Here is a 72,089-nt window from a genome sequence, read left to right as displayed (position 1 = left end):
TAGAAACTCAGATGGCTCCACAGTTACCTATATGTGCCTGTATATTTTTGTACACACACACACACACACAGACACACATACACACAATTTTTCAAGTCAAACCAAAAAAATAGGCTTTGTAGTAGGCTCTTTCCTCCAACAATCCAAATTCTACCTAATCCTGAATCCTTGTTCAAGTCCTAGCTTCTCTCTGGTCTTCCTGAATCAATCCAGCCCCTGTCTTCTCTTCTATCTCAAAGTAGAAGTTTCTACTTCACCATCACCATCACACTTTCACTGTGTAACTACTAAAGGGTAGAACTAGGGGCACCTGGGGCGGGGGGGCTCAGCGGTTGAGTGTCTGCCTTTGGCTCAGGTCATGATCCCAGGGTCCCAGGATCGAGTCCTGCATCAGGCTCCCTGCATGGAGCCTGCTTCTCCCTCAGCCTGTGTCTCTGCCTCCCTCTGTGTGTCTCTCATGAATAAATAAATAAAATCTTAAAAATAAATAAATGAAGAGTAGAACCATATTCCTCAAGACAACAGGCTGTTCCCAACGAAACTGTATAAAGTTAGCTGTGAAAATGCATGCCAAGCGTTGAAACAACTAACCACAGCAGGCAAACCCCAGAACACAGATGTGGATAGGTTCAGGGAGGCCGGGCCAGGCAGAGATGGCAAGGTTCCTGGAGGAGGTGGAGTTCCAGCTTGTCCTTGAAGGAAGGACACCCACAATGGGAGAGAAAGCCTGGCAGCGGGAACCCAATGTAAAGGATGAAATGGACCCAGAGAGGGCAGTCAGGAAGGTGTGATTTGGGCTGCAACCAGGAGTCTCCTTGCAAGGAGGCTCAAATGTTCTGCTCGTCTGTGGGTTTATCCACCCCTAAATGTGGTATCACCCGTACTTGGAATAAATCTCACCAAAAAGTGAAAGAAATGCACTAGCACATACTTCTAGAATAGTTTTATTGAGGTAACACTCAAAAGACACAATAAGGGTGCCAAACTAGTACCCACACTAACAGTGTTCCACTTATACTTGTTGGGGCCATCAATTCAATAATTGTGGATGGGTTCAGTTAACTCTCACATTTGAGGTAGGAGCCTTCCCCTATGAGCCATAATATAGACAATAGCAGAGAGAATACACTTTCCTTAACAGTTATGATTAAACTTGAATGCACAGTGTGCTGGTTGAACTAAACGAAAGTGACATAAAACAAAATGATGCTTCTCTCCAAACGCAAGCCACTGCCCTTTAATCTCTGTGGAAAACATACATAGTTTCAGAAAAATTGACACCCTGCTAGGAGCTGCTGTACAAAAACTCAAGGTTCTTCTTAGAGCCCAGTGAGTCTCAATCTTGGTTGCATATGAAAACTCACTGAAGATGACAGGGCCCCAGGGAATCCACTAAGTCAGAATATTCAGGGGTGGCACCCAACCAGGTGGTTTTCATATGCAACCTGGTTGACAACCACTGACCATCTCTCCTCTTACAACCATCAGTGGCTTTACCAGGTTAGGGAGGGCTCAACCATCAGCCTGTTTACCATCATTTGGTGAAAATGGGATTCAATGCACAGCACATATGAACTTCTTTTTTTTTTTTTAAGATTTTATTTATTCATGAGAGACACAGAGAGAGAGAAGCAGACACAGGCAGAGGGAGAAGCAGGCTCCATGCAGGGATCCTCACATGGGACTCCATCCTGGGTCTTCAGGATCATGACCTGGGCTGAAGGCGGCCCTAAACCGCTGAGCCACCCAGTCTGCCCCATATATGAACCTTTAAATATGTATATAAGCCTATGTCTTAGCTAACAATATTTAGCATAATTCACTGAGCAATTAGCAAAAGAATAAAAATCAAGCAAAGTAGGCACAGCTTTTAAGGAAAGTGGTAAAGGAAGCAAAAGAGAAATGAACAAATAAGAATAACAAAAGAATTTTAGAAATAAAATGTCCCAAAATGTGTGTGATTAATATTACCCCACCCAGCTAATATTTAGGGTGCTATATTATTAACCACCATGACAACAGAAATATCTACAGTTTTAATTCTTACTAGAGACCACTCAGAATGCCTTGGGTGGCTGGGTAGCTCTGTCAGTTAAGTGTCTGCCTTTGGCTCAGGTCATGACTCTAGGTCCTGGGATGGAGCCCTGCCTGCATCAGTCTCCTTGCTTCTTGAAGAGCCTGCTTCTTCCTCTCCTCCCTGCTCATGTTCTTTCTTACTATCTCTATCACTAGCTCTGTTTTTCTCAAATACATAAATAAAATCCTTAAAAATAAAATTTAAAAAAATAAACCTTAATCTTGCAATAATGCTACGAGAATACCCAATAATGATTACTTGATTTTGCCTGGTGTAACCTAGCTAGTGACTGAACTATGTTCCAACCAGGTGTTACTAATTCCTAAAGTTTCTCAAAAGCAATGTGATCCTGTTATCATGGGGTACTCAGCCATCATATACAAGTGCCTACAGCACTGAGCAGTAGGCTGGGGGCAAGATGAGGATGTGGCCATAAATTGCTATGCATGACTTTAGAGGCTATTTATTCCTAATTTAAGGCCAAAAACCCCACATAATTTTTAATTCATTGAGCCAAGATTAACTTCTGACTTAGTAGATGGGCAATTTAAATGTTATTTCTGCTCATTCCAAAGGGCCCTTTCCATAGACAGTTTTCACTCCTGGACCCAGTCTGCTCCAAATTCCCAAAATTTTTATAGCAAGGCCAATATTTGATTTTTTGGGGTCAATTCTTTGCATGATACTAGTCTTTAAAACACTGTTCTCTTTCAAAATAGATGGGTACTGGTAGTGGGCCAGACTGTCCAAAAGTCAACACAGATCCCAAGGTAAAGGATTACACTTCAAAGTTTCATGTAATTATTTCAATAAGTGCTTGAAAATGTTTATACCCTTAACAGAGCCCTATAAATGAGAGATTGCATTCTGTTTATAGAATGGAGAACTAAGGGACACCCTCCAGCCTAACTCATCCAAAAAGTGCCAAAGCAGAGAATAAAAACAACTCGCTATGCAGAGCACTAGACCCCCATCCTGCAAGTACTTTGCTATTTAATTTAAAGCCTGGCTCACTCTCCTTTCCCATCCAAATACCAAGAGAAAACAAGCTGAACAATTCCAGCTTAAAGATTAGAATGGGCCTCCCATAGAGACATAGGGAAAACCCATTCCTCTGCTGAGATAGACCCATAAAACCCTAATTTAGTTTTCTTATTTGTTACTTGGCATGTCATCCTGCTTTTCATAATTTATTCCAGCTGTTTCTCCTGAAAGTATGGCATTTACAATTTGCTGTGGGCCTCCAAAAGCACACACACATACACATACACAAATGGTAAATCAACAAATGCTGATCACCAAGTCAAAGGGACAGACACTGCTTTTACTATAGGAAGACATAGAAATGCTTATTGTGTATTTGCAGTTTTAAATAATTGATGAAGTCAATTATGCATAAAAAGCTGGCAATGTCATGATTATATACTCAAAATGCATTCCATGTCCAAGTATTAAGATATGAAGGATGATACGTTGTTTACTGAATATGCTAATCATAATTGCCATGAAATTTGCATTTTATATAATTTTTTTTAGTCTGAGTGTGAGCACATTTGATATGAATCCAGTATCACTCACGATTTTTCTTTATTTTGCTATCCTTGCCCTTGGCTTGAAAAAAGATATGGAAATCTCTAATGCTAATTCTAAAATTAAATCATCAATTAAAATTCTATCAGCCCGTTAATCTTCTAGGCTAAAGAAGAGATTACTATGTTTTAGCAATTTTGGCTTTAAATGCAATTATGGTTGAAATTTTATCTACTTTTTTCATTGAAATGTCCAACCTTCTTTATATGCTCAGAGGTTAACTCATTTCTATCTTTTTTTTTTTAAGATTTAAAAAAAATTTATTTGAGAGGGAGCAGAAGTGGAGAGAGAGGCAAAAGGAAAGGGAGAAGCAGGCTTTCTGCTGAGTAAGGAGCCTGACACCAGGCTCCATCCCAGGACCTTGGGATCATGACCTGAGCCAAGGGCAGATGACTAACTGAGTCACCCAGGCACTCCTCTACTTTTTTTAAAGCAAAGAAGAAGAAGGAGAAGAAGGAGGAGAAGTAGAAGAAAGAAAGAAAGAAAGAAAGAAAGAAAGAAAGAAAGAAAGAAAGAAAGAAAGAAAAGGAAAGAATGTGGGGCACCTAGGTGATGCAGTTCATGGAGTTTCTGGACTTGGTTTTGGCTCAGGTTGTGATCTCAGGGTTGTGAGATTGAGCCCAGCCCCAGGCTCCATGCTCAGTGGGGAGTCTGCTTGAGATTCTCTCTACTTCCCACTCTGATTCTTCTGGTTATTCATTCATTTTCTCTCTCTCTCTCTCAAATAAATAAATCTTGTTTTATTTTTAAAATATTTTATTTGGGATCCCTGGGTGGTGCATCCCACGTCGGGCTCCTGGTGCATGGAGCCTGCTTCTCCCTCTGCCTGTGTCTGTGCCTCTCTCTCTCTCTCTGTGACTATCATAAATAAATAAAAATTAAAAAAAAAAATAAAATAAAATATTTTATTTTTTTATTCACAAGACACACACACACACACACACACACACACACAGAGGCAGAGATGCAGGCAGAGGGAGAAGCAGGCTCCATGCAGGCAGCCCGATGTGGGACTCGATCCCGGGACTCCAGGATCACACCCTGGGCCGAAGGTAGTCCCTGAACCGCTGAGCCACCCAGGGATCCCCTAAATCTTTTTTTTTTAAAGAAAAAGAATGAGCAAGAAAAAAAAATCAAAGCTTCCAGCAATACTGATGTAATTTCTGAAAATAACAGAAATAGCAACAAACAAAACAGTTTCATGCACATATATTAGGCTAATATCTTTTCCAAGAAAAACATTTTTTTAAATGAACCAACCATGGATTGCCTATATGATGTATCTTCTCCATTAAAAAGGCCTTTAAAAAAGTCATCTGATGATTCACGATAAAATAACAAGTTGTGCACAGTGACATTATAGTCTGCCAAAATTTTTTTTAAAAACCCGTTCTTCATTGTTCTGTGTCCCCATTTGCCTCAGTTCTTGAAGTCACAGACAGAGCAGGATTGCAGAGGGAACGTACTGCCTGCAACTCTGATTGGATCCATGTCAACAAACCAATTAACTCAGGATAGTGTTGCTGGATCCATCAGACCAAAAATATGAAACTAGTTCAAACTTATAAATTATTTTACTTAATTGCTTTGGAGATTGACTGACCTCTCCAGCTTGTTTATATACATCAGCCCTGTATGTTTACTGAGTGAGAAACCAGGAACTAAAAAGTTGATAGCAGATCACGGCAACGGCAGCCGCCCAGTTCAACTCGTCAGAGCAAACTCTATCATCTCCTAGCCTCAGAATGAACCTCGAATCAATGAAGCCCTAGCAGGTGTTAGAGAGGGCATCACAAGAAACAGTTAACACTGATTCATTAACCTGACAATGAACTAGATATGCAACAGTCCAAGAAATATTCAAAATATCTCACTTAGATATATATATTTACATAAAACCAAAGTGCCCTCCTTTTAATGTTCTCTGGTTTAATTTCATCCTTGTTGTCCAGCTCTACCTCCCTTAGGGCAGACAAACTAGCCCCTGATTTCCATAAGCACTTGTGCTTTACACACCCAACTTTTGCATTTTAATACTCTTCCGAATGGAAGTAGTTTGGGGCTTGGCCTACTACATTTGATGACTGACTTGGCCTTTCCCACTGGTAACCTAGACTCACTTTTATTCCAATAATATGAAAACAAATTTTGCTTCAAGTATAATTATGCAAAGAAATAACATACCTTATAGATAAGTTAAAGTTTAAACTTTCTGACATGCACTATGCTTATGTTTTTGAGTCTATTTCATAGGACAAGCCTACCTTTTATCCGATTGTTAAGCCTACCTTTTATCAGATTGTTAAAAGTTCACTTATTTCTATAACTTCTTTAAATTGAACATACTACCATATTTTATTGTCACTTAAATTCGTAATTTTTTTCATCAGCTCCAGGTAGACTGGTTTCATTTTGATAACTTTTAAAATAGTGAGGGTAATTAAATATCTTCTTATTTTCATGGCACCATTTCTTTAATATTTCACACAAGTGGGTGTCACTTTAGTTTCTGCTATCCAGGAGATAATCTTGAAATTGTAACATAAGATATTGGAAGATATCATGGTCTCCTAAAAATAATCGAATTCCATTCAAAACATATTTATTAAGTACCTATTAAGTGCCAGGAATGCTTTTAGCCTCTGCAGATGGGGCAGAAAATAAACAAACCCAGAACTGATAATTGTCCTATGCTGATGGAGCTCTATATTCCAACAGGATTCACAATAAAATGAGTAAATATATGTCAAGTGATGTAAGAGTTTTTTTTAACTTCTTTTTAAAATTTTTATTTATTTAAGAAAGTCACACACAGAGAGAGAGGCAGAGACATAGGCAGAGGGAGAAGCAGGCTCCATGCACCAGGAGCCTGATGTGGGATTCGATCCCGGGTCTCCAGCATCCGCCCTGGGCCAAAGGCAGGCGCCAAACCGCTGCACCACCCAGGGAACCCCTGTTGTAAGAGTTTTAAGAATAAAAGAATAGGCAAAGTTCTGAAGATGGTAGAAGAGCAGGGGTCTCATCGGGTCACCAGCTTCCCTAGATAACTTGAAAAACACCTGAATTCAACCTGACATTTAAAGAGAAAATAGCCCGGACGCTGCAGAAAGGTTTTCTCTTCTAATAAGGTAGGAAGGCAGAAAAAATAAATAAAAAAGAAGAGAGTGCTGGAGGGGCACCGCAAGGAGCAGGGCTAAAGCAGAGGGCGAGAGCCTCCCTGCAGGAAACACCCGTGGGAGCTCCCGGGGCCGACAAGCGCTGGGCGGGGAGGCCGGGAGGGGCGCAGGAGGGCGGGGAAGCCTCCAGGCTCCCGGGGTCCCCAGGAGGGGGGGCGCCCGGGGAGAGCTCCCCGCACCCGCGCACCGACCTCGGGGAGGGGCTGGAGCGGCGCAGCCCCAGGGCATCTGGGGGAGGGGGGGGGTGGGAAGGCGGGGAGAGCCCAGGGCAGTGCGGCCTCTCCTGCCACCCGGCGCCCCGAGCTGCACCGAGCAGGGCCCCCGCCACCCCGGGAGCACCTCGGCCAGGGCGAGGCCGGGGGGGGAGCCTGCGGTGCTGCCCACGGAGCTGACTCCAGGGCTGGAGACCGGCCGCCGCCATCCTGCTGGTTCCTCCTCGTTCCCCTGAGCCCGGGAGGGGGGGCCCGGGGGACAGAGGCCTCGCGGGGGAGCAGCGCAGGCGGAGCCCAGCACCTGGCGGAGGGCGGGGCGTCTCCCGCAGGTGCAGGCACCTGAGAGTGCGTTGGTTCCCTGGAACCAGCTGGAAGGACAGGGAGAAGCAAGTTCTGGACCACGCCTCGCTGGAAAGCTCCAGGACCAAGAGAAATAGTATACAGAACTAGAGGGTACCCCCTTTTTAAATTTTTTAAATTTTTTCCTTTTTCTGTTACAACTCATTTTTATATCGGACTAAAACTTTTCAATATTTTTCCACTTTCCCACCTTAACTACAATATATGACCAGCTCTTCATTTTTAAGATTTTTCCTTTTTGACTTTCATATTTCTACAATTGCATGTCATATATATACTTTTCACTTCTGGATTCCCTCCAACATATTCAATTTAATTTTCAGAGATATATGAGATACAGGTTTTAATTTTGTGTATTTCGTTTTCTCTGCCTTGTTTTGTTCTACAAAGGTGGAATTTAATACTGTCTAAAACACGACCAGCAAGCACCCAGAACCAAGCACACGGTGCTGGTTCATTCTGAGTTTATATACTCTCTCCATTCCCATTGTGTCCCCCTCTTTTATCTTGTAAATGTTTTGTAGTCAATGTTGGGGGATTCTACAAGTATTGCTCGTTTATATAAATTTGAGAATGAGCATCTTCTCACATACAGAACAAAATACACTCAAAACCAAGAGGATTACCCTCTAGGATGCCTCAGGTAGACTATGTTCTCTCTTCACTACCACTTCTTAACCACCACCATCCCACAGTACCCCCATATTTTAATCTATTTTCTCTTTTCCTCCTTACTTTTTTATTTTCTTTTTTATTCCTTGGGGTTTGGGGCCTTTTATTTTTTACTACTTTGTTTTAAAATTTGTTTTTCATTTTAGCGGTCCTTTTGTTTTATTTTCTTCTGATCTTCTTTTTCATTTCTAGGTCTCTGACCTCATCAGAATCATCTAAGGTGTAATTTACTTAGGTCGTGGTTGATATTCTTGACTCAGCCTGCTAATACAGCCACTCTGCACTGAACAAAATGACTAGAAGGAAGAATTCACCACAAAAGAAAGAATCAGAAACAGTACTCTCTGCCACAGAGTTACAGAATATGGATTACAATTCGATGTCAGAAAGCCAATTCAGAAGCACAATTATGAAGCTCCTAGTGGCTCTGGGAAAAAGGATAAAGAAATCAAGAGACTTCATGACTGCAGAATTTATATCTAATCAGTCCAAAATTAAAAATCAATTAAATGAGATGCAATCCAAACCGGAGGTCCTAACAATGAGGGTTAATGAGGTAGAAGAAAGGGTGAGTGACATAGAAGATAAGTTGATGGCAAGGAAGGAAGTTGAGGAAAAAAGAGAAAAACAATTAAAAGACCATGAGGAAAGGTTAAGGGAAATAAATGATAGCCTCAGAAGGAAAAATATACATATAATTGGGGTTCCAGAGACCGTCAAGAGGGACAGAGGACCAGAAAGCATATTTGAACAAATTATAGCTGAGAACTTCCTCAAATTGGGGAGGGAAATAAGCATTCAGGTCCAGGAGACAGAGAGGTCGCTCCCCAAAATCAATAAAAACTGTTCATCACCTTGACATTTAATAGTGAAACTTCCAAATTCCAAAGATAAAGAGAAAATCCTTAAAGCAGTGAGAGACAAGATATCCCTAAATTACATGGGGAGAAATATGAGATTAATAGCAGACCTCTCCACAGAAACCTGGCAGGCCAGATAGGGCTGGCAGGATATATTAAGGGTCCTAAATGAGAAGAACATGCAGCCAAAAATACTCTATCCAACAAGGCTCTCATTCAGAATAGAAGGAGAGATAAAGAGCTTCCAAGATAGGCAGAAACCAAAAGAATATGTGACCACCAAACCAGCTCTGCAAGAAATATTAAGGGGGACCCTGTAAAAGAAAGAGGAAACCCAAAGAATTAATCCACAAAACAGGAACTGAGAAGGTATTACAATGACACTAAATTCACATCTTTCAATAGTTACTCTGAATGTCAGTGGTCTAAATGATCCCATCAAAAGACTCAGGGTTTCAGACTGGATAGAAAAGCAAGACCCATCTATTTGCTGTCTACAAGAGACTCATTTTAGACCTAAGGACACCTCCAGCCTGAAAATGAAAGGGTGGCAAACCATTTACCATTCAAATGGTCCTCAAAAGAAATCTGGTGTAGGAATCCTCACATCAGATAAATTAAAGTTTATCCCAAAGACTGTAGTAAGAGATGAAAAGAGACACTATATCATACTTAAAGGGTCTATCCAACAAGAAGACCTAACAATCATGAATAATTATGCCCCAAATGTAGGAGCTGCCAAGTATACCAATCAATTAATAACCAAAGTAAAGACATACTAGATAATAATACACTAATGGTAGGAGACTTCAACACAGCACCTTCTGCAAATGACAGATGGCTTAGCACAACATCACCAAAGGAACAAGGGCCTTAAATGATACACTGGACCAGACGGATTTCACAGATTTATACAGAACTTTCCATCTGAATGCAAATGAATACACATTCTTCTCAAGTGCACGTGGACCTTTCTCCAGAATAGACCACATACTGGGTCACAAATCAGGTCTTAACTGATACCAAAAGATTGGAATTGTCCTCTGCATATTTTCAGACCACAGTGTTTTGAAACTGGAACTCAATCACAAGAAGAAATTTGGAAGAAACTCAAACACATGGAGGTTAAATGCATCCTACTAAAAGTTGAATGGGTCAAACAAGAAATTAGAGAAGAATTAAAAATATTAATGGAAAATAATGAAAATGAAAATACAACTGTTCAAAATCTTTGAGATACAGCAAAAGCAGTCCTAAGAGGGCAATACATCGCAATACAAGCCTCCCTCAAAAAATTGGAAAAAACTCAAATACACAAGCTAACCTCTCACCTAAAGGAACTGGAGAAAGAACAACAATTAAAATGTACACCAAGCAGAAGAGAGATAATAAAGATTCGAGTTGAACTCAATGAAATAGAGACCAGAAGAACTGCAGAACAGATCAACAAAACCAGAGGTTGGTTTTTTGAAAGAATTAATAAGATAGATAAGCCCCTACTCAATCTTATTAAAAAGAAAAAAGACTCAAATTAACAAAATCATGAATGAAAGAGGAAAGATCACAGTCAATACCAAGGAAATACAAAAGATTTTAAAAATGTATTATGAGCAGCTATATGCCAAGAAATTGGGCAGTCTAGAAGAAATGGATACACTTCTGGAAAACCACAAATTACCAAAACTAGAACAAGAAAAAATAGAAAACCTGAAGAGGCCAATAACCAGCAAGGAAATTGAAGCAGTCATCAAAAACCGCCCAGGACACAGTAGTCCAGTGCCAGATGGCTTCCCAGGAGAATTCTATCAAATATTTAAAAAAGAAACAATACCTATTCTACCTAGGTGTTCAGAAGGATAGAAAGGGACAGAATACTTCCAAACTCATTTTATGAGGCCAGCATTACTTTGATTCCAAAATCAAAGACCCCACCAAAAAGGAGAATTATAGACCATAAATATCCCTGATGAACATGGATCTGAAACTTCTCAACAAGATACTAGCCAATAGGAGCCCAACAATACATTAAGAGGATTATTCACCATGACCAAGTGGAATTTATCCCCAGGATGCAAGGCTGGTTCAACACTCGTAAAACAATCAACGTGATAGATCATATCAACAAGAGAAAAAACAAGAACCATATGATCCTCTCAATAGATGCAGAGAAAGCATTTGATAAAATACAGCATCTATTCCTGATCAAAACTCTTCAGAGTGTAGGGATAAAGAGAACATTCCTCAGCATCTTAAAAGCCATCTACAAAAAGCTCATAGCAAGTATCATTCTCAAAGGGGAAATATTGGGACCCTTTCCCCTAAGATCAGGAACAAGACAGGGATGTCCACTCTCACCCCCACTATTCAGCACAGGACTAGAAGTCCTAGCCTCAGCAATCAGACAACAAAATGAAATAAAAGGCATTCAAATTGGCAAAGAAGAAGTCAAACTCTCCCTTTTTGCAGGTGACATTATACTGTACATAGAAAACCCAAAAGACTCCACCCCAAGATTGCTAGAACTGACACAACAATTTGGCAGTGTGGCAGATGCGAAACCAGTGGCATTTCTATACACTAACAATGAAACTTAAGAGAAATTAAGGAGTCAACCCCATTTACATTTGTACCCAAAAGCATAAGATACCTAGGAATAAACCTAACCAAAGAGGTAAAAGATATCTACCCTAAAAACTACAGAACACTTCTGAAAGAAATTGAGGAAGACACAAAGAGATGGAAAAATATTCCATGCTCATGAATTGGAAGAATTAGTATTGTGAAAATGTCAATGCTACCCAGGACAATTTACACGTTCAGTGCAATCCCTATCAAAATACCATGGACTTTCTTCAGAGAGTTGGAACAAGTCATTTTAAGATTTGTATGGAATCAGAAGACCCTGAATAGCCAGGGAAATATTGAAAAAGAAAACCAGAGCTGGGGGCATCAAAATGCCAGATTTCAAAGCTGTGATCATCAAGACGGTGTGGTACTGGCACAAAAACAGAGACATAGATCAATGGAATAGAATAGAGGATCTTGAAACGGGCCCTCAACTCTATGGTTAACTAATATTCAACAAAGCAGGAAAGACTATCCACTGGAAAAAGGATGGTCTCTTCAATAAATGGTGCTGGGAAAATTGGACAGCCATGTGCAGAAGAATGAAACTAGACCCTTCTCTTACACCATACACAAAGACACACTCAAAATGGATGAAATATCTAAATGTGAGACAAGAATCCATCAAAATCCTAGAGGAGAACACAGGCAACACCCTTTTTGAACTTGGCCACAGAAATTTCTTGCAAGATACATCTATGAAGGCAAGGGAAACAAAAGCGAAAATGAACTATTGGGACTTAATCAAGATAAAAAGCTTCTGCACAGCAAAAGAAACAGTCAACAAAACTAAAAGACAATCTACCAAAAGGGAGAAGATATTTGCAAATAACAGATCAGATAAAGGGCTAGTTTCCAAGATCTATAAAGAACTTATGAAACTCAACACCCAAGAAACAAACAATCCAATCATAAAATGGGCAAAAGACATGAACAGAGATTTCACAGAGGAAGACATAGACATGGCCAACAAGCACATGAGAAAATGCTTCGCATCACTTGCCATCAGGGAAATACAAATCAAAACCACAAGGAGATACCACCTCATACCAGTGAGAATTGTGAAAATTAACAAGACAGGAAACAACAAATGTTGGAGAGGATGTGGAGAAAGGGGAACCCTCTTGCACTATTGGTGGGAATGTGAACTGGTACAGCCACCTTGAAAAACTGTGTGGAGGTTCCTCAAAGAGTTAAAAATAGAACTACCATATGACCCAGCAATTGTACTGCTGGGGATTTACCCCAAAGATACAGATGCAGTGAAACAGCAGGATTCCTGCACTCCCATGTTTCTAGCAGCAATGTCCACAATAGCCAAACTGTGGAAGGAGCCTCGGTGTCCATTGAAAGATGAATGGATAAAGAAGATGTGGTTTATATATACAATGGAATATTACTCAGCCATCAGAAATGATGAATACCCACCATTTGCTTCAAGGTGGATAGAACTGGAGGATGTTATGCTGAGTACAGTAAGCCAATCGGAGAAGGATAAACATTACATGGTCTCATTCATTCAGGGAATATAAAAAATGGTGAAAGGGATTAAAGTGGAAAGGAGAGAAAATGAGTGGGAAATATCAATGTGGGTGACAGAACATGAAAGACTCCTAACTCTGGGAAATAAACAAGGGGTAGTGGAAGGGGAGGTGGGTGGGGGAATGGGGTGACTGGGTGACGGGCACTGAGGAGGGCACTTGACAGGATGAGCACTGGGTGTCGTACTGTATGTTGGCAAATTGAACTCCAATAAAAAAATATACCAAAAAAAAAAGCCCATCCAGGGCCACATCCTGACCTGAGAACATGGGTAGTGGTCTCACCCAACTTAAAGTCCCTTTTATTTTTTATGTAGAGTTGACCCTTGAAAAATAGGGGTTTGAACTTTACAGAATGAAGTCTACATTGTCCACACTGGCAGATGAAATGAGTTTGGTAAGCAATCTGTGTCCATTTCTGAATACTTCCTGCCTAAATGAAAACACAGGTGAAGTGTCACATTGTTAGTTAATCTTCTGGATCAGAAATCCAGAACCTCAAAAGCTAGAGGTTTATGAGTGGTGGCGGAGAAATAAGGCATGGAGGTCAAAGTGCTCAGATATAGTTGCAGTAGACAGCCTTTTCTCTGTCCAGAAGAGTTTCTCTGCATGTTTTGTCAGCCAGCAGTTAGGAGCGTGTAGTCAGTTGTATGCCAAGGGATTATGTGGCTCAGATGCCCCTCAATTTATACCCAGGCCAAGAAATTCTTCCACAGCTTTTGATAAGCTCTAGTTGTATTTTTCATTTCAACTGCTTCACATCTCCTTATAGGGCATGTTAGGGAGATTATGTTAGGGTCTTGTGTATTCGTCCCCTGGTCTTACTTGTCTTCTTTTACCAGGATGTTAGAGGAGACATTATATAGCCCTTTGTCCATAGACCCATCCGTGTTATATCTAGTAGAAAGTATAGTCAAAAGTCTAGACATTTTTGACATGTACATCATATCCTTCCTTCGTTTTCATTATTTATGCTTTATTTTCCTATTCTTTTCTCCCTTTGTGAAGGGAGGGGGTTAGGAGATGTGATATTCTTTGTTGTAGTCACATTAGAGACCATAAACATTCAGTACTTTGCACATTCCATTTGCCTAAACTGGAAAATCTAAATCAACAGCAGCAAAAACAACAACAGCAAAAACCATGTCACTTTTGAGCTATATCAAAATATTTTCAGCCATTAGTTTCCTAAATGTCTAAAATAATGTAGATTTACAAGTAGTTTGAAGTAAGCGAATTAATATTTAGTTGTATTTACTGTGTATACATGACTGTCATTGATTCAGTTAAGGATTTTTATTTTTGAATTTATTTCTATGAAAAATCTTTCAAAGTTGTCAACATTACATAATATTTAGTTACAAGTTTAACAAATTTACTTTATTAAAAATAATATGATAGTGTGAAGTTGAGAATGTTCAGTCATGGTGCATCTAAAGATAAATCCGTTTCCCTTCCTGGTCTGATGGGATTTCTAACTTAAAGTGTTTTCCTTGTTATAGCCAAGTGGTCATGGAGAATTTACACATGGGGTCCTGGATTTGTTAGCTTAGAAATACAAAATTCCTCATTGTTTTAAACCAAAAAGGTAGCTATTCTTTAAATAAGCTACTTTGAATGTGTGGAATGCCTGCCAGAGTTGCTGGGTTTCTGTGTGTGGGGTGTCATTAAAGTAATTGCCCAAATCCCTGTCATAAAGATAGAGTTTTGTCTGAGAATCAGGGAGGGAGGGCTTATAATTCTCCTTTTTAACCAACAGTTCCTCTTTGGGCTCAGGCCAGCTTGCAAGGGCTTCCAGGATGTTTGTTACCCCTTGAACAGACAATGTGTCTTTTCTACTTATACTTTGTTTATATAGTTTATAAAATGTTATAAGATTTACCTATAAAAAATAGATTATAGATAAACCAGAAAATGGAGATTGCCTAAAAGGAAGTGGCCCAAAATTTATCCACCTAGAAATATTTCCTGATGCATATGTATGTACTTACACGTATTTCTTTTGACCAAAGTGAGATCATACTAAAAAAAACTCTTCGTGACTTGTTTTAACTCACCGAAGCATGATGTTTCAACTAAGTTTTGTTTACTTTGTAACAACATTCATTTATTCATCAAAAAAATATTTAATCAGCATGTACTATGTAGCAAATGTCATGCTAGGTGCTAGAAGACCTTGCTAAAGAAGACATAGCTTTGGCCTGAAACATTTAACACTCAAGGTGGAAGAAATACAATTAGATTGATAAATCCAGCTTAATTTATTACCAGCCGGACTAGGGGTAGAAGATAGGTAGGATGTTTCTTCAAACAAGGGTCCGTGTGTTCTAGAGAGCTTTGTGAAGATTTCCCAGGAGGGCTTGGGCAGTCCATTTTAAGGCAATTCACTTTCATCTTCTCAACTCATCTTTGTGCTTTCTCATTCAGTTGGTCTGCCCTAAAGTGTGGTCAAGGTGCAAGGGTGGCGAGTGGTCTCTGATATTCTGCACCTTTCACAGTGGGATCTACTTTCACTTTTCACCCACGGAGTCCTACAGTGTTGCATTGTGCTAGGTGCAGAAACTTCTACGTTTCCCAGCAAAAGTGCAACTGGAAATCTTGGCATTGGCATGGAGAAAGTGAATAATGGTAATGTCTGCTTAAAAGAGCAAGAGTTTCATCTGGGAAAAGTCATCCTAAGCAGCAAACTGACCCTTTAGGAAAAAATTCTTTTACCTTCTAGCATTCCACAGAGGTAACAACATTAAGAGAACCTTATATTTTTATCACAGAGTCAGATAAAGTGATCCATGAAAGAATCTTAAGCATAAAAATGATTACATTAGGATAAACTTCTGCTGATGATGTTGAATGGAATACAGGTCAAAGGTAAAGAGGAATGATTCAGAACTTCCAACTGTTAAAAGAAGTGTTTGTTTATTCTTCAAATGGATGATGATGATGATCAAATTGTAATCATATTTAGATTGTATTGGATATATTTTAAAGAATAAGGCAATCGTATATGTGAAGTGTCAATATTTATAATACCGGACATTACATTTATAATGACTTAATTTTATAATGAAAAACAGATGTCGTCTTAAAAATGTGTGAGGGCATATGTAGTTTTCCTACATTCTCTTAGGATGTATGTTTAAAAAAGTGTAGCGCAGATGCTACATGAATAGCTTCTGAAAGCAGAAGAAAGGGGTTGAGCTCTGGCTCTGCCAGTACCTAGTTCTGTGACTCAGGCAAGTTCCTTTATCTTTCTGAGCCTCAATTTCCTCATCAGTAAGTGAGTAGATGGTACCTACTCATGAGGTTTCCATGAAATTTGATGTTTAACTGGAATGACTTTGCTTTACCACAGGAAAGTCAAAGAGAATCATGTTATTTTATTTCTTAAACATATGTGAAAATTTAAATCTGGCTGGCTGCCCAATATCAATTCCTTTTTCTTTTAAAAATATGAATATTTTTCTTTTTTTTTTTGTGGTAGAATGATAGTCTGAAGGGGAGGATTCTTTTTCCTGGGAGTTGTATAAGAATACCAGAAGAAGAATACATACAATTCTGACAGCCTGGGCATGTGTGTTAAACATATACAGGCCATCACTGGGGTCTTCAAATTGCAAGCCCACAATGGCATGAGGTATTTCTACTGTATTCTTGCCAAAAATATGCTCAAGTTTCCTTTGATTTGGTTTTCAGTTATAACCCTTAAGGTTTGGGTCCCAAGGTATCCATGTGTGTCATCTGCCCCCAGGAGAAATTCTCCTGTATCTAAACCTGCTGTGCTAGAGATGAGCATTGGACGTTGCCACTTGCTGAAGATTGTCTCATTTTTTTTTTCTTAGAGAAGGCTTTTGTTCTTCTTTAATTCAACACTACTGTCATCTCTTCCTCCTCAAAGTGTCTAGTTTGATACTCTTCCACAAATCCCCATTCCTCCCAGAAGTTTGAAATTTTCTTCAGGGCTCCAGATTTGGATACAAAAGCTTGGCTATCCCATCTCTAAATGTATGTGCAGAAAAGAGTTACCACCTCAGATCTGAGACTACTATCCTTAGGCCTGTTTGCAAGGTTCATTATTTGACTGGCATTTGATTACTTAGATTTCCAGAGTGTTCCTATCATTCCATAGTTCATAATAGATGGCTCCGTGTGCTTCATCTGTTTGTGCAAGCAATATGGTTTATGTGGAACACCTGCTTTGCTTCTGAGAGTCTAGAATTTTGGCAGAGCCCTATAGGATGTCCCTGTGACAAGTGTCCAATAAATATATTGGGCACTGAGTCTTTCATGAGCTCCCCTGGTAGGCAACATGGCACATGCATTGTCAACAATTTGATGCTGGAGGAATTAAGTCCTGTGTAATTCTGCTGGGAGAGAACTCTTGGAAGCTTGTACCTGGTTTTCTTTGGACTTGTCCACATGTGTCTTTTCCCTTTGCTGATTTTGTTATGTATCATTTTGCTTTAATACATATTAGGCATGAAAACAACTGTCTGGTGAGTCCTGTGAGACTTCTAGTGAATCGGTAAAGCTGTGTGTGGTCTTAAAGACTCCTTATACATAGAGAAATAGGAAAAATCACCTTTTAATATGTTTTAGAATTTTTATACCAGTAACAAGAATAAGACCAAGGCAAAATTCACATCTTAATTACAGAAAGTCAAGTGAAATGCCAAGGGTCATTAATCTAAAGGAAGGTTCCCCAAAGGAGATGACTCTTGGTAATCCCTCATTCCTAAAGGTTAGTTCTTACAGTGTGGTTAGAACTGTAAATGCAGTTTTTCTGGTTCCCAGAAAAGGGAAACTTTGAGTCCAGGCTTATGTTTTTATAGGGATGACCTCTCTTTTTATGCAGTAATAGAATCCTAAGGCCATATCCATGGAATTCTAATTGATCCTGAAATCATACTTTTTGCCATAGAGGCTGTCCAGATGGAAACATAGTGTAAGAATGCTTTTTTAAAATCCTGTCGGCTTTTCTTTTTGATATTGTTGGAGTTCTGTACTGCTTTAAATATTTTGCTGAAAGCCTTGTGTGTGTGTGTGTGTGTGTGTGTGTGTGTGTGTGTGTGCTGGTGTGTCTCAAAGCTTCGGCAATTGGCACAGTTACAGGAATTGAATAAATAAAGAATGAAAAATTATAAAGACAGTTGGGGCATTGTTGAATCTGTGTTGTGTTTTGTTAACAAGTATATTAGACTTATTTTCTTTAAAGATTTTATTTATTTGAGAGAGAGAATGAGCAGAGGCAGAAGCAGGGGCAGTGGCAGGAGAAGCAGATTCCTTGCTGAGCATAGAGCCTGACATGGGGCTTGATCCCAGGATCCTGAGATCATGACCAGGGCCAAAGGCAGATGCTTAACTGAGCCACCCAGGCATCCCAAGACTTTTCAAAAATAATGCCAAACAGAACTGAAAGCCTGTGGTTGAATATGGGAAAGTTATCAAATTGCATTTTATTTTATTTAATTAAATTTTTTTTTTTTAATGTAGGCTCCACTCTGGGCCTACCAAAAAAGAAAAAAAAAAAAAAGTCCCCAATGCAGGGCTTGAACTCACAATGTTGAGAACAGGACCTGAGCTGAGATTAAGAGTTGGACACTTAACCAACTGAGCCAGTCCCAGATTGCATTTTATCTCTTAGTCTCAATGGGTGAGCTATTGGCTGCATTTTGATTTTTTACCTGTGCATATTGATATAAAATATACTCAGCTTCAGGCTGGCAAAATGTGGACAAAATAAATAAGTGACAGAGCAACCCATTTTTGTATTTGTGTGTCATTTTGGGAAGCATTGGTTCTCAGGTAATTTTTGAAAAACCTATTATTTGTCTTTCAAAACAATGACTAAAAAGTAAATCAAACAAATAAGCTTAAACATATATGCTCTGGCACAAAATATTATTATCCGAATATCAGTCATAGGGCTCTTCCAAGGTGATAAAAGGCTCTTGACAGTCATAGCCAGTGGCTCAGAAATGACTCCATGTGCAGGACAATTAGCCTGAAATTAACAACAACAACAACACACCAAAGTGAGATAAGAGTATGATATATTTTAGTTTTTAGAATATACAATATAGTCATACTTAAAACCAATAAATCTCATCATATGTGTTCTACAAAAATCACCAGTTTAATCATTGTCATGCCTTTGTATATTATACTAATTTTTGCACTTGAGTCCTTAGCTCTAATAGACTGTCAGGTTTTGATTTTCTTTAAGGCCAGGTCTGAGGTACCTCTCATGCCTTTTGTCATTCTTGCAGATTTAATTTCCTTTCCTTCTTTTATCTCTCTTTCATTCTCTTTCCCTGCCTCTCTCATTCTTTCTTTCTTTCTGGACATAAGCTAGTTTTAATGTTGGCAATGCCTCATTATTATGATTTTGGCTTTAGATGAGATGACTGGAGCCATTGTTTTGAGGACTGCTAGTTGCTTTATTTTATTTTATTTTTATTTGAGTGTAGCTGACACACTGTATTACACGTGGTATATATGTTTCAGGTATACAACATAGGGATTGGATGAGTTTATACATTACGTTGTGCTCCCCACAAGTGTAGCCACCATCTGTCACCATACAAAGCTATTACAATACTATTGACTATATTCCTCACACTGTGTCTTTTATTCCTGAGACATGTTCATTCTGTAACTGGAAGCCTGTATCTCTCACTCCCCTTTGCCCATTTTGCCCATGCCCCCTCCCCTCTGGCAACCATCAGATTTAGTTTTCTTTTCTTTTTTTTTTTAAGATTTTATTTATTTATTCATGAGAGACACACAGAGAGAGGCAGGCAGAGACACAGGGAGAGGGAGAAGCAAGCTCCATGCAGGGAGCCTGATGTGGGACTCAATCCCAGGACCCTGGGATCATGTCCTGAGCCAAACACTCAACCACTGAGCCACCCAGGTGTCCCAGATTTAGTTTTCTTATACAAGCACACACTCTTATGCTTCCACTATGCATCTAAACTGTAGAAATCTTTTTAGCTGAGGGTCTTTCTTCTACGAAAAAAAAAAAAAGGTGAAGCTACCCATGATAACACTTTTCAAAGTATATATCAAAATATTAACTGGGGATCCCTGGGTGGCTCAGCAGTTTAGCGCCTGCCTTTGGCCCAGGGCACGATCTTGGAGTCCTGGGATGGAGTCCCACGTCCAGCTCCCGGCATGGAACCTGTTTCTCCTTCCTCCTGTGTCTCTGCCTCTCTCTCTATCTCTATGTCTATCATGAATAAATAAATAAATAAATAAATCTTTTAAAAAATATATTAACTGATGTTATAGAATTGCTTTTTATACTTTTTTTCTTATTTGTTTATTTTTTTGGATGGGTGTAGCTCTAGTTGACTTTTCTCTGTTTTAGCCTTTGTTGCTTTGTAAATAACGAAAGGGTCTTGTTTTTGGTTGCTAAATTTAGATTTAAGACAGCACCCTACTAGCCAGTCTTATGGACTTCAGTCACTCCTAGCTGGTGTTTTATTTTTTATGGTCATTTTATTTGTTTGTTCTTAAATATCCAGAGGGTAGCCAAAGACCATCCAGAGGGTATACGGCTGTGGTCTACCATGCAGATTGTTGTCTCTGTTCAGTAGGTATTATGGACTCCCCACAGCACTTCCAGTGTCTCCTCCATCCATCACAGAGAGGATATGAACTGAAGTGACCATGACTCATACGTCACAGCTCTGAGTGTTCTCTTTAGGTGTCTTAACATCTGTGAGAACATTCTTTGTGAAGAGCCATCTCCTCTCCTCAGACATTTTTCCAAAGAAGACATACAGATGGCCAACAGACACATGGAAAGGTGCTCAACATCACTCATCATCCAGGAAGTACAAATCAAAAGTACAATGAGATATCACCTCACACCAGTCAAAATGGCTAAACGTAGCAACTTAAGAAACCGCAGGTGTTAGTGAGGATACGGAGAAAGGGAAACTCTCTTATATTGTTGATGGGAATGCAAACTGGCACAGCCACCCTGGAAAACAGTATGGAGATTTCTCAAAAAGTTAAAAATAGAATTACCCTATAATCTAGCAATTGCCCCACTAGATATTTACCTAAAGGTTATAAAAATACTAATTTGAAGGGATACATGTATCCTGATATATATAGCAGCATTATCTCCAATAGCCAAATTATGGAAACAGCCCAAATGGCCATCAACAGATGAGTGGATAAAGAAGATGTGGTACACACACACACACACACATACACACATGCACACACAGTGGAATATTACTCAGCCATATAAAATGAAATCTTGCTATTTGCAACAACATGGATAGAGCTAGAGAGAGTTACACTTAAGCTGAATAAGTTGGAGAAAGACAAATACTTTGTGATTTCACTCATATGTGGAATTTAAGAGATGAAGCAAATAATCATAGGGTGAAAAAAAAGAGAGGAGAAGCAAGAAACAGAACAAACTAATTGTTACCAGAGGGAAGCTGGGTTGGGGGATGGGGGAAACAGGTGTTAGGGATGTGGAATGCACTTGTGATGAACACTGGGTGTCATATGGATGTGTTGAATCATTATATTGTACATCTGAAACTAATATTACACTGTAGGTTAACTTCCTGGAACTTAAATAAAAACTGGGGGAAAAAAAGATGCCTTAGCATCTGTGAGGACTCTCCTAGTGAAGAGTGATCTCTTCTCCTCAATGTTAACCTTCTGCCTCCATCTTTGTATTGAATATGCAAAGGAAGCTACCTTAGATACTTCTTCTTGAAGTAGGATTAGCTTTTACTGACCTACTTTTACTCCATTCCTTCTAAAATACCCTTCTCTTTTCTAAGCCACCTTCTCATGACCTTGTTGCTCTTCTCACCCTTGCCATTATCTTTATTTTCTGCTAAATTTCTTGAATGAATGCTTTCTACTAATTACCTCCCTTTCCTTACCAACTCATTTTTTCTTTTTTCATTTTTCTTATCTGTAAATGTCCTAAGTTTTCTTGTTTAAAGAAAACCTCAGTGATTTTCCCATCACCAAATTCAAAGGCCCTGGCCTTCCAATGATCTGAACTATATTTTGTATTTTATTGAAACTCCTGATAACTCATTTTTGTCTTTGGTTTAGATTTTTCCTACTGCTTTGGAACTTTAATCATTCTCTTAAGCCTTAGACTCTGCTATGTCCTGTATATACTCACCCCTTGGAGAACTCACTGATAGGCTTGACTTTGAATGCTATCTCTGTGCTATGTTTAACTCCTAGTAACTGTCTTCAGCTCTGTAACCTGAGAAGCAGGCCTGGAATTTTGCGCAGATAAACACAGGAAAAACATATACTATACTAAGTGACTATAAAGGTAAACATGGACTTTTATATAAATGCTTGTAAGCATGGCAATTTTTAGTGTCTAAGTTTAGAAGACTTGAACAGAAGAATTATATCTTAAATTAGAATTCAATTTTTCTGCCAACTTCCTCAGAGAAAGACAAAAGAGACTTTCTTTGTCCTAACAGGCGTGACTTGCCCTTTCAGATTGTGTTTACCTGAGTGACAACTGAAATTGAGCACCCTGCTTTAATTTGAATCAGCCATTTCTAAATAATAATGAAAAATCTTCAAGGTCAACTTGAATTAGTCCCAGAAGTGGGTAAGGATAACTCAGAGAGGAGTAGTTCAATTATTTTTTTAAGGCATTTTTTAAACTTCCATTTAAGAAATCAGATTTCAAAATAAAATTTTAAGTGATATTTGTCTCTGAAGATGTAATGTTTATATCATGTGGCAAGTGAAAAAATGCAAATGGCAAAAATGTCCACTCCACCTTGAAAAGCCAGAGTTTTAAACTTTATTCATTTCATCTTAGGCCTTGTGCAGTTTTTTAGATGTATCCTGCTCATTTTTCTTTAGTCTGAGAATTCATATATCCTAAACAATTGTTTCCTCATGAGTTTTCTGACTTTAAAATGTGAGGTTATTTTCATGTAACGTATTGTTTGTTTGTTTGTTTGTTTGTTTGTTTGTTTTTCTGTGAAAATTCTTTGTGGTCTGGATTTTGGGATTTTTTTCTTCAGAATGGTACTACATTTACTTCTGCCATACACATCAGGGACAGTGCCAGGTTTCTATTACATTTTCAGTGTTAAGTTTTCTGCACCTCTAAGGGACTGTATGTTTGGGTTCTAAACCTTTGTGAGGTGCAGGGCTGGGCTTTTAGTTTCCCACCAGAGCCTTACTTTTCTTAACCCAGAGAAAAGCTCTTCTCTTCCTTGGTTTGCTTGGGTGCCATTCTTTTGGTCTCCCCAATCCCCTCTCCCTGCCACCCCCCCCCCCCTTCTTGGTGGTAATGGTTCCTGGCTTGTCCTGGCTTCCAGCCATGATAGTGTTGCAGCCTTCCTCTTCATGTCCTCATCTCTTCACCTATTCTGCGTGGATGTTTTAACATGAGCCCTCAGACCACTGAGTTTTATCTCTGTCTCTCATCCTGGCAATGGAGAATCTCCTTGAGTATTTTGGTAAAGGGACTGTCAGGGAGAAGTCCTGTATTGCATGCTAGATTTATTTTACTCTTTGAAACATTATGAATAAAATACCAGATGTCTTAACCACACGGAAGAGATGACCATTCTTTTGTTCCCAACCAGAGTGGGATCTCAATGGCTGCAAAAATTTTATATCTGGGCAGTAAGATAATAAAGCATGGGATACTTTTTCACATATTTTTCTGACTTTGTATTTCCTTTGTTATTTCTGGGAGTGCAGTTAATATTCTAAGGGTTTAGAGGATTCCTGTGTAGCTCAGTGGTTTAGCACCTCCCTTTGGCCCAGGGCGTGATCCTGGAGTCCCACATCAGTCCCACATTGGGCTCCCTTCATGGGGTGTGCTTCTCCTTCTGCCTGTGTGTCTCTCTCTCTCTCTCTCTCTCTCTCTCTTTCTCTCTCTCTCTCCCTCCGTGTCTCTCATGAATAAATAAATAAAATCTTGAAAAAAAATTTAAAAAATATTCTAAGGGTTCAAAATATGAGTTATGTTATTAGTAGTTAAAAGCCAGAAACATACCAAGGAGAACTCCGTAGGAACAGAATTACACTTTGAAAAACCAGGATCACTTAGGGAAAGTATGGGGTGACAAACTTAGGGTTTTTGTTCATGAGCAGCATTATGGTATTTTTGTTGAAGTCCTTGGCTCAGATGACAGCATTGAATTCTGGCCCCATATTTTATAAATCTTGTGACTGTGGGTAATTTAACTTTATGCTTCAGTAACTCATCTGTAAAATGGGGATTGCAATATGACCCACCCAAGAGTGGTTGTGAGATTTAAGGAAATTAATGCAGATATAAAGCAGGCAATGCAGTATTAGCTATACCATGGTGACAATAAGGTAGATAATGATTTTCTAAAGCAGGAGTCATAAATCTAAAGGCATTTAAGTTTAAATACTTTTAAAACATAGTGGAGGTAAGCCAGGCACTTCTGTGAACTTGTATTAGTCAATGTTTATGACCTAACTAGTTTATGACCTCCGTTAGGATAAACACACAAAATTAAAAAAAAATTTTTTTAATTTTTATTCATTTATGATAGTCACAGAGAGAGAGAGAGAAGCAGAGACACAGGCAGAGGGAGAAGCAGGCTCCGTGCACCGGGAGCCCGATGTGGGATTCGATCCCGGATCTCCAGGACGCGCCCTGGGCCAAAGGCAGGCGCCAAACTGCTGCGCCACCCAGGGATCCCCTAAACACACAAAATTAATAGGGAGCCATTATAGGGGATGATTGTTCAATTAAAACCAAATAAAACAAAACCCAGCACATTTAGAAATAGTGGTACCCTTACAGTAGCATGTCTTAGCAATCAATAGAAATTTCTTGAGTATTGAATATATACCTAATATTTAGTTGGGATAATTATTCACTTGAAGGAGTGTAGTCAAAGTGGTCAGTTTACTTTCTCATGTGGGTTATGTACTCCTTTTTGGAGCTCCAAACTGGCTGTGGCCACATGTCACTTGGAGGTTTGTCCATAGCTCTTTCGATGTATTGGAGAAAGACAATTAAAAACTAAATCTTCTCCCACCCCAGGAATCTTTTCCACAGAGGTAGTAGGAAAAGAAAATACTTTTATTACCAAGTGAGCATTAGACTAGAATGCGAGGACCATTGCAGGCAATCCACTAACAGATTATAGAAGATGGAGAGAAATCTTTCTACTCCTTTTGCCAAGCCAAGCAGAGATGGCCTATCCCACATGCACATTTTCAAGTAAGAAGACTTGACAGCACCATTTCCAACAGATACTTCATCCTTTCTTCACCTGTTAATGGAGGTGACCATCTGTGTGAGCTAATTAGCTTTATCTAGAGAGAAACCAAACTTCTCATATCTCTATTACAGGAGATAGTTTTGCAACTGGAGCAAGGCATCTACCAAAATGAGACTCCTATGCTCTAAGCTCTAACAGGCACTGGGATATAGGGGTGCTCTCTGCTGATGTTTGCATTTCAAAGCGATAGCTCCCAGGTCTTTGAGAAAAATATTCCAAGGTCAGAAAACTGACAAAATGCCTATCTGGTTTTCAAAGAGATTTGTATACATTTCAAAGAGAGGAGCAAGTACTTACAATGGCAAGTTTTCTTAGTTATGCTCAGAGAAAAAGAGGGGAAGGGGAACTTTTCTTATTTGCAATAGGAAAAATTAATTCTTTTGTTTTTTTGTTTGTACCCACATGCCTGACATGCATCACCGGAACAATGTTGGTCCCCATTTTACAGCTGAATTGCTGAAGTATGGATAAGTTAATTACCTAATTAACAGTTGATGGTTAAAATTAAGATTAGATATATGTTTTTTAATTGGCAGAGGTGGGGAAGATCTGATTTAATTTTTTCTTTCTTGCATTGTTAAAATATGGTACTTACTTCATGGTATGTCTTGGAAAAGAAATGAGGAAATTCCAGATTACCTTTCATATTATTTAAGATTGTTCTTTTATTACGAAAACCTTGGGGGAGCAACTCTTGCCTGTTTTAATTTAAAGAGAATTGCTCATTAATTCTTTCAGTATGCAGACCATTTACTGTGTTAAATTAGCCTGATGTTAGAAATGCTTAATTGTTAACCAGAATCAGATCAGTAATATTTTATCCTATTAAAAGTTTCTCAAATGTCCTCACCAACTGTGAATTTTAAATCAACTAAATGATCTGAAAGAAAGAAAATACAGGGGGAGTAAATCCTGTGAAGAATGCCCATTTATGTGAAGGGAGGTTGAGGCGGGGAGCAGTGGGGGTGATTGGGAGGATGCTGGGGACCTGAAGACTTGGCATCCTTTCTGTCCTCATTTCTTATTTTCTGTTTTAGAAGATAATCTGCTTTTAGTTCTGCTACGATGGGATGAGGTTGTTGAGTTCAGTGACTGATTTATGGAATCAAGGTTCAAATGGACTCTCTGATTACTTTCTTTTTTTAAGTCTGACATTTTATTACATGGGCAGTAACCTTGGCCTGTGTGCTGTTTTAATTCAGGGTCTTATCTCACAGAAACCTTCACTCTGGACAAAGTGAAAACATTTGTTTGGAATAAACAGTTTTCACTCCTGCTCCAGCATTTTTTTTTAATATAGCTTTTATGACATTTTTAAGGCATGATTCTTTACAGACATCAGGCAGTTCAATTTGAAAGTGGCTTTAGTGACCCACAGATATGTTTTGCATCATTGCTGAGCTTGGGATATGGGCAATTTCCTAGCTTAGCAGATAGTCTTGCATCTGGATTAAGTTTGGTCAGCGACTTGGGAACCCTACACCTGTTTTTATAGCTTAAAACATTTGATAACCTTTTAAAGAATGTCTTTTCAAAAAAAAAAAAAGGTAATGATTAGTGTCTCAAAAGTAAACTGAAGGCTGAAGGCTTATAGTATGCTTTATTTAATCTAGTTTAGAAGTGTGTTGGAGAACATAATTATTCATCTCTTGGCCTAGTGAACAGCAGCAGCTTTATTAGTGTTCAAGTTGGAATGAAACATGAAGCTTAGATCCAAAGACAAAACGTGATTTCTACTGCTTTTCCCCCCCTCGCACCCAAGTCTAGATCTTGGGACTTGCTTGTGTGGCAAGCTGGCTCTATTCCATGTGAAGGAACAAACGAGGGGTGGAATAAAAATTTTTTGCTCTCTTTTTTCTTCTGTGGAGGTTGAAGGGGAGGTGGGAGCATGGAAGACCTAGCCATTAGTAGAAGCCTAAGAAGTGGGAAGTCAGAGGTCTTCCTCAATCTAAGGACATTTATTGAAGGCACATAGCTTGTAGGGGAGATAGAATTCATAATCCTGAACTTTTGGCATTTTCAGGGTTTATATGATAGATTTCCTTTCTTTTTGAAAAAATATTCTATCAAATTTAGGTTGAATGAGAATTGGGTTAGGATTTCAATAATCATTTTACCTGTTCCCCAGTCTTATTTTTCTTTTTCTGGTCACCCTTAGTAATTGCCCTTCAATTCATCCCTAAATCAAAACCATGTCTTTTTTCTTGCTGACCTCTGTGCAAGGGACAGAAACTTCTTATGTTTTACTCTTTTGTGTACAGAATCTATTTGAATAGTAATATATTTCGAAGAAAAAATGACCCTTATGTGTATCTTTCATGGTTGTTTAATGTGAAAAATAAAGTGTTTAAAATCCTTTGTTCAGGAAACAGCAGTGGTCAAGCTATGAAGCAAAGAAGTGTTTGTTTTCAACTCTGTTGTAGACATGGTAACTAGTGCTTGTAGTCCCTGTTTTATTCCTATGTTAAAAAAAAAAATGCCCGTTGCCCAATTCTAGGTGATGTAGAGGACTTCAAGATTGGGGCTTTGGGACATGGGAAAGAGAGAGACCAAGGGAGACCAAGAGAGATAGGAAGCTAGCTAATTCAAGATGATTAACTATGAAACACTCACTTTTCCCTTTGAAGAGAATAAATAGTTCATTCTTCCATCTAGCTGTATATTTGTTCTGTAAATCTTACACTACACATAGACCGTTGTAGAAACAATGAATGAGTCAGCTAGCCACCCAGTATTAACTCTAGGATTTGAAAATTTTTCTCCTTCTGCTTTCTTGAGCAACCTGAGGCTAATATGTGAATTTTTTTCTAAGGTTTTTCTCCTATAACAATGCAAGTACCCTTTGCAGAAATAATTTGCTAGGATAATTACAAATTTACACCTTATTTTAAGTAAGTTTATTATAATGTCCTGAGAATTTATTTTGATGAGATGGAGGTAGAAAGAATTTGAAGTCACTGGATATCTAGAAAGGAGGTGATAATGGCTTGGTTTGTAGGGTAAAAAGTAAAACAACTAGGACTAAAACAAGCTTGAGCCTTACTGTTTTGCAGAGGACTATTTTTCCCCTTACAACTTTATTTTTTTTTATTTTTATAATTTTTTAAAAGATTTTAAAAAATTTATTTGAGAGAGAGAGAAAGAAAGAAAGAAAGAAAGAAAGAAAGAAAGAAAGAAAGAGAAGGAAGGAAGGAAGGAAGGAAGGAAGGAAGGAAGGAAGGAAGAAAGAAAGAAAGAAAGAAAGAAAGAAAGAAAGAAAGAAAGAAAGAAAGAAAGAAAGAAAGAAAGAAAGAAAGAAAGAAAGAAATAGAGAGAGAGGCAGAGACACAGGCAGAGGGAGAAGCAGGCTCCATGCAGGAAGCCTGATGTGGGACTCGATTCCGGGTCTCCAGGATCACACTCCTGGCCAAAGGTGGCGCTAAACCACTGAGCCATTGGGGCTGCCCTCCCCTCACAACTTTAACATATACCAAGCACTTAGCCATGTCAGTATGACTTTTGATGCTGATAAACTTAAGAATTAAGTAATAAATTTATTTCTATAAGATCAGAATTGTAAAACTAGAACAAACCTAGTATTTTTGTTTAGTTTTATAAACATTCCCTTACAAGTCTTATGATGTCATTAATATTATTTATTGCTTAAAAATTCATTTTGACTAAATCTTGCTTGAACAGGTTATCAGAATGAGTATCTAACTTCATTTATATGGTTAGGTACTCTAGGCCTTTCTTTCATATGGCTGATGAGAAAAAGGTTCCTCAGACTATTGCATTACTACCTGAATGTCGGTGCCTCAACTCATTTTGTCTACATTAAACTGTATACCCCCTCCAATCCCGTTACTCCCATGTTTTCAGTCTTTATAAAGAGCTGTGCAGTCTTGCTGTTCATCCTAGCTATCCATCTGGCTAGCCTCTTTCCTTTTACCCCCTTTATCTGATTCATAATTTAACAGATTTTATCAACTCTATATTTTATATACTTTTTTTAATATATACTTTAATAAATTACAAAAATGAATGATTTTTTTCTTAAAGAATTAAACCATATACTGTGTGTAAAACAAAGAGTTAAAGTTTCTGGCTTGCCCCTTGTACTCTTAGATTTTTTTTTTCTCAAAAGTTTTATTTATTTATTTGAGAGAGAGCGAGAGGGTGAGCAAGAGAGAGCATAAGTGGGGGGGCAGGGGAGGGGCAGGGGAAGAGTGAGAAGCAGGCTCTCCACTGAGCTGGGAGCCCAACTTGGAGCTTGATCCCAGGACTCTGGGATCATGACCTGAGCCAAAGGCAGATGCCTAACCGACTGAGCCACCCAGGTGCCCCTGTACCTCCCTTATATTCTAAGGCTTGATGCAAAATGTGTCTTGGAACTGTGTGCCTCAGGGCAGGAAGCCTAGCTGTGCCCAGTTTGGGCTGAAGTGAGGCCTGGTCACCTTGCACACATGACCTATGTGGAAACAGCCTGTGTGAAAGCCTGTGTGGAGATGGCCAAGACAGCAGTAGACCTAGGAGAAAGTATGGCTAAGGTGTGCACAAGAGATGTCTGACACCATATCCTTATAGAATATATTTATATTCTGTATATATACAGTCATGCATTGTTTTTAAACAATAGGTCACATACTTTGCTCTACATCTCACAAAAATAACAAAATTTGGCTGGAGACTTTTCATGTCAGCAATTAAAGAACTACCTCATTTTTTCTCTCCCCCAGCTTTATTGAGATATTGACATATAACATTGAGTTTAAGGCATACAAAGTGTTGATTTGAAACATTTAGGTACTAAAAAATGATTACCATCATTGTGTTTTTTAATCACATCACAAAATTACCATTTCCTTTTTGTGATGAGAACATTTAATATCTACTCAATTAGCAACTTTCAAATATACAGTACAGTATTATTAGCTCAGTATTATTATCACCATAGTATACAGTAGATTCCTAGAGCTTATTCATCTTATAACTGGAAGTTTGTATGCTTTGACCAGTGTCTTTCCATTTCTTCCACACTCTAGCCCCTGGTAACCACTACTTACTCTGTCTTTCTGACTTACTGTCTCATTCTTTTTAACATTTTCTTGTTTTTCTCTCTGAGAAAGAATCCATTGTGTTGATCTATCACAGTGATGATTAAATCATATTTCCTAGAGATATTTAATTGTTTTTAATTTTGTTTTTTGTTACTGTAAACACTGATATTATAAGCATCCTAAAACATGTATGTTTGCCTCTGTGTTATTTATGTAGAGTTTCTTTTTTCTTTTTAATGTCTATCATTATATTTTAGAGTTGTTTTTTCATTTTGCCTTTTATCTTCTTAGAATCTTTTCTATGGGGGATCCCTGGGTGGCTCAGTGGTTTGGTGCCTGCCTTTGGCTCAGGGCGTAGTCCTGGAGTCCTGGGATCGAGTCCCACATCCGGCTCCTGGCATGGAGCCTGCTTCTCCCTCTGTCTGTGTCTTTGCCTCTATCTCTCTCAATCTGTCTCTCATGAATAAATAAATAAAATAAATTTTAAAAAAGAATCTTTTTTATGTATTATAGTGACTTTTGATGCTTTTAGATATGGTATCTAATGCTTTTGGATTTGGTGTTATAATTTCTAATTATTTCTAAAATAGAGGGGTAGATTCCTTTGTGAGGTATATTTACCTTATATATGGCTAACTCACTAAATTGTTACTAAGTAGAATACTTGATTGACCTCAGTTTTTAGGTAGAAAATTACATTTTATGCAAGTGAAACATATTGAATTTATTTGTGTCCAATTTTGAAGCTTCTTATTTTTTTCCTAGTCTTGTCATACTAGTCTTCTGAAACAATTTTGAATCATACTAATGATAGCATGTGTATTTGTCCTGTTTATACTTTTATGATAATGCCTAAATATATGCCTACAAACTGTTTCTTCTTTCCAATCATTAATGAAATGATCCATTTCTCTGTGTCCCTGTTTGTGCTGGATATTCCAACCTTTCACATTCTTGTCAGTTTCATAAATAAAAAGCAATATTACATTATTGTTTTAATTGGTATTTCTCTTATCATGCATAAGATTGAGTATGTTTTTACATGTTTATTGACTTATGTATGTCTGTAAATTATCTACTCATATTCTTTTGGTTTGTTTATAAGTTAGATTTGTGGAAGTTCCTTATATGGAAGTTTTTTATTTGCTTAGCAGATGTTGCAAATATTTTCTTCAAGGGTATCAGTTTAGAGCAGACAAAATATTCTAGCTAGCTGAAGATGGAAAGGAATTAATTCACTTCTTTAGTTCCTGGGAGTACCAGCAAACCATCTTCAGTGAAGGCCACACAATCAGAAATGATACACCTAAGAGAAATGCCCAGCTTCCTCCTAGCCCAGTCTTGTAGAAGTCCCACTGTTGTGTCTACCTGTTGCTAAATCTCAGCAAAGCCAGGACCCAGTATCAGAGCACCAACTACAGATTATGTAGAACATCAAATGCCTTCATAACGTTTGTTGCTAAAAGAGCTAGCAGCTTCATGATCTTTAAATCTGCCTTCCATGTGTCCTGTTGGTGTATTGATGGAAACTAGTTAGAAATCTACATGCTAGAAGAAAAGAATGCTGGGAAATACAGATTTTAGATTCAACCTGGCAAAGATGAGGGCCATCAGTACAGAGAACTGTCAAAATGGGGGATGTTTAAAGGTCTTTGGGCAGCCACGAATGATAGATTTCCATCACACCTAGCCTTTCAGTTTGTGCAAAGCTCTGTTTTTGTTTCTGTTTTTAGTCATACAGAAGTTTCAACCACTTTGATATTTATGGTTTATTTCTTCAATACAGATTTATTAAGAGCCAATTATGTGCCAATCAGTGTGCTTTTTAGTGGAGATAAAATGGCGATCCTGACTTCCTAGAGTTTTGAGTCTGGTAGGGGAGACATACAATTAATTATCACAGAAAAAAAATTTAGCATTGCAAAAGTGGTTGTTTAGATGAAGGGAGGGAGTGGTGGAGCATGTTCTAGGGTTAATTGACTCATGGAGATAGGTAGGCTGAGAGTTTTCTAATGAAGTGGTACTTGGTGTAAGATTTGAAAGATGATTGGGAGTTGATTTAGAAAGGTGCTGAAAGGGTGTGTTAGGCAGAGCAGATAACATTTTTAAAGCTGAGAGGCAGGAGGACCCTTGGCAAGTATGAGGATTTGAAATAACATGGCTGTGATGAGTTCTAGAGAATGAGGGAAAAAGTGGTTCTGAATGATGCCGGAAAGGTAGACAGAGGCCAGACCCTGCAGGGCCTGTGGCCAAGATAGGCTTTCTGATCTTCATTTTAAGAACATTAGGAAGCCACAGCCTCTGGCTTTAGTGTGGAAAATAATTTGAAAGATTTAAGGTTACTTTGGTCAGACAAATTAGAGGAGGCACTTGTAGTTGAGGCACTTGTAGTTGTTCAGGGAACAGGTACCCAGAGCTCAAAGGCGATTTTGACAAATGTTGGCTGAATGAATGAAATGCCTAAATGCCAAACTTAATCCTGATATGGCTTTTTCTTTTTTCTTTTTTTTAATTTTTTTTAATTTTTATTTATGATAGTCACAGAGAGAGAGGGAGAGAGGCAGAGACACAGGCAGAGGGAGAAGCAGGCTCCATGCACCGGGAGCCTGATGTGGGATTCGATCCCGGGTCTCCAGGATCGCACCCTGGGCCAAAGGCAGGCGCCAAACCACTGTGCCAACCAGGGATCCCTGATATGGTTTTTTCAGTAGTAATAAAGCAAAAATAAAGTGGTCTGGAAAACATTCCATGAAATTTGATGAGGAAATCCAACATAGAGAATAAAAAAGCAATTTGTTACAGATTAGCAAGGCACAAGATCAAAAATATTTCTATTAAGTGAAAATACCCAGTTACAACAAAGAGCATCTATGCAACACGTAATTATTATGTTTAGTTCAGGCTATTCATTTTGATAATTTAATGTGTTCATTGACTGGCTAATGAGATTTACCAGTAATAACATGTAAGCAGTTTAGTAGAAATCTATTAATTTAGATCACCAGGTTATGTAGTAGTTTCCTTAAGGAAATGCTCCATGCCTACCAAATATATAGTTAATTGTGCTGGTTAATAAGGTCATTTGTATAAAGGCAATAATCTGTCAGGCTTTGACTTTACTTGTTAATGAACTCTTGCTGAATATATTAAAAGATTTGGAATTTCTTAGAAACAGCAGTTCTTTAATTGAGAGTCATAACCTGCTTGAGGTTTCAGAGGGGGCTTAAGAATGCAAAGACGCTGATTTGAAAGACTAGAATGTACTGTTACAATGTTTTGAATTCTGGTATGGCAGGACCTATGGGGATTCACTAAGATGATCTAGTGAGGAGGATAAATGGGCAGGGAAGCCCTGCGAAAGTCATGTTTGATGGACAAAAAGTAAAGTGAGGAAGTCAGTGCCTAGCACAGTGGATGTGATAGGGGCCTCAACTCTTGCCTCCATGTGGGGTTAGCTTTAGTATGAGGGTTGCATTCAGAAGGAGAGCATTGAGAGTTCTTTTCAGAGTCATATGCTCTAAAGGCCCAAAGGCCTTGGCCCTTCTTCATTCCAGGTGCCCATAGGTTCCTGGCTTTCCAGTACTCTCTTTGTATTTCTTTATGGACAAACCTGGAATACCATTTGCTGATAAACTCATGTGATGCACTGGACTTTCCAGGAGCATCATGTGTTCTAGATACCCCAAGACTGCCACTCTCGCACCCAGAATCCAGGGATCTCATTTTGTTTTTGTTTTTTTTTTAATTAATTTTTATTGGTGTTCAATTTACCAACATACAGAGAAACACCCAGTGCTCATCCCGTCAAGTGTCCGCCTCAGTGCCCGTCACCCATTCCCCTCCAACCCCCGCCCTCCTCCCCTTCCACCACCCCTAGTTCGTTTCCCAGAGTTAGGAGTCTTTATGTTCTGTCTCCCTTCCTGATATTTCCCAACATTTCTTTTCCCTTCCTTTATATTCCCTTTCACTATTTTTTATATTCCCCAAATGAAAGAGAACATATACTGTTTGTCCTTCTCCGATTGACTTATTTCACTCAGCATAATACCCTCCAGTTCCATCCACGTTGAAGCAAATGGTGGGTATTTGTCGTTTCTAATGGCTGAGTATATTCCATTGTATACATAAACCACATCTTCTTTATCCATTCATCTTTCGATGGACACCGAGGCTCCTTCCACAGTTTGGCTATTGTGGACATTGCTGATAGAAACATCGGGGTGCAGGTGTCCCGACGTTTCATTGCATCTGAATCTTTGGGGTAAATCCCCAACAGTGCAATTGCTGGGTCGTAGGGCAGGTTTATTTTTAACTCTTTGAGGAACCTCCACACAGTTTTCCAGAGGGGCTGCACCAGTTCACATTCCCACCAACAGTGTAAGAGGGTTCCCTTTTCTCCGCACCCTCTCCAACATTTGTTGTTTCCTGCCTTGTTAATTTTCCCCATTCTCACTGGTGTGAGGTGGTATCTCATTGTGGTTTTGATTTATATTTCCCTGATGGCAAGTGATGCAGAGCATTTTCTCATGTGCATGTTGGCCATGTCTATGTCTTCCTCTGTGAGATTTCTCTTCATGTCTTTTGCCCATTTCATGATTGGATTGTTTGTTTCTTTGCTGTTGAGTTTAATAAGTTCTTTATAGATTTTGGAAACTAGCCCTTTATCTGATACGTCATTTGCAAATATCTTCTCCCATTCTGTAGGTTGTCTTTTAGTTTTGTTGACTGTATCCTTTGCTGTGCAAAAGCTTCTTATCTTGATGAAGTCCCAATAGTTCATTTTTGCTTTTGTTTCTTTTGCCTTTGTGGATGTATCTTGCAAGAAGTTACTGTGGCCAAGTTCAAAAAGGGTGTTGCCTGTGTTCTCTTCTATGATTTTGATGGACTCTTGTCTCACATTTAGATGTTTCATCCATTTTGAGTTTATCTTTGTGTATGGTGAAAGAGAGTGGTCCAGTTTCATTCTTCTGCATGTGGATGTCCAATTTTCCCAGCACCATTTCTTGAAGAGACTGTCTTTCTTCCAAAGGATAGTCTTTCCTCCTTTATCGAATATTAGTTGACCATAAATTTCAGGGTCCACTTCTGGGTTCTCTATTCTGTTCCATTGATCTCTGTGTCTGTTTTTGTGCCAGTACCACACTGTCTTGATGACCACAGCTTTGTAGTACAACCTGAAATCTGGCATTGTGATGCCCCCAGCTATGGTTTTCTTTTTTAAAATTCCCCTGGCTATTTGGGGTCTTTTCTGATTCCACACAAATCTTAAAATAATTTGTTCTAACTCTCTGAAGAAAGTCCATGGTATTTTGATAGGGATTGCATTAAACGTGTAAATTGCCCTGGGTAACATTGACATTTTTACAATATTAATTCTGCCAATCCATGAGCATGGAATATTTTTCCATCTCTTTGTGTCTTCCTCAATTTCTTTCAGAAGTGTTCTATAGTTTTTAGGGTATAGATGCTTCACCTCTTTGGTTAGGTTTATTCCTAGGTATCTTATGCTTTTGGGTGCAATTGTAAATGGGATTGACGCCTTAATTTCTCTTTCTTCAGTCTCATTGTTAGTGTATAGAAATGCCATTGATTTCTGGGCATTGATTTTGTATCCTGCCACGCTACCAAATTGCTGTATGAGTTCTAGGAATCTGGGGTGGAGGCTTTTGGGTTTTCTATGTAGAGTATCATGTCATCGGCGAAGAGGGAGAGTTTGACTTCTTCTTTGCCAATTTGAATGCCTTTAATGTCTTTTTGTTGTCTGATTGCTGAGGCAAGGACTTCCAGTACTATGTTGAATAGCAGTGGTGAGAGTGGACATCCCTGTCTTGTTCCTGATCTTAGGGGAAAGGCTCCCAGTGCTTCCCCATTGAGAATGATATTTGCTGTGGGCTTTTCGTACATGGCTTTTAAGATGTCGAGGAAAGTTCCCTCTATCCCAACACTCTGAAGGGGTTTGATCAGGAATGGATGCTGTATTTTGCCAAATGTTTTCTCTGCATCTAATGAGAGGATCATATGGTTCTTGGTTTTTCTCTTGCTGATATGATGAACCACATTGATTGTTTTACGAGTGTTGAACCAGCCTTGTGTCCCGGGGATAAATCCTACTTGGTCATGGTGAATAATTTTCTTAATGTGTTGTTGGATCCTATTGGCTAGTATCTTGTTGAGAATTTTTGCATCCATGTTCATCAGGGATATTGGTCTGTAATTCACGTTTTTGGTGGGATCTTTGTCTGGTTTCGGAATTAAGGTGATGCTGGCCTCATAGAACGAATTTGGAAGTACTCCATCTCTTTCTATCTTTCCAAACAGCTTTAGGAGAATAGGTATGATTTCTTCTTTAAACGTTTGATAGAATTCCCCTGGGAAGCCATCTGGCCCTGGACTCTTGTGTCTTGGGAGGTTTTTGATGACTGCTTCAATTTCCTCCCTGGTTATTGGCCTGTTCAGGTTTTCTATCTCTTCCTGCTCCAGTTTTGGTAGTTTGTGGCTTTCCAGGAATGCGTCCAACTCTTCTAGATTGCCTAATTTATTGGCGTTCAGCTGTTCATAATATGTTTTTAAAATCATTTGTATTTCCTTGGTGTTGGTAGTGATCTCTCCTTTCTCATTCATGATTTTATTAATTTGAGTCTTCTCTCTCTTCTTTTTAATAAGGTTGGCTAATGGTTTATCTATCTTATTAATTCTTTCAATGAACCAACTCCTGGTTCTGTTGATCTGTTCCACAGTTCTTTTGGTCTCGATTTCATTTACTTCTGCTCAAATTTTAATTAACTGTCTTTTTCTGCTGGTGGTGGGGTCTATTTGTTGCTTTTTCTCAAGTTCCTTTATGTGTAAGGTGAGCTTTTGAATTTGAGTTCTTTCCAGTTTTTGAATGGAGGCTTGTATTGCGATGTATTTCCCCCTCAGGACTGCTTTTGCCGCATCCCAAAGATTTTGAACGGTGGTATCTTCATTCTCATTAGTTTCCATGAATCTTTTTAATTCCTCCTTAATTTCCTGGTTGACTTTTTCATCCTTTAGCAGGATGGTCCTTAACGTCCACGTGTTTGTGGTCCTTCCAAACTTCTTGTTGTGATTAAGTTCTAATTTCAAGGCATTATGGTCTGAGAATATACAGGGGACTATCCCGATCTTTTGGTATCGGTTCAGACCCGATTTGTGACCCAGTATGTGGTCTATTCTGGAGAAAGTTCCATGTGCACTTGAGAAGAATGTGTATTCAGTTGAGTTTGGATGTAAAGTTCTGTAGATATCTGTGAAATCCATCTGGTCCAGTGTATCATTTAAAGCTCTCGTTTCTTTGGAGATGTTGTGCTTAGAAGACCTATCGAGGGTAGAAAGAGCTAGATTGAAGTCACCAAGTATAAGTGTATTATTATCTAAGTATTTCTTGAGTTTGGTTATTAATTGGTTTAAATATTTGGCAGCTCCCACATTCGGGGCATATATATTGAGGATTGTTAAGTCCTCTTGTTGGATAGATCCTTTGAGTATGAGATAGTGTCCCTCTTTATCTCTCACTATAGTCTTCGGGGTAAATTTTAATTTATCTGATATAAGGATGGCTACCCCTGCCTTCTTTTGAGGACCATTTGAATGGTAAATGGTTCTCCAACCTTTTATTTTGAGGTTGTAGGTGTCCTGTCTAAGATGAGTCTCTTGTAGACAGCAAATAGATGGGTCCTGCTTTTTTATCCAGTCTGAAACCCTGCGCCTTTTGATGGGGTCATTAAGCCCGTTCATGTTCAGAGTTACTATTGATAGATATGAGTTTAGTGTCATCATATCTTTTCAGTCCTTGTTTTTGTGGATTGTTCCACTGAACTTCTTCTTAAAGGGGAATTTTAAGAGTCCCCCTTAAAATTTCTTGCAGAGCTGGTTTGGAGGTCACATATTCTTTCAGTTCCTGCCTGTCTTGGAAGCTCTTTATCTCTCCTTCCATTTTGAATGAGAGCCTTGCTGGGTAAAGTATTCTTGGTTGCATGTTCTTCTCATTTAGGACCCTGAATATATCCTGCCAGCCCTTTCTGGCCTGCCAGGTCTCTGTGGAGAGGTCTGCTGTTACCCTAATATTCCTTCCCATGAAAGTCAGGGACTTTTTTTCTCTTGCTGCTTTAAGGATCTTCTCCTTATCTTTGGAATTTGCAAGCTTCACTATTAAATGTCCAGGTGTTGAACGGTTTTTGTTGATTTTAGGGGGGGATCTCTCTATTTCCTGGATCTGAATGCCTGTTTCCCTTCCCAGATTTGGAAAGTTTTCAGCTAGGATTTGTTCAAATACATATTCTGGTCCTCTGTCCCTTTCGGCGCCCTCGGGAACCCCAATTAAACGTAGGTTTTTCTTCCTCAGGCTGTCATTTATCTCCCTTAATCTATCCTCATGGTCTTTTAATTGCCTGTCTCTTTTTTCCTCAGTTTCCCTCTTTGTCATCAACTTGTCTTCTATGTCACTCACTAGTTCTTCCACCTCGTTAAGCCTCGTCGTTAGGACTTCTAGCTTCGATTGCATCTCATTTAATTGATTTTTAATTTCTGCCTGATTGGATCTAAATTCTGCAGTCATGAAGTCTCTTGAATCCTTTATGGTTCTTTCTAGAGCCACCAGTAGCTGTATAATAGTGCTTCTGAATTGGCTTTCTGACATTGAATTGTAATCCATATTTTGTAACTCTGTGGGAGAGAGGGCTGTTTCTGATTCTTTTTTTTGAGGTGAGGTTTTTCTTCTAGTCATTTGCTCAGTGCAGAGTGGCCAAAAACAAGTTGTATTGGGAAAAGGAGAAAAAGAGAGAGAAGGAAAGAAAAGAGAAAAAGAAAAAAGAGAAAGAAGAAAAAAAAGGGGGGGGGGAGAAAAAGAGAAAAAAAAAGAAAGGAGAGAAAAAAAAGGGTGGGGTGGGGTGGGGTGGGGGAAGCAATCAGAAATCAAGGAGAAAGAAAAAAAAAAACACAAACCAAAACAAAAACAAAAAAACAAAAACAAAAAAAAAACACGGGGGAGTATCTTCGGATTCTGTATACTTTAAGTCCCTTGACTTCCCTTGGAACTGGTCCGTGTCGCTGGTCTTCTGGGGGAGGGGCCTGCTGTGCTGATTCTCAGGTGTTAGCACTTGGGGGAGCTGCTCTGCCCCTGCCTGGTGCAGGGCTCAGTGGGGGGTGTTGACCCCGTGAGGCCCTGGGAGGAAGCCACAGTGGCGGGGGCAGCTCTGGGACCCTGGAGTCAGCTCCCGCAGTAGCTCGGGGGCTCTCCGTCTGCAGGGCCTGGGGGCTCCCGGGCGGGGCCGCTGATCTGCTCAGCTCGGGGCAGGAGCGTCCTCGCTGTCCTGGGCCCTCCCGGCCTCTGCCTGTCCCGGGGGAGCCGGATCCTGGGCTGTGTCCCGGCGCCCTGTGCTCCGGGGCCTGCGCTGTTGGATTCGCGCTCCCAGCGGTGCAGCCCCCTCCGCGTAGCCGCTGGCCGAGCCCCTCCGAGCTGTTCCCGGAGCCGCGCCGCCCCCTCCGCGGAGCTTCTTCCTCCGCCCGAGCCGCCGCCGCTGAGCTGTTCCCAGAGCCGCGCAGCCCCCTCTGCGGAGCCGCCGCCCAAGCCCCTCCGAGCTGCTCCGGGTCCTGCCGTGCGCGCTGCAGCCCTTAGGGAGCTCGGCGCACTCTCCTCCGCGCGCCGCAGGTGCCTGTTAGTGTCCCCGGGAGCCCGAGGGCATCCCTGCCCTCCTGGGTCCTGCTCCACCTCCCTGCGAGCCCCTTTCCGCCGGGAAGGTTGGTGCAGCTCCTGCTCCTCCGGGACGGGGCTCTCCTGTCCTGGGGACACTCGCCCCGGCCTCAGCCCGGCTCCTCGCGGGCCCCTCCCCCTCGGAGGCCTTTTGTTTCTTTATTTCTTTTTCCCGGTTCCTACCTTGATAGAGGCGCGAACTCTTCTCACTGTAGCGTTCCAGCTGGTCTCTCTTTAAATCTCAGGCTGGATTCGTAGATTTTCAGGATGATTTGAAGGTTATCTAGGTAATTTGGTGGGGACAGGTGATTTGGGGACCCTACTCCTCTCCCATCTTGCCCCTCCTCCCCAGGGATCTCATTTTGAAGTGGTAGTTTATGTTGACTTACAGAGAAAAAGAAGCTGTTGGCAATTGATCCACTTGCTTCTTTAGGCAGTCCCACATCATGGGATTACAGATCTTTTCCTGTAGTAAGGATCCACAGAGTATCTTACTTGGTGGTCTTACTTCATTGGTAGGGAAATTGAGGCCTACTGGAGGCCAAGTAACTTCCTTAACCATAAAGCAGGTAGAAGATAGAATATGAAAGGAATCAATTTGTAACTTCTGCTTCCCTACTGAATATAAAAAAAGGATATGCTCTCTGCCAGGCTATTATGACTGTGAGGATTTTTTGGGCTTCACAAGGTTGCCTTTGCCCTCGCCAAGTTTTGTTAATCCTTCTATACCAGGCAGCCAAATAGTCCCTGAGGGCCAAAGAATGGCTTTCTAGACATGAGGGAAATAGTCGTCTGTTACTGAAAAAGCTCACTTGCATGAAAGTGGCTTTAAAGGATTTTTTTTTAATAGGACTTTTAAAAAAAGGAATTTTTGCCTTTGCAAAAGATATTAAAAGCCAAGCCTAAAGGGAACACACTTATGTCTTAGGAGTCAGAACGGACTTTAGTGATGTAATCTGTGACTTTTTTGGTATATCCCTATAGCTCAAAAATATTTTTTTTCTCAAAATGTTTTTGATGTCAGTATAAATAAGTGACCTTGAATCAAAAGCTATCATAAAAGCTACGAGCACATAAATGCACATTTACAAACAGCACAGAAAATGCCCCACAAAATTCTCTTTTTTGTCAGCCATACAAGCTGAGGCCAACTTCTAGTGATATGTCCCCAAACAAACCAACACACATCAAGTGTAGCTACCTAAATGTTATTTGTATTTCTTCTTTCAAATGTCATCCAGGGAGCCTTATGCTGGAGTCTAGAGACAACTGGTAAAACACAGCAACTATTGTAGTTGGAAAAGTTCCATAAACTCTTATTCATTCTTCCTCTTTTTCTTCTCCTCTTTCTTCTCCTCTTCCTTCTCCTCCTCCTTGTCTTTAATCTTTTCTTCCTTCAAACTTTGTTTGTCCCAAATAACATTATCCTTTATTTCAAGTTCCCATTTTGTCCTTGTTTGGTTTTTCTTCTTATGTCTCTTACATAGTGGCTTCTTTTTTCACTTTGGGTGGGTGGATCCTCCTTGTGTTAAAGTGAGGTTCTGAGTGAGCCCTCGAAGCAGAAACCTCCTTGGCTGTCAGCAACTCATGAATGAATTCCTTCTGTTAAAGAAAAGATGTGGCAGGGGTTCAGGATCGTTTGATTTATCTACATTGATCATAGTCATATTAGTGAAAGAACAATATATCTTTATTATTCAAGATTCCCTTAATCCATTGGGCTATCGAATCTAGACTCTTTCCTATATCTTCCCTCCAAATACAGCTAGTTAGAACTCCTGTTTTGCTGCTTATTTCTGTTTACTTCATTTGTATAATATCATTAATGGGAGAGCATAATCTGTAAGCAGAGCAGTGGAGAATACCTGTTCATCTGAGCTTTATTAGTGCCCATAAATATCTGATTCTTCTGTCCTTTCAGATACCTTAGAAAGTGCCCCTCTCAGTTTATCTTAGATTGGGCAGGGCCATGTGATTAATCATGGCAAATGGGTGATGAGCGGAGACGATTTGAGCCACTTTTGGGCCAAGGCACTGGTTTATCAAAGCAATAGTCTCTTTCTCTGTTGTGTTGCTTATGAAGACACAGGATGAAAGCAGCCTGATTGCTTACCTGCCATAGGAAAGGCAAACTTTGGAAATTCACCTGGACCCAACACAGCCTTTATGTGAGAAGTAAGCCTTCATTACATTATACCACTGGGGCTGTGAGACTTTTGCAGCATAACTTTGCCTATCCTTGTCACTACGTTGGAACTTCTGCCTGATTCCCTAAACTTGACATGGTGTTCTTGTCTCACCTAATGCTCAAGGTCCCAAGAATATAAACCCTCTGCTTATACAGCCTGTTTCTTTTTATTGTTTGCATTCTCACAAAACAGGTGCCCTGTTGAATAGCACTTGTTTTCTAGAAATAATTGACAACATGCTTTATTTCTTATAAATAAACATAAAGCAAAAAGGCTAGTTATGACTTTTAGTCTATACAATCTGTTACTACACGTTAACTTATTTCACAGATTCATCTATTTTTTTCCTTCTATACAAGTTTTCTCTTTTAATCAAAAGTACCTACCCACTTCTAAAATTATAAATTCCTCCAGAATACATGAGAAACTGTTTTGTCAATTATATTTCTAAACTACAGTAATGGATTAATTATGTATGATTTTTGTAATAATACCTGGCAGGTATGAGCAGCAAATTATAGGCAAGAGTTATAGTCAATAGGCTGAGAAGTCCCAATATCTTCCATCTGCAAGCTGGAGACCCAGGAAAGCTAGTTGTGTAATTCAGTCCAAAGGCCTGAGAGCCAGGGGAGTTGATGGTGTAAATCCCAGTTGAGAGCCGGAGAAGAGAGGGTGATTTGTTTCATCTGTCAGCAAGGCAGAGGGAAAAGAAAGGTGAATTCCTTCTCTCTTTGCCTTTCGTTCTATTCAGGGCCCCAGAGAATGATGCCTCAGAAGGCTTTACTGAGCCCACCAATTCAAATGATAATTTCATCTGGGAACACCATTACAGACACATTACAGAAATAATGTTTAGTCTGGATAACCTGTGGATGTCAAGTTGACATATAAAATCAAGCATCATACAGTATTATTTTTAGTATAAACCCAGCAGGTGTATCGAGATAGTTCTTTTTGTTGCTCCTGCTGCTTTTGTCACTGGTACGATGTATTATCCCTAATAGAATTGGAAGCAAAGGTCCAGACAGGAAAGGAAAACAAGTTTCAGAAAAATTCCATTATTTGGCCAATGTCCCACACTTGACACAGAATCTGGGTCTTTGAACTCTAATTTTTTTTTTTTTTTTTTTTTTTTACTTTTTCTTTCCCGTTGGCAAAACTGAATGCTGCTAAAGGCAGTGCAACTAGCCTCCTTACCAACCATTCACTAGTAATCATAAATTTGCAACTTTTGCAGGTTTTGAGGAGGTAAAGCAAGATGATAATGTTTTTCTTCTTCATGCCCAAATGTGTGCTTCATTTGTGGCACAATCCACAGAACAATCTTACCCTGGGCATCTCTAGGTTTCTTTTTTCTTCCTGTTACTTTTTATTCATCCTAATGGGCAAAATCCAGTGTTAATCTTTCTTTCTTCGTGTCCTTTGTTGAGAAGTGTTTTCACCATAGGACATTTCTCACTACTTTCCAGGCAGCTTCTTTTCTCAGTAGTTAGCCCACTGTAGTAAGGGATATGTCAAGTTTATTTTATCTTCTTTGGGTGTTTGAAGTTCTATTAAAAGGACCAACTACCTGGAGGCATCACCCTGTCTGGTAGGGTTCTGTGCTGCTCTTAGATGAATGAGACCCATTTAAAGAACTGGGCTCCTCATGAAAAGACTCTTAACAATATTAAAGATTTAAAAATTTAAAACTTTCTTTTAAAGTCATTAAAGGTTTCTTTCTGTCAGAACACTTTATGTCTCTGTTAATTTTTTTTTAAATGACTGCAGTTTATAGTAAATGAGTTTGTTGTCCTACTCCATCCTGTCCCCAGTCCTGCTCATTAGCGGCAACCAACTTACTCTGTTTGTTTTGAGGTCTTCTAGTTGTTACCTCCATAATTCTAAATAATATACTTTTTTGTATATTTTGATTAATGATCATTAGAGAATAGCTTACCTATTGGCCTTTACCTATTGGCCTTACCTCTTGGCCTTACCTACTTTCCTAAAAGTGAGAGCTTATCTCCCTTGCACAACTCCTCCCTCGGTGCCTCTTTTCTCTTTTACTTTTTCCTCAACTGTAATATTTTTAATTTTTTAGGGTGATGAAAATGTTCTGTGTTTAGATATTTAGTTGTCAAATTTGATTAAATGATACACTTAAGATTTGAGTGTTTCATGATATATGAGCTATATCACAAAAATAGCTTTGACATGCATGTGAAATGTATTATTTTTATGGGAGTATAACTAACATACATGTTATATTAATTTCCAGGGTACAATATAATTAGGATTCAACAATCTGTATATTACTCAGTGCTCAAAATGTTAAGTGTACTCTTAACTCTTAATCCTCTTTATCTATTTCATTCAGCCACCTGCCCCCTGGCAACTACCAGTTTGTTCTTTATATTTAAAAGTATGTTCTTTTGTTTGTCTCTTTTTAAAAGTATACATTCACTTGAGAGAGAAAGAGTGAGAGAGGGAGAGAGAGCAAAAGTGAGGTGAGGGGCAGAGGGAGAAGCAGGCTCTCCACTGAGCAGGGAGCCCAACACAGGGCTGGATTCCAGGACCCTGAGATCATGACCTGAGCCAAAGGCAGCTCAGCTGACTAAGCCACCCAGGCACCCCTCTTCTTTTGTTTTGTTTCTTAAATTCCACATATGAGTGAAATCATCTGGTATTTTTCTTTCTCTATCTGACTTATTTCACTTAGTATAATACTTTCCAGGTCTATCCATGTTGTTGGAAATGGCAAAAATCTCACTCTTTTTTATGGCTCAGTAATATTGCCTTCTTTTTTTTTATTCCCTTCTTTATATCTTCCTCATCTTTATCCATTCATCTATCATATTTAAAAATATATAATATTTTAAAAATTCTACCCTTTCTTTTTCTAACTTCCAGTTGTATGCATATATATATATTGCATATATATTTCATATATATTGCATATATATATGTTTATGTCTATTTTGCACCCATTTTCAGTAGTCTCCTTTGAATCCTCCTCCATAAGATGATTGTTTTATAGCTGCTAACTTCTCTTACTTATTGCTCTGTCAGTCAGCTTCCGAAGCTTATATCTCTGCTTTTGTACTTTTCAAATTGAACACATTTATGGTTTAGTTTGTAACCAATAATAATCTTGTTAATTTCTATAGGTTAATTCTTATTCTGAAACCCAGTAAAAGACCTTTAGATCATTATGGCTTTATTAATGTAAGTTTCCATTTTCTTCCCTGTGGTCTGATGGCCACATCAAGGCCAAATGGAGTATCTTTTCTTATACTTCAGCACTATCTCAAAATCATGCACCTTTAGTTCGCTACACTTTGAAGTCATGACTCTTCTATATAGTTTTTATTTTCTTAGCATTTCTTTTCCTGATTTGCTTAACCAACTGAGCCACACAGGTGCCCCAGTTTTGGAAAATTCAAACATTTTTTTCTATTCCTTTTCTTCTTTTCCTTCTGGAATTCTTATTATGCAGCTATTATACCTTTTATAAATATACCACAGTTCCTGAATATTCTGTTCTATCTTTTTAATCTTGTTTCTCTTTGCATTTAAACTTGGAAGTTTCTGCTGACATATCTTCAAGTTCCTTGATTTTTTTCCTTAGCTATGTCCTGTCTACTAATAAACTGAATCAAAGACACTCTTTCTTCCTGTTGCAATTTTTTTTATTTCTAGCATTTCCTTTTGATTCTTTCTTAGTTTCCATCTGCCCTTTTACACTACCCATCTGTTCTTGCACATTGTCTACTTTTTCACAAGAGCCCTTAGCATAGTTATGTTAAATTCACAGTCTGATAATCCCCAAATCTCTGCTACATCTGACTCTGATACTGATGTTCACTGTCTCTTCAAGATCTGTTTTTTGTTTTCTTTTTATGTCTTGTTAGCATCCTTTTTAATTTTTTTTTGCGGAAAGTGAGTCATGATGTATTGGATAAAAGAATTGAGGAATAGAGACCTTGAGTGGGATGTTTTATATTTATTTGGCTAGGAGTTAGGATTTGTTTACTGTTGGCTTGAGGGTGATGTCAGAGTAAAAAATTTCCCCTGGTATCCTTGTTTTTGTTTCCCCTGTTGTCTTTGTTTTTTCCTGGGCATTCCTTAATGTGATGATTAATTCTATGTGTCAACTTGACTGGGACACAAAATGCCCAAATATTTGGTTAAACATTATTTCTGGGTGTGTCTGTGAGGGTGTTTCCACATAAGAGTAACATTTGAATCTGTAGACTCAGTAAAGAAGATTGTCCTCTCCAAGGGGGGTGGGCCTCATCCAGTACACTGAAGGTCTGAATAGAATAATAGATTGAGTAAGAAAAAATTCTTTCTCTCTGCCTGACTGTCTTTAAGTTGGAACATGCATCTTCTCCTGCCTTTATACTAAGACTGAGACTGGACATTATATCATCAACTTCCTTGAGTCTGCTTTCTTTCTCATAGAAATCTGTGGAGCTGATGACTATGCCTCTTGTTTTGCATTGTTTCAGTACTATTCATACTGTGTGTTTATGATATTATTTCAACAGTCTTTGATGGAATGCAGATGCTTACTCTGTCTCCTTGCATCCAGAATTTTGGTTATTCAAAATTTGTCTTATTTATATAAATGGGATTTAAAAAACTCTTATAAAAATTCAAGCAACACACAATCATATGGAACAAAAAGTTCATTATCTGCCTTTATCCCTTATCTGTTTTCCTTTTATTTCCTTCTCATCATCTGACCTTTGCCATATATAACCGTCTTTTTGAACCCACTGACTTCCTTATTTTTAACCACTGTAAATAGTTTGGTAGATAGCTTCATGGACTTTTTTTTCAGTGCATTTTGAATCAAATGTCATTATAAAGATTTGTTTCATTTTATAATAAACAAGATTATACTCCATATATTATTTACATAGCTTGCTTTTTGGGAAGACTATTAAATAATATGTTTTAAATCTTGAGTCATAATTAAATAAATTTCTTTCCGCAAATTAGCTCATATAAATTTGGATTTTATTCTTTTACTCAAGATAGCTATACTGGGTGGTGTATGTCCAATAACATTTCATAATTATCTGATAATCATTTTGTAATTTAGAATCTACCTTTTAACTAAATTATGCCACTTAAGCATTTTTCTCTTTTACAATAAAGTCCTCGAAATTAGAAATTCTAGGCTACTTAACATCAAAGCATTTCAATGTTTATTATTCTTGTTTTCTAAAAGAAGAAACTGAAGCTCAGGAATATTGTGATTTTCCAAGGTCACATGGACAACAAGCAGGTCCTGAGTAGGGCATATGGGTTTCCTGACTCATGGTATAGTGCTCTATTAGCCAAGGCAAACTTCCTGGATGGTTGAAAGTCCTACCTCCCCCAGGAGAAAAATTAAACTGCTAATACATGTGAAATATTCTTTAACTTTGAATAAAATAAATCACATGTAAATAGTAACTGAGAAGAAATTTATGAGAAACATAACCAACAGCTCTAGGCACATGCACAGTTAAAATTTCTCAGTGCACAACAAGCAAAGATTGTCTGGACAATGTGTGTAAATGATACTTTGCCCTCTCCCTCTTCCCTCTCAGCCCAGGTTGTTAAATAGTTAACTGCTCTTTTTTCTAAACTTTATTGTTGTGCTTTTGACTCTGGATTATGATTTGTTTATGTGTGCATTCCCCTCTTGGTACTTTACTCCTCGATTATTTGGAGGAACTTTGGGAACTTGGTCTTTTCATGCCTGACTCCAGCACCTAGGGCAGTACTTGGTTTACTAAATGTTTCTTGAATGAATTGACACTTTCTATTACAATGTTAAGTTCATTAGATTTGACTTCTAAGGGTATCTGACTGCAGGCTGTAACAAATATTAATTCTATGAGTAATACTGTAGGGAAGAGATTCTCAGTGGTCCTCATGATAATTATGAGATAGGACAGTATAAAGCAAGCAAGGAGAGAAGGTCATATTTGTTTTTTCAGATCTCTGAATTTTGTGGACTGAAAACACCAGTTTTAGAAGTTGTACAAAGAATAAGCACATTTTCTAATGAAATCGTTCAACTCGTTTTTTGGGGTATAGTATCTCTCTTGCTAATTAATGCCCTCACCTTTTGTTCATTTATTTTAAAGCATGTATCAGGTTCAGGGTCTTTAGTAAGCCTAAGTATCTAGCTAGAACCTAACATTTTGCTTTCACTCTTATTTATTTACAGTAACCTTCCATTTATGATAAATAACAGTTTTCCATCTATGGTCTTAGCATACATTTTCCTTTAATAAGTTAATTTATGTTTTCAAGTGGGCCAGTTTAAAGAAATATAATAAGTAAATTACAGCACAGGAGGTACATGTACTTGATAATAATGGTGGCAGTGGTATTTGAATGCCCCAAATTTGAGGCACTTTGGATTACAGCATAAGGTTAGAGCTGGCTTAGGATTCTAGCAGTAAGACCATATTTGTATAGCTGGAGAGTCAGAATCAGTAGGTGTAGGCTGACCCTTGAGTGTGTTATAGTGGAGACTCACTGACTGAAGGTGAAGGTAGAGACTTGTTGGAGTCTTGTACAGCTTTAGGAAGACCAGAACTGGGAGACACAGGCCCAAGGCTTAGTCCAGAAGGCCATTAGAAACAGGCTTTTCAAGAGCCAATTTGTTCACCTCCCAGTGACTCATCCATGTACTTAGGTTTGGCTTCCACACATCCCATGCTACTCTACCAGTATAGCTCTCACATATTCAGCAGTGATCTCTCATAGGAGATATTTATCAATACTTATCTTACTCGATATTTCATTAACTTTCAATGTGTATTATATCTATACCATCCCATCCACTTTTTCCCATTGGTTTCCATGACCCACTGTTCACCTGGTTGGCTTTTTAATTCATACAATTTCAAGAAGGCAGCCACAGAGATAGAGGCTGGCTTTGCGGGCAAATTCTCATCTGTCAAGTCACTAAATGTTGAGTTTTCTTAAAGCTGTTCATAGACTCTTTTTTCCCCCCCTCTGGACTCTTGTCCTGTGTAGTTCAAGGCTCATTTTTCACCTGTGTGCAGGAAGATTATAAATAAGTGGGTCCAGCTGGACCCCTTCCTTAGACTCCAGACTCATTTCCCCAGTTGTCTTCTTGACAGCTTCACCTTAGAGAACACCTGAAAGTTATGACCAAATCAACTCTTGAGTTGTCCTCCTTCCTTTTCTTGACTCCCCCATCAAACTTAGTCCTTCTCTCCTATTTTGTTAGTAAAAGTCATTCTATACGGTTCCAAGAGTTACCCTAATACCTCTTGTACCCCTATATTCTATATCAATTCATTCCAGGAAGGAGGACAGCATGTCCTTCAGTGATGAGCTAACCTGCCACCATATACCTTCCTTCCCTCATGGCACTTCAGCATGGTAATAATTTCACTTTGGTTTGTGTTTATTAGCTTAGCTCTGGCTCCTGTGCTGGATCGTACATTCTGTGAGAGGTACCTATACGATGTTTATCATTGCTCCTTTGAGTCTTCACTTTTTAGGGAAATTTCTCCACGTAGTAATTAACAAATAGGTCTGGAATAAATGAAGAACAAAGAAACTGGGTTTTGGAAAAAAATGAAAAGTAGCGGGATATGAGCAAGCAAAGGGCAAATGATTATCTTCCTCATTATTTAGCTCGAGTTCCTCCTGGTGATAATGTCTACCTTCTCTGTCTACTGAATTGGAACTGGAGGTATTAGAAAGAGTGAGATTAAGAGTATCTAGTAGTGTTGTGTCTTTGAACATTTCTATTCCCTCTTTTGCATATCTCTTCATGGGCTAGGTTTTGGTGGGATAGTATATTTATGGGAAATCATTAATTGTGAGAATCACAATATAAAAGCTTTGCTTGATAAAAAATGTTTCAGCTGGGAAAACTTTCTTAGTGTGGGAACATTCCTAGGATTGCCCTTTCTGTATTTACTTGAATAGTATTTGATTGTATCAACTAGATCTTTTGTAAAGTACTTGCCAAAAAGTGAATCTCTGTTCATTTAAAAATCATCCATTTGTGTGCAGGGAAAATTGCCTGTCACATCTTGAAAGGATTATTTATGGTTTCTAAACATTCATCTTTTCCAACTCAGCTCATATATTGCCTTTACAAAATGGAAGTTTAATTCCATTAGAATGTTCTATTGTCCAATATATATACCTTACTAAAACATGATTACATTCAATTATTCCACTTGCTATATTAGAAAATGACAAAGTACATCAAGTAGTTTTTAACTTTTTACTGTAATACGTACTGGTGACTGTGACTAATGTTATTGATGATCACCTTAAAAGATAATCTCTAGGAACAGTAATATTTTGCACTGACCCAAGAAAAAATAGTTCATGGTAATGTAGAAAAGAGTAATAAGGGAAAAATGATTATATAATACACTCTCCAAGGATAAAGCCTTGCAAAGTGGAAAAAAGAAGGGTGGAGTTTAAATGACATCTCTTTGTATTTGAATCTTAGAAATAGTTTCTTTGTTTATGTTGAATTTTATTAAGTTTGATGTTAAACATATATGACATGAATAGAACATTGTATGAATATGGTTTTTTCTTTTGTAACTAAAAGTTCTGGAATTCTTTCATTCTTGACGTATGTTTCTGTATTAATGTGGTACTAGTTGGGGGTGAGGGACAGACTGAAATGTGACAAAATAGTCTCTAACATGCCTTGTATCTGAGAAATTATGACACAAAGGTGCAACCATTTTGAAGGGTACCTGTCAAATTGCAGGAATTGGCTCTGTCTTGCTGTTTGGCCAAATGCTTGCTTCATAGGAGGAGATGCCATCTGCTTGAGGCATTACTCACACTGAGGGGTACATGAACAGTAATTAAGAGGAGATGCAGCATAGGTTGTTAACAACAAAAAAAAGACTTTGAAACAATTTGACACTGCATGAACATATAATTAGGAAGGACACTCAGATGCTGAAGTTTGCAGGGAAATGTGTACATTAGGTATTCAAATCTGAATTTATTTTTAAAGACCAATTTGTATTTTTTTAGACAAGAACAGTCTGTAGGATTTTAAACATCTATGTCTTCCTTTCTCCTTGTCTTCTTCCACAACTGAGGGTAATTATTTTAGTGACATTGCTGTGTTTCTTGACCATGCCTTTGAATTGGAATCTGTGTGGTTCCCTATGGGTACTTTGCAGGAGGGAGCCTCTGGCGGAGGGGGAGGTTTGTGCCCTCAGCCTATCCACTGACAAGGGCTTATACAGATCATTGACAAGTAGGAATGAGATCACTGACTGAAAGTGTTTTGATCTTGTCTTTCCATTGTATTTTGAGAGCTACACCATGGAACTAATGCATCTTTCCTTCAGTTTCTGATGGTAGCTTCAAGGAAAGAATCATTTCCATCAGGGAAGAAGTTTTATTTTCAGGTAAAAGGTACAACAATGGCAAAATCTTGGAGTTATTGTAATATTTCTCAAACAGTGGCATGTTTTATTAAGATGTCATGATAACTCACCTGAACCTATAGGAGATTTTGGCAATTATTTCTCAATTATAATGACAGTAGAGATACAAAAAAATTTTGTGTCATATTTTTTTCCCAAGAACTAGCCTGTAAACTTCATGAGCAGGAACCATGACCCTTTTGTTCATCTGTGATTCTCCATAGCCTATAGTGTCCTCAATAAATACTTGTCTGTATAGTAGAGTGAGTAAAAAATAATCTACAAAATATATATTCTATATTTTATGTATCTATATGTATATATAGAGTCTATATTTCTACATATGTCTATCTAACCATGTGAGAATTATCTACATCTATAGATAAAAATCCCTAGAGAGATTCTTGAACTTAAACTTTACCAAGAGTTTTTCAAGAACAACTGAGCCAGGAGGGAGAACTATGTTCAGCTCATTATTGATGAAAGTATAAGAATATGCAAAGACCTTTAGTATAAGATTAGAGTTTCTCCTGTCTCTCGTTCTGGTGGGAACTGTTCATCCAAGCAGAAAAGGAAATAATTTTGACTGCTTCCTGAAAGGGTGCTTATAAACAAGCACTCATGGAAATCTTCAAATATCCACCTTTCAAATACCAGCATCCTTTTGTGTATCATCCTCCGGCTTACCCATAAGATATCCTGTGATGCCTACATCTTGCTTTAGGACATGAGTGAGTGTTTATAGAGTTGTAAAAAAGAGTACTTGCTATTAAATGAAACAATAAGGAAAAGTAGTACTTACTTTAGAAAAGATAGAGTATTTATGATATATAGTATGGTTTAGGGAGCAGATAGAAAATTCACTGATGTTTCAGCTGAAGGGCATCAGGAAGCAACACATCTGTAGATGTGAATCTGGATTGTAGAATAATAAGCTCAAGAGGTAACTATTAAGAACTGTGAAGAGACTGGGATTTCACCCTACTTTCAAACTGACAAGTTAGTCACGATTTCATGGATGCTGATGAATGGCCTTCTGGACTCTATTTTCCTGTTTAGAGGATTTGTGGTTAGCTTGGATAATTCTTTTGACTCTATTCCAATGAATCTGCAGATTAAAAAGGCATTGAGAGATTTGGTTCAGCTACATTAAATCTGGAGTGTAGCATGACCTCCTGGCAACATTTGGTAGCAATTCTTTATAGCCCTCTCTCACAATTGGATGGATGTTAGGGCTAGGGATCCAGCACCCTTTTTTTTTTTTTTTTTTTTTTTTTTTTGTGGAGGATTTAAAAAATTCCTCTTAATAGGATCCTAGCATCTATTGCTGGCTTAAAGATTTGAGGCATAGATAATCTGCTTTGACTCCTGCTTATCATTTTGGCTTTGAGTCCATTACAAATTTATAGAGATACCTATAATACATTTAAATTCATGTTCTTTCTCTTCTTATATTTTTGCCCTCCTCCCGGAGTAGAAAGGGTTAATAAATTGTGACATCACTACAACATCTTGACCAACTTACACACTTTAAGGTGATTTTAAAGCTGTGATTTTAGGCCCGTGTCATCTTCTCATCTCGTTTTATAATGCACATCAGCATTTCTTTGCCCATTGTACCTGTCAGATCAGCTGAGCAGTTCTAGTGATAGGAAAGTGTGGTGAAGGGTAGTTGTTTTGATGTTTCCATCCAGCTGTAGTGGATTAGCATGCATGTGCTTTAAAAAAATCACCTCAAGGAGAAAAATATTGTTACTACTTTTCCTCCCACAATTGGAAAGTTGAGCTGATTTTTATTTTTCATGTCTCCAAAATATATATTAGATTATACATGAGGTTACAGCGTTAGAACAATTCTTTTTGGGAAAGTATCTAGAAAGCAGATGGCTGTGAGTCCTACCCTTCTCATTCAGAGAAGGAATGAAGTAATCTTTTGAGGTGTCTCTCTGTCTTAATATGTTAGGTGTGAGATGAGGGCCGAATACTGATGCTCTTTACTACCACTCAGGGTAGATGCTGCTTTCTTCATGTAGTAATCTATTTACAAGAGAGTCTTTACCAGTTAGAGTTCAGCACCTAGAATAGGTCATAGCTCAATAATGAATGATACGTTCAGTTTCAGGCAATTTTGTCACCATCTTGAAAAATTTGGAGTCTATATCATTTATGTGTAAAGCACTTGTGGCATTAGTACATTTGTTTATTCTGGAATTTATTATTTTATCTAATTTTCATGGTTTCATGTTTGTTGAATTTCATTTTTTAAATAAACATTTAATACAGCATTAACTAGTATATTAGTGACCTATACTTGGTTTTATGACTATAGTGACATGTTTAACTACACATGACATATTCCCATCATCTAATTTTAAAGTAGACATCAGTCATTTACCACAAATTCTTTATCGCCTCAAAGAGACATTCTTAGTAACAATGTTGTCAAGGAAACACACTGAAACTGTTATATAAAAGAATGTCTTTTTGAGGAAAATCTTTCAAAATGATATTTCTGTGTTTTCCCAGATTGTGTGAAATTATAATTTACAAGCAATTCAATTTAAGCAAATAAATTATAAACAGTCTATGTAATGGTAAAGTTCTGGAAATATCTGCCAAATGCAGGCACTTTTGAGTTTGAAGTTTAAATAATTTGGTATTGCTGATACAGTGCAAAGACCTAATCAGGATGATATTTAAAAAAGATATGGTGTCTGATTCTCCTTTAGAACATATTGAATTTCAGCGAAATCTTCAAAATGCAAATGTCATAAGTTCTAGAAGAATTAAGAGATGATAATGTTCTGTATTTCCATGTTGACAGAACATCTGAGAGAGAGAAAAAAGGCAATGAATACCTCTGAAGATCTCCACTTCAAAGACCTTAGGAACTTAATAGGAAGCACCGTTAAATAGCAAGTACACATTATTAACGTGTTTAGGCAACCATGTGAGCAAACAGTAGTGGCAGATTAGAATGGTCACAGACTTCTGTCTTTAGCACTTGCTTGCTTTTAAAAATTTATCTTTTAGAATTTAAGGCTTAAGGAAGATATCCTGGAATATAGATCACATACATTTTGCTAAAAAGTACGCATTGACCTGCATTATGTAATAGGATATTTGAATTTGTGAGAACTGAAGAGATCCTCTAGCAGATGAGGAAATGTGCCAAGAAAGGCTAAGAAACTTGCCTCAAGTTACTTAGGAAGCAAGCCAGCAAGAGAACCCAGCTTCCTGCTTCTCAGTTTGGTGCTATTTCCATGATACTGTTGGCTGAAGGAACTTGGGTTACTGCTTTTTTTATGATTCTTTCCCATCCATTAGCACCACTGATCTTCAGCTGAAATGTCAATTCCACACAGCATTTTGGATGTTATTTAAGTCACTTCTTGTGAGATGAAAGAATAAAAAAATGTAAGAAGTCAAAAAAGATTTTTTTTTTTTTTTAAGAAACTGCATAGGAATTCTCAGTGGGCCTTTATGATACACCAGGGAGTAAAAGGCTTTCAAGTATAAGGGAAATGTAATAGTCCAAACAGATTTTGATATCAAAATTATGAAAAGGGATAAGTTCTGGCTGGAGGCAAAGTGAAAATAAAATGGTATTGTTACGTGGCTTTTGCTGAGAACATGAGCATCTTGACTGGCAATGTTGAGTTGACTCGTATAGTGAATACCCATGACTGATTGAAGAGTATTTACACTCTTGCCTTTTTCAAGGAAGCGAAGAGCTTGATTGCCTCTCGTCAACAATCAGTTTTGGTTAATAATCTTATACACTTGAAAAAACTGTATTATTTTTTTCCTTCAGCTATTTTTAAAGATTTTTTTTTTTTTTACTGCTTTCAGTTTTCAGCAAATTTACTAGTATGTGCCCACATATGATATTCTTTATAATTGTCCTGCTTCATGTCCAAAGTGCTTTTGGAATCTGTGACTTAATATGTTTTCATCAATTTTGACACATCTCAGCTAATATCTCTTCAAATATTCACGACTTGTTTCTACTTCGTTTTATCTTTCTTCTCTGGGCCTCCAAATACAGGCATGTAGTAGCTTTCCACCATATGCCGTTTGTTACTTACACATGTGTTTCTATATTTTCCATCATTTTTTTTCTTTTTTCCAGACTGTAGGTTGGATATGTTGTTCCTACCTATCTTGCAGGTCACTAATTCTCTCAGTAGCTATATTTTGTACTGTTGCAACTAGTAAACTGATTCTAAATTATCCATTTGGTTTATTTTTGTTATGCCTTTAGTTATTTGCTCTATTCTATTTACTTGATTATATTAAGACATTTATCTTTTTTTTTAAAAAAAGATTTTATTTATTTGACAGAGAGAGAGCACACAAGCAGGGGGTTGGGGCAGAGGGAGAAGCAGACTGCCCGCTGAGCAGGGAGCCCAATGTGAGGCTCCATTCCAGGACCCTGGGATCATGACCTGAGCCAAAGGAAGATGCCCAACCAACTGAGCCACTCGGGTGTCCCTAGACATATTTATCTTAATGCTCTTGTCTCATGATCCCCTGAGTGACTATTTCTGTAATATTTATTGGATATAATTTTAGGATTATGATAATGTTACCTTTTGCAGAAGAGAATTTATATGTGTTTCTGGTAGGTAGATAGGGACACTAGCAATTCCAGCTCAATTTAATACAATCAAGGGCTGAAATAATTCAATACTGGGCTTCAGTTCTTTTGAAAATTATTTCATTTCTAGTTCCTAATTATTCCTAGGATGTCAGACATAGCAGTCACAGCCCAGTGGATGGCTCACCAGACCACTCTTCCCTTCTCTACTCTTTGTTGATTCTTGATTTTCAGTTTTTGTTCTCTTAGCCTCATGAATGTACTAAAAGTTCAGTTTAGCCGCTCAGGCTTTCCTATTGAAATGGGCACACATGTCTAGGGCACAGCAGTTCTTAAGGTCTAGATCCTCAGTCTGGGTTTCCTGCTTTCCTTAGATCTTGTCCTCCTAAGTCTTCACTGCCTTAGGAGTTCCTTGATGCCATTACACAGGTTTTGTTGTATTTTGTCTGGCGTTTGTTTTCTTTCAGCAAAAAAATGGATTCAAAGTATCACTAGTCTTGAGAAGAGAGCCCCGCTGCCGAGGGTCAACGCCCGGCCCAATGGGGTGACGTACAGGTTCAGGACCCTGCGGAGCCTTGCCCGTCTCCAGTCTGCTCGCTCAGGCACGCCAAGGGCAGCCTTCGCGGGGTCCTCGTGGCCAGCCAAGATGGCGGCCCCCGCGGAGAAGGCTGCGGGAGGGCGGCGGATCCTGGCGCTGAGCCTGCGGAGTGTGTCCTGGGCTAACCCGGGGCGGTGGAGCCGCTGCGGTCCCGAATCCAAGCATCCAGGGATTGACCGGGAGTATTACCATTGGCAGAGTTGACTGAGGAAGAGAAGTATGAACCGGAACTCAGGAAGACTCAGCTTATCCGAGCTGCTCCAGCAGCGAAAACAAGCTCTGGGTGTGAAGGCCCCGTGATCAGTAAATTCACCAACATGGTGATGAAAGGAGGAAACAGAGTACTGGCCAGATCCCTCATGCTGCACTCTGGCAGCTGTGAAAAGGAAGCGGCTTGAGAAGGACCCTGCGGCTTCCGCAGAGGAACAGGCCACCATCGGACGCAACCCCCACGCCATCTTCCACCAAGCCCTGCAAGACTGTGAGCCCGTGGTAGGGCTGGTGCCCGTCCTCAGAGGGGCCGTTTTTATCCGGTCCCTGTGCCACTTGCCGATGGCGTCGTCGCTTCTTGGCCATGAAGTGGATGACCAAGGAGTGCAGGGAGAAGAAGCACCGGCGGATGCTGATGCCGGGGAAGTTGTCACACGAGACGCTGGAGGCTTTTCACAACCAGGGCCCCGTGATCAAGAAGAAGCGTGACCTGCACAAGATGGCCGAGCCAGCCGTGCCCTGGCTCGCTACCGCTGGTGGTAGACGCGCCCCACTGCCAGACATAATGGGAGCCACTATCCCAGTGAAAATCACCTGCCCGCTGCCTCGTTCCTTTTTAAGGGCAGGCCCGCCTGAGGGTGGAACAACATATTTATTATGCCTGTTAGTCCTCTGTTTGGGGGGGCTGGACGTGCCTTTCCTGCTCTGTCTCCTCACGAAGAGGAGACATCAATCTGGATTTCCCCCAGGAACTTAGGGCCTATCCATCTCTCTCTCTCTCTCTCTCTCTCTCTCAATTCAGGGTAGAACTTGGAATGATAGGAAAGGAAGCAGTTTTAATATTAGAAAAGATTTATTAGAAAATTCTCTCCCTGAACTGGTGTAGCGTGTGATATGGAAACTGCCATTTACTAAAATTGACTGGAAATACAAACAAAGTATCAGTAGTCCTCCATTACTAGAAGTGAACCTCCCAAAAATTTATCTTTGAAATTTGCCCGTTTTTATGTACTTGTAAAGTTCTCAATCTTTTTAACATCAAGATTTTTGGGGAATGAAGAAGCTATCATGCATGTATTTCTTTTTCTTTTTAACTAGCAATATGAAGCTACGACATAGAAAAAACAAGAGTACTTTTAAATCCTTTCAAGATTTACATGTAGAAATTCAGTAGAATCTGTTGGGAGTGTGGGAAATATAATATGCTATGTCTTTTCCATGATTCATTTAATACCAGAATTATTTCAGGGGATATCACATGTATTTCTTCCAGAAATTCAAGTAATATTTTTATTTCCTTATTAAATATTTATATTATGGGACATAATTGGTAATTATAGAGTTTTTCTTTTGCTAACATATTGTTGAATATTATATAGTGTTAATTAGAAGCCTATTAAGAATCAACTTTTATATAACTAAAACATCTCATTTCCAGTTTTCAGAAAAATACAAATGAAAACAAAAGCTATATGCTATTATAAATAATTTATTATTGTATATGGATATAACATATGCATACTTAGGTATATATATATATATATATATTTTTTTTTTTTTTTTTAATTTTACTTTAGGTTGACAAAATTGAATTACTCAGAATCCTTGGTCCATGGCACAATTTTGTTATTGACTTATATGGTCCTCATAATTAAGTTGGTAATTTATAATAATAAATTAACATCCATAAAGACACTATTTGACCTGAAAATTAGAACATTAACTAATACTTCTGTATATTTGTTTTTACCCTAACCTGTCTTTATTTTTGTCCTTCTGATGCACCCATAGTCCTGAGCATGTGTTTACTGTATATGTCTACATGATATATTGCTTTATTTTAGGTGTTTTAAAATTTTTTCTTGAGCCTTGACTCTTGAAAGAATATGCTGTTCATTGTCCTTTGGAACCCATTTCACTCAATATTATTCTAATATTATTATTTTTGCACAAGTTGGAGTTCACTTTTTTCACTAATACATAATATTTCCCTGTGAATTTACCACAATTTATATACTCATCTGTTGTGAGCATTGAATGTTTTTTTATAATATAATGAACAATCTCCTATGAAAATTTTTGACATCCTACCTTGTATATGGTTACAAGATCTTCACTGGTTTTATTTATAGTAGATTTTCTGGATTTATAATATATAAATGTTCATATTTTAAGAATATGATTGTGTTTGGCCAGCCTGTCATCATGGGCTGGTTAGGTGTGTTCCACTGGGTCTTGAGTGTGCTCTTGTTGGGTCCCTTGGCTGGCCCCTAGGTGGCAGGACTCTTGCTGCACCGTGGTAGAGGAGGGCTGGAGCCAGATCACAGAGCTGTTTCAAGGATAGTAGTCAGGTCCAAGGCCAGCAGGCCTATTACTGGTGGTATGGAGGGATGTGGTTCATCCAAGGTGCCTTAGCAGAAGGATTAATGGCAGGAGTGTGGACATGTGGGCCTAGACTTGAGTCTACAGGGTGATGGGAATGTTTCTGGTCTGCAGCCAGGGCCACAGTAGTGGTTCTGCCACTAGTGTATGAGCCTGCCTTCTCGTAGTGACACGATTCAGTCTTGGGCCAGAGTTATACAACCTCTTACTTGGATCCCATGGCTACTATAAAGGTGCTTTAAGGAAAAAGCTGCCAAATATTTGTTTTTGCCAGAGGATGTGGGCTGGGAACTTCCTGTTCTGCAATATTGCTGATGTCACTGCATAAGAAATCTTATTGATGCGTCTTATTGATGCTCTAATACTTATTTTGTTGGACTTTTTGATTTTTGGTTTTTGGTTGGATATAAAATGATACCTTACCATGGCTTAGATTTGTAGTCTGTGATTATTAATGAGATTGAGCAACTCTTTGGCCATATGTGTTTCCTCTTCTTTGAAATCCCTTTTCATGTCCCTTGCATTATTTCTTCCATTGGGTTATTTGCCCTTTTCTTATTGTTTTTTTTTTTTTCTTGGAATTTTAACTTGTATCATTGACACTAATCCTTGAGTTTTATGTTTACAATTGTTTTTTTCCCAGTGTTTTACTTTCTTGATATGTCATTTGATAAAAATTCTTATTTTAAGATAATCCTTATAGGATATGGACTTTTTTTTTTTTTTTTATGAAGGAATAATTTGTTCAGGCCACTGGGTAAAAATCGCTTCTCACTTGGATATTAGTTACAAAGAACCAGTATCTTTCTCTCCAACATTCACTTTCATTCTAATGACTCCAGAAATGGGTACAAACTAACCATAAATCTCCAATATTATTACTAAGCTAGTTGAATAGAAGGCTGACATTCCTGTTATCTCAGATCCATTGCTTATTCCTTATCTAAGCAAAAGAGGACTTTTCCTCTGTGTGAAAGCTCACATCAAAAGAGGCAGAGCTCCAGCATACATGCTTAATAGGCACTGGTGGGTGGAATAATTGTGCTGCTTTTGTTATTTCTCAGCCAGGTCTATAGATGGTTTGCAAAGGCAGCTAAGTCCACGTGGGCTACGAATAGCTAGTATGAATTTTATGCCTGGTGTACAAATGCATGGCTTGATCAGCTGCCTCCAGTTCCATTCCTATTTATGCGAACTGCATTCAGCACCAAGAGAAGGCAGTGTGGAGCAGCTATGCAGTGTGGAGCAATTATGCTGAGAATCATGTGGGCTATGCACTAAGTGCTTTTTCCTCCCATTCCACTTTGCGGACTCCTCTGGGCACCAAAAGTGCTAATTATAATAACTCTGACAATTTTTTTTTTTAATTTCAGAGATCTAGATTTTGGTTTTACCCTTAGGAGGTTGGAGAAATATACTCAAGAACAAAAAGAATGGATAATCTTAGTCTACAGTGAATAGTGCAAAAAGGTAACAATGTTATTGTGGATCCTTCGAAAGAAGGAATTGAAATAGGTTGGACCTTAAACATTTGCCTTCTGGAATGGTCTTATTTATAAATTGAGGAGAATATCTCAGTTTAAAAATATGCTTTGGGTTTATTATTAGAGCAGGAATTTTGGGAAGAGTGAAAGAAAAGGAAAATAAAGTAGAACAGGCAAATTAAATTGGAGACAGAAGAGACACGTGTTCTTAGGAGAATGATTGAAATCTTAGAGGTCTGACTGACTAAATACAACAAATTAAAGAAAAGAAATACCACTTAATTGCTTTTGAAAGTGAGACTATAAAAAGGGATTTTTTTTCTTCAATTGTTCTAGGGTGGAGAGGGTGACTGGGGCCTCACGAAATGTAGCTGGAGCATAGTATCAGGATCATAGAGAGTAAATTGAAATCATTATGTTGAGGGACCCCAGATCTAACAAACTCTTGGAAAATGTCCTCTTAAAGTTGTAAACAGGGAGTCTTTAATAAGGACTAACCATATGGAGACAGAATACTTGGACAGATTTGAAAGAGATTGAAAGAAAAAAATCAGCCTTAAAAAAAAGAAGTACTTAACTTTCAGTGGAAATAGAGATAATGCCTCTCTCTCTCTCTCTCTGTCTCTCTGTCTCTCTCTCTCTCCCATCTCTCTCAAAATTTAGTGAATAAGTCCTTGAAGGCAAGGTATGTGGGAGATTATGCCCACTGAAAAGGGAAGACAGTGATAGCTCTACTCCAGCCTGGTTTCCTTGCTTGTCTGATGGGACTGTGATTGGGATGACTTCGCTTGAGGGGGGAATGGGGGAGGGGGGAGGTCGACAAGGCTTGTTCCAACAGTGGATGTTTTTGGCATCACCAGAACTCATTGACTGTATGTCTCTCATGGTAAGGCACCTTAGAGGACAAGACTAGGAGAAACTTGTGTCAGAAAAGTGGATAATTCAAGTGAATTCAAGTGAATACTTGGACCATGGGCAAGTAATTGATGAGCTAGGAGTCTGCTGCACTAGAAATTAAATTTTTCTGCATTTACTCTCCTTTCCTCACATAGCACTGAAACTTTTCTACAGTCTTTGGGATGTGCTGGTTTCTGGGGACATTTAACATTTTTTCCTGGGGTAATCACTTTGGAGGTAGGATTATATTGTTTTTTCATTATGACTCCAAAACTTTGATCTGCTCTATTAACTTTTTGTGCTTTGTCAGTGCTGGGCCTTAGGCAAAAGAATTTCAGTCCTAATATCTTGAAGGGACTATACTCATGACCATGGAACATAGCTTAGACTACCACTTGACTAGTTAGGATTTTTCTAAATACAGGAACTTCCTAAGAAAAATAGATTCTTTTATAATTATTATTATTTGAAGATATTTGAAGATTTATGTATTTATTTGAGAGAGAGCAAGAGAGCATGCAGGAACAGGAGGAGGGGCAAAAGTAGGTAAAATGAAGGAATAACAGATCATGTGCTCATGTGGATGGTGGAGATAGTTGGGGGGGCGGGGGTTGGAGGATTGCATCAACTGGAGAACATTGGTAAGTGGAGATTTGTTACACATACCAGCAGGCTGTAGCTATAGAGGGATGATCAGATCTTATTTTTAAGAGAAAACAGAAATAAGTATTTCTATAGCAAATTTCTTAGTTTTTAAATGTTTCATTGAGAGGGAAAAGCTTTCTCTCTTAGACTCTTAAAACACGTCTGTAGACTGATTGTGGTTTGTGCACTGTCATAATGGAACTAATATTTTTTCTCAGCATATTGGGGACCTGCCCCCCAATGCACTTAGATTTGAGGTTTTTTTTAATCAGGAATTTACTTTATCCCAATTGGCTAAGATAGTTCAGTTTCCTGTTTGCTGTATTTAAACTTCTGCTCTACCTCTTTTATTACCACTGATTTAAGAATTTATCATATACTGCCCTAGACCAAATGTAGAGTTTATGACTCCAGTGTTCATGGGACTTGATTAGATCCAAGGAAGCACATATGGTGAAATGTGCCATCTCGACGTTTTGTCAATTATGCCAGTGTACTTGTGCCAAGGAAAGTGATTTCTCCCTCCTAAAGACATATGAGCCAGAAAGAAGTTCTTTGATTTCTTGTTTTATGTGACATTCTGTCTGCAATTAGCAGGCTTCCAGATGTTCATGAATTTTATATTCAACTTATATAGTCATTTATGTTTCCCACCAGAAAGCAGAGTGGTTTATGTTCCAGAAACTCAATTGAAAAACATTTCTTCTAACTTGAACTTGAAGCAACTAAATATTTCATGGTGTAACTTCTAATTATAAATGTTCTGTGAGATTAGAGGACTTTTATTTTTATCTGGATAGTTTGAATTTCACCCACACTCATTGAACAAACATTTGAAAATATTTCCTTCAGTTTGGAGCTACTTGGATCTTTTTTTTTTTTTTTTCCATTGATAGGATTCTTCTGCTCGACTCCTAGAACTGCATTTGAAACTTCTAATCTCATTTCAAAAATCACATTTGTTCTGTTATAATTATATATTCTACTTTTTCATAGGCTGTGAGATTTTTGAGAGGACTTTGCAACACTTATGTAGTGTTTGTTAGTACTAAATCATTCTTGAGATTCAGAGAACAGTTATCTATAAATCAATTGTTCTAAATGATTTCCCTTTTTAAGAACCCCACACTATCACTGTTATCCATTATTAAAACATGGAAGTGTCTCTTAAGTTACCTGTAAAACTGAAACCAGAATTACCATGCTTGTTCTAAGCAGGAATCAATTTGGCATGGAATCCGGTTGGATTAAGGTAGGGAAGCAGCCAGATTTACCACATTCTTAATAAACAAAAGAAGTTTCTTCTAAAATCAGTTTTTTTTTAGATGTGCAGCTATTCTAGGGTACCAAAAATAAAAAACACTGTGTATGTAACTAAGTTCAGAATGCGTAGTCTTAACTTTTGGAGGTGTCACAGTGATAGCTTGATTTTTTTTCAAAAGTGATTTTACAATATTCTTCAAGGGATGAAGAACAATTATTTTTTAAAGATTTTATTTATTTATTCATGAGAGAGAGAGAGAAAGAGAGAGAGAGGCAGAGACACAGGCAGAGGGAGAAGCAGGCTCCATGCCGGGAGCCTGAAGTGGGACTCGATCCCGGGACTCCAGGATCATGCCCTGGGCTGAAGGCAGATGCTCAACTGCTTAGCCACCCAGGCTGCCCAAGAACATTTTTTTAATATAGAATGTTTCTTTTGAAGAAAGTAATGAGCATATTTTTCCTTATATCAAATAAAATCTACCTTTTCCCATTTTGTTCATTAGTGCTAGTTCTTCCCTTTAGAATAGCAGAAGATTAAATTTAATTCTTTACATATTCTTTCAATGTCTTACCTTGGTCTTTCTCTTTTTCCTCCTCTCCCCCTTCCCCAACCCTCCTCCTTTTTATCCGTGTCCTTCATTTTTCTTCTTCTAAAATGGCTTTATTGAGGTATAATATACATACCATAAAATTCTTCCACTGTCAGTATACATTATAATTTGGAATATGTTCATTGGAGTTGGATAATCATCATCACAGTCCAGTTTTAGAATATTTTCATCATCCCTAAAAGTTCCTGTGCTTGTTTGTAGTCAGTCCCTAGCCCTAGGGCAATCACTGATGTGCTTTCTCTGTATATAGATTTGCCTGTTAAGGGGTTTCATATAAATAGTATCATATAATATGAAATCTTCTGTGCCTGGCTTCTTTCAATTAATATAATGATTTTGAGATTCATTCATGTTGTAGAATGTATTAGTAGTTTCTTTTTAATGCTGAATAGTATTTTATTGTACAGCTGTTTCGCATTCCTTTTATCTGCTCACTCATTGATGGGCATTTGGATTATTTCCAGTGTTTGGTTATTTTGAATAATACTTCTATGAATATTCATGTTCAAGTCTTCATGTAGACATATGTTTTCATTTCTCTTGAGTAGATACTTGGGGGTGGGGTTACTGCATTGTATGGTAAGTATGTGATTAACTTTTCAAGATTCTGACAAATGTTACCATTTTGTGATGTTCCATTTTATATCCAACCAGAATGTTATGAATGTCACAGTTGTCTCCTCAGCTTTGCCAATGCTTAGAATTGTCAGTCTTTTTTATTATACCCTTCTTATTGTGGTTTCAGTTTGCATTTCTCTAATGACTAATGATGTTGAATGCCTTTTCATGTATTTATTAGTCATTTATATATCTTCTCCAGTGAAATGTATTGCCTACTTTTAAACTGTGTTGTCTTCTTATAATTTATTTGGTAAGGGTTCTTTATATTTCTTGGATATGAGTTCGTTGTTAGATACATGATGTGCAAATATTTTCTTCCAGGCTGCTTTGTTACTTCAATTTCCTAGTCTCTTGAAGAGTGTGTATAATTTTGATGAAATTCAATTTATAATTTAATAGTGACTTTGTAGTAAGTTTTGAAATTGGGTAATGTAAATCTTCCAATTTTGTTTTGCTCTTTAAAAGCTGTTTTGACTATTTTAAGTCCTTTTCATTTTCATATAAATTTTAGGGTCAGCTTGTAAATTTCTGCAAAGAAGTCTGCTGGGATTTTGATAGATCAATTTGAGGAGAATTGTCATATTAACAATAGTAAATCTCCAATCGGTAAATGGGGAATGTCTCTCCATTTAACTAGATCATCTTTGACTTCTTGCAATTAAAGATGTGGTTTCAGTGTACAGCCCTATATTTCCATTGTTGAATGTATCACTCAGCATTTTATTCCTTTTGATGCTATTATGAAGGGAATTGTTATCTCAATTTCAATTTCCAGTTGTCAGTTGATAGTATGTAGAAATATGACTTAGTCTTTAGTTGAAATTGATTTGTATTTTTCTAGTTATATCAGTTGTCAAAGTAGGATGAGGGAAAAAGCCTGAGCTGTGTTCTGGGTTTCCTTTCCCCATTGAATAGCCTTGAAAGGTCTATCTCAAGAGTGTTGAATATTGTTGAGCATTTGAGTTACTTGTGTTCAGAAAATATAAGTATTATATTTGAAAATTATATTCTTGTTAGAATATAATGTTTGACCCTTGTTAGAAGGATCAAGAGTCAGTCTGTTAAGCTTGATGAACATCTCCCAGTCTTGATTAAGGTGATAAATCAGAGAGGTTATTGAACAGGATATCCATTCATTAAAAAACTAGGAACCCTGAGGATCCTGTATACAAGCCATCATTCAGCAACCCAGAGAGTGATGAAAATTTACTACCTTTCAGTGGTTAGTGAGATGTTACTGTGACTCTGTGTAAGCAGTCTCTTTGTGACACTCCGTGACCTGCCTGCTTCCTATGGCCCTGTCATTTCCCTAGGAAGGAAGACTAGCCTATGTATCACATACTTCCTCATTCCCTTCATCAGCTGCAGGATACCTTGCCCTTAAGTGACCAGATAGTTAACTCTCTCCTAAAATTTGTTTTTATTTCTTATTACATTTAATAAGATTATTGTTTTTCTACTGGAGTTCCTAAATTATTCAGTTTTTTTAAGAGGGAAAATAAGATCTTTTGTTCCCTGCCCTCCTCTGTTGAATCTGGAAGAATCTTTGCATATTATTAGAGATTAAATTTGGCCACATACAAAAGCTTGGGTATAATGGTTTAATAAAGGCTGGATCAGTTGCTACCTACCTATCCATCTACTTATCTGTCTTCATTAAGAAGTCTGGATATTTTGGCTAGTTAGGAAGTCATCAAGGAGTTATAACTCCTTGTAGCTGCTGTTCCACCCTCTTTAGTATATGGCTCTATCTCTATGGCTGCAGTGTCCTCAGGCATAGTGCCCATTTTTCCTAGTTGGAAGAATGAGAGAGTGTAAGGGGCCAAGGAAACATGCCAAGTCTGCCTCTTTCATCACACTTCCTGGTGAAACTTCTCATATGTCAGATTTGTGTCACTTGGCCAATCCTAGCTACCTGGGAGTCTGGAAAGTTGAGTAGTTTAAAGCTGGACATGTTCTCAGTCAGAAAAAAAAAATGTGCTCCAGTTGGTAAATGTGATAACTATTACCAGTGGTTACCATATATGATTCTTCTGCCCTTCTGGGTATTGTGAAACCTGTACTCCTCAGCCTCCTTTCCATATGATCTGTTATGGCCAATGAAATGTAAACAAAAGTGACATAGGTCACTCATAAATGAGAAAGTCAAAAATTCAATTAAGAGGCTCCTGGCTGACTCAGTCAGTAGAATGTATGACTCTTGTTCCTGGGGTTGTGAGTTCCAGGCCCGTCTTGGTCCCAGCTCTTGTTTAAAAGAAAATCATTTAAGTTTCTTCAGTCTTGCCTTACCTGCCAGGGTCATCCAGAGACTGTGTTTCAGACAGTATGCCTGCAAGAGTGTGGAGCCTTTTCAGCCTGGTCCCCTTTGCCCATCCACAGGCATATAGTATGAACAAGAAAGGAACTTTTGTTAAACTGAGATTTGTGGTCTGTTATTGCAACACAGCATAATCTATTCTAATTAATGTACTAAAGAAAAGGGGTTAATATACATTGGCCAGGCAACTAGCTGGATCTGCCACACTCTTCCACAGAGCCTTCTGAATCCCAGAGCTATGGTGGCCATCACTTTCTTTTCTAACTTTTTAAATTATATTATGGCCAAATATTAAATATATACAAAGCCAGAAAGAATGATATAATAGCTCTATGTATCCACCAGTCTATGACAATCTTGTTTATTTTTACTCCTACCCTCCTCTCCCCACCCAGATTATATTTAATCAAATCCTAGTCATCACATAATTTCATGTATAAATGTTTAAGTATATGTCTCTTTGAGATAAATATGTTTAATTTAGCCATAATACTATTTTCACAGCTAAGAAATTAACGGTAATTCCTTAGTACTATCAAATAGTGTTCACATTTTACCTATTGTTTTATAGAGGAATTTTTTTTTACAATTTATTTATTCAAATTGGGATCCACATAAAGTTTATAATTGTGATTGTATGATACATCTTTGAATTATCTATTAAAAAAGAGATTACGGAATCCCTGGGTGGCTTAGCGATTTAGCACCTGCCTTTGGCCCAGGATGTGATCCTGGAGTCCTGGGATTGAGTCCCACATCAGGCTCCCTGCATGGAGCCTGCTTCTCCCTCTGTCTGTGTCTCTGCCTCTCTGTCTCTCTGTGTCTTTCATGAATAAATAAATAAAATCTTAAAAAAAAAAAGAGAGAGAGAGAGATATTAATCTGGCTGTTTCCCCCTCTGCTTCTAAAAACCTTGTCTTTTTTTTTTTTTTTGGAGAGTTTCCTGAGGTTTGGATGTTGCCATGTGCCCCCCATAGTGTCTGTTAAATGTATTAATATGTCCATTGAATTTCCTGCCTGTTGTTAAGTAGATTTAGAGACTTGATCAGATTGAAACTAATTAATTAATTGGCAGGAGCACTTCATAGGTATACTTTTATCAGCAGGCACATAGTATCTGCTTGTGTCTACCTAGCACCCTCCCCCTTTTTAAATGTTTGAACAGCCTAAAAATAGCTTCTCTTCTTGACAGTGGGGATGTATGAAGCTTTTGGTAAGATTCTGATTGTGTTGGCACGGCCATCTTCTCAATTTCAGCACAACTGAACTCTGTTTTATCAACCTTCCTGGAGTATAATTTACATAAATAAAAATCATCCATTTTAATTGAACAGTTTGATAAGTTTTGACAAATGTATACATTCATGTAGCTATCCCTACAACTGAGGCGTAGAACAGTTTTATCATCCCCAAGTCCCTTGTTCTCTTCCAAGGCAATTTCTTCTTCCTGACTCTATCCAACTAGTGATCTACTTTCTGTCACTATAGATTAAAATTTCATATAGACAGTCCAGAATTTCATAAAAATGGAATTATGTGGTATGTATTCTTTTGTGACTTTTTTTGTTCAAAGCAATGCCTGTAAGTTTCATCCATGCTGTTGGGTACATAAGCAGTTTGTTCCTTTTTATACTTGAATAGAACTCTGTTGTTCAGCCACACCAAAATTGTTTATCCATTCACAAGTCAATGGACATGTGAATTGTTTCAGTGTTTTGGCTATGAAAAAATTGTTATAAAAATTCCTTTTCAAGTCTCTGAATGAATGTATGTTTTCATTCTATAGTGTAAATCCTAGAAGTGAAAAATAGCTGGGTGATAGTATTGGCATATATTCAACTCTACAAAAATGCGAATAGTTTTCTAAAATTATAGTTGAGAAGTGTTATATTTCCATCAGAAATGTATGATAGTTCCATTGCTTCACATTTTTGCTAACATCTGGTATGTCACTCCTTTTAATTTGGCCATCTAATGGGCATATAGTGGTATCTTATTTTGACTTTAATACTTGTTTCCTTGATGACTTATGATATTGACCATTTTTTCCAAGTGTTTACAGGGGGTTTTTTTTTTGTTTTGTTTTGTTTTAAATTATATCTTTCTTTATTCTATCTATCTACCTACCTACCTACCTATGAATCATCATTTATTTACTTGTACTGAGGGAGAGAAAGCAATGGCTGGACCCATCTGGGAGGATTTTCCTTGATGCTCCAAATGATTCCTAAGTGCTCTGTCCTCCAGACAATTGGAATTTGAATGATTTTCTGTTGTGTATGAGCTCTGGGCGTTATTTATCTTGCAAGTCTTTGGTTGTTTTTTTACCTGCCTCATGAAATTTAGTCCTGCACTTCTGTATACATATACCACTGAGCCCTCAGCAGCTTCCCCTGGATTGTGTGGGGCCTGAGCTGCTCTGCTTGCACCAGCTTGCTCCCAATGGTGTGTCCAGTGGGAGTCTTAGCAGGTGGATGCTCAGAATCACTGACAGCAGCTGGACTTGGAAATTCTCAATGAGTCCTGTGACTGTCCTCGTAGAATGGCCAAGTTTCTAGAAAACGGAAGTTGAAACAGATACAGAGATGTAAGCCTCTGTGATCAGTCATATTAAACTGCAGAATGCTGAAAATGATTATATTAATGCCAGTTTAGTTGCCATAGAAGAGGTGCAGCGGAGTTACATCTTAACACAAAGGCCACTTCCTAATACAGGCTGCCATGTCTGGCCCATGTTTTGGCAGCAGAAGACCAAAGCAGTTGTCATGTTAAACTGAGTTGCGGAGAAGGAATCTATTATATGTACACAGTACTGGCCCATAAAAGATGATCAAGAGGAGCTGTTTAAAGAAACAGGATTCAGAACATAGTTCTTGTTAGAAGATGTGAAGTCATATATAGTATATCTACAGCAATTAGAAAACATCAAGAAACGGGAAAGAACTTTCTAAGGCAGAGTGTCTTACTTTTGATCATTCACCAACCAAAATAATGGCTGAAAAATACACTGGGGATGGGATAGGCCTAGAAGAAGGAAAACTAGCAGCTGACTGCTCTACAGACTACCTTCTAAAATACAGAATGCTATGGAGGAGAACTGCCAGAGTGTTCGATGGCAGCATATTCGAGAGGACAGAAAAGCTAACATGGCTCAGGAGGTGCAGCGGTTGAAACAGTCTAGATGAGAGTGAATGAGAAAGGAAAAGTTTTCTCAATTTTAAGAAGAAAGATAAGCAAAGAAACAAAAATTTCTCCAAAAAACATCTTTGAAGGAAAATTCTCTTTATTGGCAGAGTGAGGCCAAGATTGACAGGCACTTAAATATTCGCGACTTGAGGATATACTGCAGCTGCATACATTTTGAACTGTTAATGTGTAAGACCTGAGGCTCACTCCAGAAATTGAAGTGAGGCTTGATAAACTTGTAGATTGCTTCACATTTGTCTCCTTGCAGATTAAACTTTACATCTGGGGGACAAAGAGCAGCACCAGTAGAAGACTTCACAGAACCCTCTCAGTTGATGTACTGTGAAGTTTTTAATGCGTGTATGAGATGTAGGAAGATGTAAAAGAGATAAATTCAGAGAGACTACTTTGTATTGTACTGCCATTCCTACTGTATTTTTATCCTTTTTGGCAGCATTATTTTTATTAAATAGAAAAAAACCCAAATTAGTCCTCAGCTCATATTTGAAAGGAATTTATGCACCTTTCTAGATGACTTCTACATCATTTTTCTTCATATTCCTCCTCTCAACCCTTCCTTCCATCTCCCCTCCCCCACCTCTTACCTCCTCTTCCTTCTTCTTCTTTTTTTTTTTAAATTTTATTCATGAGAGACACAGAGAGAGGCAGAGACATAGGCAGAGGGAGAAGCAGGTTCCCTGCTGGGAGCCCAGTGTGGGACTCGGATCACAACCTGAGTCCAAGGTAGATGCTCAACCACTGAGCCACCCAAGTGCCCTCCTGTTCCTTCTTTCTTAGTTTCCTTCTCTGATTCCAACTTCCAGTCACCTTATTCTCCCCAAACTCTGATCTTTGTTCCTTCAGATTTACAAGCTTTTTTTGCTCTAGTTTGTATTCTCTTTCATGATCCAGAAAATTCTACCAGGCAGTTGTCTTATATATTTTGCCCAGTTCTTAGTTGTTTACGGTATGAAGGTAAGTATGTTTCTTGTTACTCCAAATGGTCAATAGAAAAACATCCTATGACTCCTTTTTACGTATACTTAAGCTTTCTATACTCAGATGAACCCTCAAAAGTTTACAGAATTTGCTTGTTCTAATTTTTTCCTTTAACTTTACCTATAGTAAGTGTTCCTATTCTTCATTTTTCTTCTTTTGGCTTTGCCCAATCTTTTCTCCACTTATTTTTGCAGAATTCTGGAATCCTTCTTTTCTGAAGAAATAAACAGACTCTAGCATGAACCCCTTCAGTTTTATTCCACTGTCCCTGTATGTCTATTAAGACATCCTGTTTCATATGTTAAAGTGTGTGATCTTTTATGACCAATATTTGTGAATTTTATTTTTTTAACTGTTAGACCATATTCACGGAATCACATTTTCCTTACTGTACTCTTCCATTTTCTCAGTCCTTGTATCCTAACATTTCTTCCATCTATTGCCATGTCTTTATCTTACCATTTAGAATTAATGTAATTATCTTGTCATA

At 38.3% G+C, this 72,089-nt stretch overlaps 1 pseudogene; it reads left to right on the top strand.

Moving 5' to 3' along the window:
• The first annotated feature begins 29,854 nt into the window (after positions 1-29,854).
• Positions 29,855-58,601, top strand: LOC121495250 (annotated as a pseudogene).
• Positions 58,602-72,089: the final 13,488 nt, after the last annotated feature.

Source organism: Vulpes lagopus, chromosome 7, assembly GCF_018345385.1.
Source record: "Vulpes lagopus strain Blue_001 chromosome 7, ASM1834538v1, whole genome shotgun sequence".
In the NCBI taxonomy this organism is placed as follows: Eukaryota; Metazoa; Chordata; class Mammalia; order Carnivora; family Canidae; genus Vulpes; species Vulpes lagopus.
Note: the sequence above shows the minus strand (reverse complement) of the source record. Positions and strands in the feature narration are given on the sequence as shown.